The sequence below is a fragment of the Felis catus genome, chromosome C1 (genome assembly GCF_018350175.1).
Source record: "Felis catus isolate Fca126 chromosome C1, F.catus_Fca126_mat1.0, whole genome shotgun sequence".
NCBI classification, from domain to species: domain Eukaryota; kingdom Metazoa; phylum Chordata; class Mammalia; order Carnivora; family Felidae; genus Felis; species Felis catus.
Window position 1 is genome coordinate 206,881,427 of NC_058375.1, and position 72,089 is coordinate 206,953,515.

At 41.3% G+C, this 72,089-nt stretch overlaps 1 protein-coding gene across 1 annotated transcript; it reads right to left on the reverse strand.

The window, feature by feature from the left end:
• Nucleotides 1–29,781: 29,781 nt before the first annotated feature.
• Nucleotides 29,782–35,252, reverse strand: SCG2 (secretogranin II). The gene is made up of 2 exons (XM_006935628.4): nt 35,121–35,252; nt 29,782–32,069 (listed from the first exon to the last, which is right to left on the reverse strand). The coding sequence occupies exons 1-2, from the start codon at nt 35,154–35,156 to the stop codon at nt 30,198–30,200; spliced, it is 1,908 nt and encodes a 635-aa protein (XP_006935690.3). The 5' UTR covers nt 35,157–35,252; the 3' UTR covers nt 29,782–30,197.
• Between the last annotated feature and the right edge of the window lie 36,837 nt (nt 35,253–72,089).

Below are 72,089 nucleotides of genomic sequence, written 5' to 3' on the forward strand. Positions count from 1 at the left end.
CTTCCTGAATCCTGTTTCCCCTTTTTGGTGCTCCTCTGAGATAGTAGAACCAGCTCCTATTTTTGGCAGTGTGGTCCATTAGGTACCTTTTAATTGAGAGCTCCCAAAAGAGAGTTCTTTGAAGCAGACAGCTGGAATAGGGACTTCTAACCATTACAGAAACCCTTCCCAAACTGAAAAAAAACCCACCTGCCTACCATTAAAAAATGTGTCTGCCCTGCTCTAGCTGTTAACTGGGCAGGGAAGGCCCCTTTGTGGGTTGCCCTCAAATGGATTTGGTGTTAAGATATATTCTCTTTGCGTGGCTTGAAAATCTCCAAGCCACTTTTTACTTTGGATAAAACAAATATATTCACTCTTTAAGGATACCTCCCCCCATAGTGAGACTTGCATGATATCCTTGGATGAATTCACACTGCCCATGAGCTCTCAATCCAAAATTAAAACAAAAAAAGATGAAATATGATGTTGCCATGTGTGAGAGTAATCAAAGAAAAAAAAGCAGCAGAATATAATCCCCCGAGAATATGATATTGGTATGATTATATAGAGAATCTAAGTGTATTTCAAATGTCTAAAAAATAAAAATAAAGTGTAAAACATGAGAAGGAACATGATTATCCTCCCAAAATCAGGCATACTTGAAAAAGGGGAACATGTTTAAATTAAAAATATAATAATTGTAATTAAAAACTCATTTAACAATTGAAACGGCAGAGGGGATATAGCTCAAGAGAAAATTAGTGAACCGGAAGATAAAATTGAAGAATTTACCTATGTCAAAGTGCAGAGTCAATAATAGGAAATACTTACATGGCACTCTTTATGTTCAGGTATTACACAAAATTCTCTAACTGTATTAATGCCTTCTCCTCTTAGCAACCTTGTAAGTTAAATACTTTTTTGTTCCCGTTTTACAGATGGTGGAATTAAGACAAAAATGAATGAAATACCCTGTTCAAAGCCACACTAGCAGAAAGTGGCAAAGCTGGAATTGGTACCTAGACATTTAGACTCTGAGTTTACAACCTTGACTATTAATAGACAAGAAGAGAAAAAAGAAAAATGTTAACATATGTCTATCTACTTGGAGTTTGACACATGAAGAAATAAGGGAAAGATATATTTAAAGAGACAATGGTTTACAGTTATTAGAATTGATGAAAACAATGAATTATCAGATTCAGAATATTCCAAGTCTCAAGCAGGATAAATGAAAATAATTCCATGCTGATATGACAGAAACAATTCATCTGTATTGTTTTAGGATAATGATTCTATCAGAGTATCAGAATATTTCATCTTTATGCATGAAAGGAGAAGAATTAAATTTCTGAGTTCCTCTGGCTAACAAACAAAAATAGCTACTTAACATATCTTCCAAAATTATAGGCATTAATATGTATATTGTTTTTCGTAATAATCAATTAACATAACATGATTGACAAGCTTGATCTAACAAACATGCACGGAATCCTGCATAAACAATTAGAGAATAAAAATCTCAAGAAAATTCTCAACTACAACATAAGTCCCAATAAAGCCCAAGAATTGCAGTTTCATTGCAAGGCAATAAAGTTTGAAATCTAATTTTTTTAATGATTACTTTTTAAAAACTTTGATATTTAGAACTTTTAAAACACACTTCTAGATAATTTATGGCTCCAAGAAGAAATCATAACAGATGTTAGGAAATACCAGAAAGTGAACTACAAGATGTGGATCTTCTCTTTGGGAAGAAGTTGAGGTAAGTTGTTTACTTCTTGGTGTGAATCTCAGACCATGAGCTCTCTGCCCTGGGGAAATTTCCATTTAAAGTACACCAAGGTGGTGAAGACTTAAGACAATGGACCAGTCTTATGGGTTCATATTTTGGTTCTGCCCCTTACCAGCTGTGTTTCTCTGTTGCCTCATACATACAATGGGAATAACCACAACTTTATACAAGGTTATGATAATTGAAAATATATATAGCATTTTATGCTAGAATGTAACCTGACGTAAAATAGGTACCGTCTAAATCTTCGTAGCTCTTTTTGTTGCTAATAGAACATCAGTGAATAGATGGAGGTAGCATTTAAGGAGCACAGAGGTCTTTTACAAAAGTCCTAAAATCATGTTTGTAGGCAGTCCCATTCTCTGCCTGTGGTTGAATCCAAACCTATTATTTAGTGTGACCACAATTAGCTTTCAGCTCCTTTCTCTCCATCCCATGCTACCACAGACTTTGTCTAGGCCATCTAGGTAATGTTTCCCTTGAATTATCGTTACTTCTTCCATTCTGGAATTCTCACCTGCTTGCCTTCCTCAAGTCAGAGCGAGAAGCGACAGAAAATTGGAGAAATTCTAGGATCATCACATTCCACAATCTTCCCCAGCAATATATTGATGTTGTATAAGATTCGCCCCTTACAAAGTAAAAAAAAAAAAAAAAAATTATATTCTGTTCAAATGAAATTCAAAATCAGGTTTGACAAAACCAGGTTGATAATACATATGGAATTTGTTTATAATATCCATTCTTTGGGGCAAAAGTAATACATCTTTTGCTTAACTGCGAGGGTATTTGGGATTGTTCTTTTGCTCTGCCATGCCTGCAAAAAGAAGGAAAATCCACAGGGTCCAGAGGAGTGAAATTGATTCTTTGATTCTTTTAACATGGGCCATAAATGGCTAGACCTCCATTTAAAGATTATGGAGCTTCCTGTCTTCTCTCTGCAGGTGGCATGTTGAAGCGGACATTTCCATCATCTGTGTTTACCAATTACTCACTGCCTCCCATGTGTGGGAGGAAGAGTAGCTCATTGGATTGTTTAGAGGGAATCCAAGACAAAAGAGCAGATTCTGTTCCTTTCCATCTGCCTTCTAGAAAAAGCCTGCTATTCATTTCCAATCCCCTGCCTCTCCCTTTCTCTCTGTCTCTCTGTCTCTCTCTGTCTCCCCCTTTCTCCTCTTTTCCTCTCTGCCCATAAACTGGTGAGTAAATCATAAATCACCATAAACTGGTGAATAAATGGGGCTGTCTCTGCCCCATTTGTCTGGCTGTCTTCAATTTGAGACGGAAGTCAGGAAGGAGGACACTCCACCTTTTTAAATCCAACCAGAGACCCTGCACTTTGGTGAAGAAAAGAGACTTGCTTGGCCATTTATCAAGGTTCCTACTGGGCTTTCAGTTCTTTGTGAGCACAAATTATCACCCAGAACTGGAAAGGGAAAGGGCTGAGTCTTAGGTCTCTATACTTCTAATATGTACATTTCCATCCCTGATTTAGAATCAGGAATATTGAATAATTTATACAAAGTGAGTTTTCTTGCCAACATATAATTATTTGACTTGTAATGCTGAGAAGATAAATTAATAAGTAGTCTGGCCATAATAACCTTTCCTAGGAAGGTCTCTTTATGAACTCAAGGTTTCATTAGAGTTACATTCAATAATTTCAGTAATTTCAGACCATTTCCTCCTGCAAGTGAAAGAAAACTTTTCATGGATCAAACAGAATTTGATATTGACATTTCCTAGGGAAAGATGAAGAAATTGTACATGAAGAAAAGAACATAAATGAAACAATAGGTTAATACTCAGACTGATTGCAGGAAGCCAAAGTACCCAATGTAGATAAAACTCAAACAATGGAGAGTCTTTTAAATGAGACTTACTTATGCCTCAGGTCCTCCTCAAAAATAATAGATTACAAAGAAACTGTGCAGTTGAGTCAGAGCTTATGGAAATATCCTCTAATGGAACTTTTTTTTTTTTTGAGTAATTGCAAAGAAGGCAATTTAGTGGTTTTTACTTGAATAGCACAGAATAATTTAAGGATGTAAGAGCATACACCCCCCCATATGAGATAACCTTCTTACTGGAAGGACTGTCTCTACACTGAGACCATGGCTCAGGGCATTCCAGGCACCCACTACAGCTTTGATTAATTACTTTCCTTGTATTCTATTTTATTAAGTAGTCACGCAGTGAGGAATGAGGGCTAATTTGATCAGAAAACAGCTTCTGTTGAATCAAAGACTTAAAAATAGTATTGAGATGTGGTGAATCAGGGTAAAAAAAATGGCCATAATGAGAATCATAACAGCTGTTTTCATACCATGGGGTCTCCTAAACCCGGTGTCCTTCACCTGGTCGCTTCCAGGTGAATGCAACCCAAATTCAATTACTTTTCAACTAAGTGATCTGTACACCCCTCTACGAAAAGAAAATGGGAACTTAAAACAAAACAAATGAAAAAAATAAAACACTAAATAGATGTTTTAACACTACATAGTCCAAGCTGGTTAGACTAGTTAGAGAAGGCAGTTTGGAATGAGCAACATTAAAGGAGAGACAGACAACTTTGTACGATGTTTTATACAGACCAAAATATTTGGAGGATACTGAGTTCTCAGGCTTGAAGAAAAGTAAACAGAATTAATCACATGGAAATCAATTAGCTGTAACTCTCTAAATATATATGTCCCACCAGTCCGACTTACCTGCCTTTTTTTGGCTCTCACCTGCAATGCAATCAACCCTGGATGGTCAGACCACTTCTTTGGCCTAAAACTCGGTTAATAATTTTGCTTGTTTCTCCTATCATTCCAGCTAACTTACAGGTTTTATGGGGGTGACAGATCTTCCACTTTATTGGAGTTTCTAGCACTAGACAGCACTGGGCATGAAAGAGCTGATCAGCCTCGATATTCAGAGTGTTCTCTCTGATGCCCTCAAGATAAAAGTCAAAGAGCTTAGCGTGCTCAAAAGGACCCTTCATTCTACCTTGAACCATTCAACAGTTCCGCTTCATTTCTCACCACTACAATACCTGCCTCACCAAACCACGTCCCACGCATCCTGAATTTCTTACAGTGTCTGAATGTGTCATACATACTCTCTCTTAGTGTGGGACTTTGTTACTGTCTCTTGCAGCTACACTTTTCCCTTTCTCCCCATCATCTGGAGTACACCACTATTGACTTGACTTAGATATTCCTTATTATTACTTAGATGTTCCTCAGGAAGTGACCCAAGACTAGGGTCTACATCCTTCTAGGCAGGGCACCTCTGTAATACCTTACACCCACCCCTGCTGTACCACTTACCAGATTGCATTCTAAAGCTTTACAAATGCCTGCCTACCTGACTGCCTGAAAACAGGGGCTCTGTTGGAGTCACCTTGTGTCTCTTGCAACCAGAAATTCCAAGCCAAGTACCCAGCCTCCATTTTTATTTGCTGAGCTAATCAACAATTGAGTGATTGAAAGGATGGCCTGGCCTTGATGGGTGAGTCTGAATGACCTCTGCTAACAGGAATTCTGTTTGAATGATTCTAAATATTCTAGGTATTCTGCTTTGGGAGGTAGTTGTTCATCCTGACATATTGGGGGCACAACCTGAAGATTGTTCTGGAAGCTGAAAGTTAGCATACAATTCTTTATACCATTTCAGGATTTGATATTGATAAAGTGATGTTGTGCCTTCTACCAAAGCTGTTTTTAAAAAGCCTCTGTACATTTTCACATGGAAATCATCATAAAACTTTTTGTCTGGTACCTTATCTACAACAGGTACTTAATAAACGCTGGCTGAATGTATGCTGCACGAAATAAATCTTGCTCGGGAAAACACTTTGCTAACAACATTAGCATACGGCCCTGAAGTCTTCACTCATAAATCAGGAAGAGGGAACAAACTGAGACAAACTTGTAAGGTTAGCTTGAAAATCATTAGCAAAACAGATATTCAAGAGCTTGATTTTACATGACTTTTTTGGCTTAACAACCAATTTAATGCAGCTTTCAAAAATTATTTTTTATATCTGCATGTGTGTTTTGTAGTCAATATCCAATGTTTTAATTACAGTTTCCAATTGACTGTTAATTTATTTTTCTACTAGCTGCTTTGACGGTCATGTGGGCAGGTAAAGCATTTAGGTCTGTGGTCTTGCTTAGACTGATGAATTGCGTGCATCTTCTTTTCTCATGTCAAAAGTGGAGGAAACCATGAAGCCCTGAATACCATTTGTTCTTCTCTCTTCTTGAGGCTCTTCTGTAAATGGCACAGAGCATTTGCTTTGTGAATACTATTCCCAGCCAATCCTTGATTTTCTGAAATCTCCAGGAGGAATTAGTTTAATCAAAGATTATTGAACTCTGTTGACATTCTGGAAATCACCTGAGTCATGACTCAAGAATTCAAATGACGCCAAAGAAAAGGCAGAATCCAAACAAACTCATTCTTTAAGGGACTTGAATTAAATTTTCAAAATTTGAGAGATGGATGATAGAATGGAAAACACTTAACCCTGAACTACAAAGGTGAATACTGACATCAATAGCAATAGGGGTTTTGCAAATAGATTTCCTTTCTTCTCTAAAAGGCATGAGTCTTCTGGGAGTCCTCACCTCCAAACTGTCTTTATTTTTCCATTACTTTGTGCACAAACTTGAACTTACAATAAAAAATCTGTTGAAGGCAGGAGAAGGTGGCTGGTAGGTAACTGTGTCTTACACCAGCAAAACTGAAGGAAGGAAGTTACAAAGACATGTAAAAGTCTGAATTACAGTTTAGTTTGAGACTACAGAATCTGTTCAATGCATTCCACAACTCAAGAGAAATGTTCATACCTTGTCAGATGAAAGTTAAAAATGGTCTAAATCAACGTTGTATAGAATTAACATTCCCTTCACACATCAACACTTTATGAAAGATTTTGGAAATTTGGATTGTCATCGTGTAAAGAAAAAAACTATAATTATATGAGTTTTTTTTATAAAGCGCTTTCGTATTTATGAACTCTGTTTGCCCCTTTAATAAACCCGTCGCATTGCCAGGATATTTTTTTTCTATTTAACCAATAAAGAAACTGAAAATTAGCAGGAGGGTGAAATGAGTAAGACAAGACTTGTAGAAGTATTACCCCTCTTTCCTCTAAGTCCAAAGAAATCTAATTTTCCTCTGGTTGACAGCCTGCAGTAGAGCAGAATACATCATTTTTTTGCCAATGTCATTTTAATTCAGTTTGGTGGTAAGTTAAAATCATTTTGCACTAGGGAACTAAATTTCTACAAAAAGAAAAGAGATTGTGCTTCCTGCTCAGAGACGGGAGAGCAATGAGAAAGAAACCCTACTAGATTCCTCTACCTTGAGCTCCATGGGATGAGCTAGTTGGCCCCTTGGGGTTCACATGTGACCCCAAAAAGTACCTCATGCACATCCGAAGAAATCCTGGTTGTGCTTCAGTGCCTCTTGGATTGATGTCATCAGGTCTTTACATTGTTCATTCCTATGTGAGATTTCTATGCCCTTTGAGGTTAACTCATCCCAAATAACTTTCTTTGTCTCACTCGATCAGTGCTTCTGATGTTCTAGTGGAAAGGGAAAAGACATTTATTGTTATTTTTAAATTATTCTGTTTGGGAAAATCTGACCCTTAGAAACAAACTTAAAGCAGACATAAGTATTAAAGAGCAACTTTTCTCTTCTGTCCTCTGATTTCCGTGAGGAGGAATTTCTCTTATACCCTTTAAGCCTCTGTCCCAAAACTTACCCTCTGGAAGTGGATCAGGTTACTCACCAGTGAGCAATACCCATTGGTCTTGGATGGAGTTAATTTATCAAAAGCATGAGGATTTGGTTTCTTTCTCTTTCTTCCTCCACCCTACATCAGCTGAAGCAATGATTTCCTTACAGATTAAAACTTGCCTGTGGACAAGTAATCCCAACGTCTAAATGGGGTGAGCTCATTTGGTTCTATCCCCAAACTACTTTACTTTCTTATTCATTTTATCAACAGTAAAGAGACATTTTGTTTCTGCTTATGTTGGGTCTTTTGTTTATTTCCTCAATTTTTTTTTTTTTTTTATGAAGCGAGAAGGAAGGGTTCTATCTGTTGGGCTTTCCTCAAAAACCCTGCCAGGTAGAATAAACTTTACTCAAGTATTCAAATATTGGGGAACCGGATTTAGAATGCCAGCCTACTGTGGTATATGAAATTTCAAGATGGCCTCCAAGGATCCCCCCACCTTGCAGTTCCCACCCTGTATAATCCCCTCCCCTTGAATGTAAGTGGTATAGTGAAATATTATAAGATATCACCCCTGTGATTAGTTTACTAATAAATGGACTTTAAGTTGGCCAGAAGCAGGTTATTCTGGCTGGGTTTAACTAATCAGGTATGCTCATTAAAAGAATGGGTGATGGGCATTGAGGAGAGCACTTGTTAGGATGAGCGCTGGGTGTCGTATGTAAGCGATGAATCGCGGGAATCTACCCCCAAAACCAAGAGCACACTGTAGATACTGTATGTTAACCAACTTGACAATAAATTATGTTAAAAAAAAAAAAGAAAGAAAATGAAGTTTCAAAAAATATGTTACCATTGACCAGGAAGAAGGCAAACAGCAGTGTTGTGAGTAGCCACATAGGCAGAGCCTAAGGGCAACGTCTAGAAGCCCAGAACAATAGCCAGTCAATAACCAATAGCCAGTGAGAAAACAAGGAGTTTCCTTCTATAGCCACAAAGAGTTTCATTCTGAAAACAATTTGAATGAGCTCAGAAGAGGCCTCCAAGCTCCAGATGATCCTTGAGCTCTGGCTGACACTTTGATTTCAGACTGTGAGACCTGAACAGAAAACCCAGCTATGTTATGCCAGGACTTCTGATTCATAGTAAGTGTGATGTAATAAACGTGTGTTGTTTATTATGCTAAATTTGTGGTAATTTGTTATGCAGCAATATAAAACGAACACAACCATTGAATATTGATCATTCCATTCAAATAGTTGTATCAAAAAAAAAAAAACCTTGTAAACCAATTGCTTTGAGTTGAAAAGCAATTTCTGAGAAGCAAATTAATAACCTAAAAAATTAGTTTGCTATTTTATATATCTAATGAGATTATTTTTTAAAATGCTGTTCACCAGAATTCTAAAGGAAGTATCTGAGAGGGAAGCAGGTAGAACAGGAAACTGTTCAACCTGTCCCAGAACTGTGTTTCACAAGTCAGGGGCTTTGAAGGGGAATAGAATATGAATGTATTATCAGAAGACAAGGGAATAGACTCACCTGCAGGCAGGGTGCTGTGCCACTGATAGGATGATCTCTCTATTCAACATCTCAAGCCACTGTTAAAAATACCAACAAGGTACAAGGGGCAAGGCTTGGGGATAGAATTTTGCACCAAACTGACAAGAGAAGAAATTAAATGGGCCTGGGTGAATGAAAGAGAAGAAATCAAGAGGACGCAAAACATACTCAAGTTAAGACACAGAGGATTTCAGCTATGTTTACCCAAATCTCTAAAAAACAAAGTCCCGAGTTACAGTCAGAATAGAGGCAGTTCTATCATATTTAAAACACAAATATAACGACTCAAGTTTGAACCACCTAGAACCTGGGATCACTGAGGGGAAAGAGGAAGCCAAGAACATCTGATGTGTCATCGCAAGGCACAGGAGAAAAGATGGATTTGTCAAGGAAGCATGTTGGCATAAGTAGATATCTAAATTGAAAAGATAATGTTAGATCCCTGTCTAACCCATCATTAAAAAAAAAAAATCCAGATGAACTGAAAACCTAAATGGAAGCAACAAAGATTTTATACTTTCAGGAGAAAATAGAAAAAATGTAGTAAATTTTTATGACTGGGGTTTTTAAACAGTTCATAAAGAAGAAGCAAAATGTACAAAACATAAAGAAGAAAAAATGCTAAAATTAAACTATCTTAAAAATTAAAACCTTATGCACAATATAAGACATCATAAGGAAAGTTACAGATAAAGCATAGCTTGAAAGGTTTTAAAAGTTTATAACCACCAAAGATGAATATCCCTCATTTATTTTTAAAAATTTTTTAATGTTTACTTAATTTTGAAAAAGAGAGAGAGAGAACAAGTGGGGGAGAGACAGAGAGGGGGAGACACAGAATCTGAAACAGGCTCCAGGCTCTGAGCTGTCAGCACAGAATCCAATGGGGAGCTCAAACTCAGGAACAGGGAGATCATGACCTAGGCCCAAGATGGATGCTTAACCCATTGAGCCATCCAGGCGCCCCAATTTATTTTTAAAATAAAATAAATCTTACAAATCAATATGAGAAAGAAAGTGATCCTGTAAGAGACTGAAAAATATCTATAATTTTCTCAGAAGAGAAAATTAAGGCATCGCTAAAGAAGCAAAGTATTTCCCAGTCACCCATGACATTGGGATGAAAATCACTGGGGTATTGATGGTGATTAGGGAAATGGAGTAGTCATACATTGTAATAAGAATGTATATTGTTCCAATTGTACATGACTTTTGACCCAGCAACTTCATGTTTATGTTGCTTTCCAGGAGAAAGGTACTTATATGCACAGAGGCACATTCAAATATGCACATGTACTATTTGTGATATCAAAACAGTGCAAACAACCTTACTATCCACCAGGAAGGTAATGGATAAATTATATGTAGTCAAAATATACAGTGACATACTATAAAATGAATGAACTAAGTAGATGAACAAGGAAAATCATAGAACATAATTATCAGAAGAAAGTTGGAAAGGACATTCTGATAGCATATCATTTACATCATATGTCATTTAATATAATTTATGCTAAGTCCATATATTAATAATAAATGATGCTATTTATTAATTTAGTTAATTTAAAATAAATTAAAATATTAATTTAAAATCATTAAAATCATTTATTAATACACGTACATATGGTAACTATAGAGACACACACATTGATATGGCATACACTGCTTTGATGAGTGGAGCTTACAATCAGAAATTAGACTGTATATTTCATGAGGACATTTACATACCTAGAAGAGTGCCTGATGATAAATGGTAGGAATTCAATAATTATCTTTAAACAAACAAACAAATAAATAAATTATTTTATCTAGGGGGAAATGAGAGGAATAGAATGGGGGAGATGGTAAGGTATATTTGTAACATTTCCTGCATAAAGGAGTTAAGATGTACTTATAACAAAATGACATAATCAATTAAGTCTGGATGATGAATTCTTCTATTTTTTCAAGTATTACATGATTTAATATTAAAATTTTAAAAACACATCTGTAACACTTTTTGTTCTTATGAAAGAATTGCCACCCCCCTCACCCTACCACCAAAAATATCTTAGAGAGCCCACTTTTTATTCCATAGCAGAAATCTTCCAGTGCACAAATTAAAGCACTGACCTCAATTCTAAATGTTGTAGACTTAAACTTGAACTAATAGTCAAGCATCTGCTCCATTTACAAGTACAAGCAATAATCTTCTTTGTTGAAAAATTGCATTATTACCTTGTTTGATACATCTTAAGTGAATTTCTAGAAGCAATGATTAATTACAGGAGAGAGAGTTGATATACTTCAAAGCAGAGATAATTTAAATTTTCTACCTTTTGTGTAATTACATATATTCTAATTTCATTTCTCTATGGAAAAAAATAACAAAAAATATTCTGCAGGCTAGACACTATAAAAAGAACTAAATAATCAGATGTCTGAGATGTGGTTCCTTCCCTTCATGATCTCATAGCATAGCAGGCAAGTTAGAAATTGTATCTTAATTGTGGTACAGTGTGATAACTGCTACCATACAATTATTTAGAAGATTATTGAGCACATAGAAAAGGGTCCTCACAGTCTGGGGGTATAAGGAAGGCTTCCTGGAGGAAATGACACATGAGCTAGACCTTGAAGGGTGTTTGCCAAACAGAAAAGTTAAGGGAGTGAGGAGTTGGGGATAATAAAGGATTTTTTTTTTCTGCAAGGCAATAGGACGGTATTTGTAAAGTCTCAGTAGATTGAGAAATTATAGCATATTTGGAGAATTGCAGGTAGGAGAATCCACTGTAGACTAAAAAAGCATTTTGGAGAGTGGCAGAAAACAAGTTTGGAAACAGAGACAGGCACAAGACCGTGAACCACGCTACAATGCCAAGATATCTCACAGATTATGAACAACTTTATCTCCAAGATTATGAGGAGCCATTAAAAACTTTTAAACAATGGAATGATATATTCAGATTAGGTATAATTCGCATTAGAGAGTATGGGTAGAAGTGGGTCCAATTGGAGGTAAAGAAGATAGCTACGAATCTATTAAAGGGAGAAATTGATCAGACTTCCCTTACCTGGGAATGGAAAGGGGATTATTAATTAAAGACATAGGACACAGAATCTGTAGCATTTCTGGGTGTAACTTTCAAGAGGCAAAATTGTGGCCACAATTATTGTCTTCTTTTTATCTAGGTCCCTTTACAATGTGACTTTGCAGCCCTTTCCATCACCTATGGAGTCTCTTTCTTCACCCCTTGAATCTGGGTTGACTCCATGCCTTGCTTTGACCAACAGAATGACACAGATATGACACTGTGCCACTTCCGGAGCTACACTTCCTTGCTCTGGAAACTGATCTGTTTCTCTCTGTTCCTTCCTAAAAATCCCACTAAAACAACAATGAGTGAACTGTGTTTTTTGAAGGCTTAAATACTCATGGGCGTTAGGAGGGGAACAAAGCATCAGAAATGACAAAAAATACTGGAATTAAATTAATTAGTTAACTAATTTTCTATCAAAATACCTAATAACATGGGTATTAAACTGGCATAGTTTGTTTACAAGGTCCTTCAGTTCTTGGAACTCACACATTAACAACTATGACTCGGAATGAAAACTTAGTTAAATTAATTTAGAAATGTAGTAGCTTGATCTAAATGAAAAGTCATGATATGTAACTAAGTCGTCTACAGACACATATGAAACCATTGTCTCTGGGCACAATTTCCACAAAACAATTACTGAATTTTGAAATAGTAGCTGATGTTACTTCAGAAGATTTTTGTCTTCTGCTTTTCGTGTGGTCAGTTTTATTACTAGAGTTCTCATGATGGATGACAAATGTGGGCAACATTTTGAGCAAAGTAAAAGTTCATCGTCAGTTTTCTTGAGAAACGGAAGTTTAACGATTAATTTATCATTAAGCATTTTACTCTTACCATTCTTTAGCTTATTTCTGTTTTAAAGATTTATTGGGAAAGTTTAAAACACATCAATAGACAAAATGAGCAGCTGTTAACTTGCAACATAAATAAATTATAAGCAATAACTCATAGCAAGAATGTTCCGATAACTTTCTAAACACTCTATGACAGAATAACAAGTCTCTATTCCCACACATAGTTCATATTCACCGCACCTCCAATTTCTGGTTTCCCACTGACCCCAAATCCCACCATGTGGCAGTTTGGGCAACTTTCTGAATCACAACCAAGGTCATGGCATCACGGGGTAGCACGACTAAAGCTAGCAAGGGCAACAGTTTCAAATGCTGCCTTCACAACCATCTGAAACTGGGAAGAAAGATTAGCTTCCCTTAAACTCTTGTGTGCGTGTCCTTGACTTGTCCACAAGCATCCTTTGGGCTGTCTTTGAAACGAAAGTAATTGTTACCTCGCATCTAGAAGGGGATGGGAAAGAGAAATGAATTACTGCTAATTGTCTTGCAACTATGTGTTGAAAAACTCTGTTCTCTGCGCAGGGATCTCAAAACTCTGCAAGCACGACAGAAATTGGAAGTATAGAGCAGACATCTACTGAACCCCATCCCCATTTATATAAATGTAACTTCTAATTGCAACGTTTCATTAAAAAATGAAAAATTCAAGAAAATGTTAAACAGACAAGTCACCAGGACAATAGGCTCAAACCTGAACTGCTCTCAGTAAGCAGAGACATAGGGTCTTCCATTTTGAGCCCCTGTCGTCCATCCACAGCTCTGGATCTGTTCACGTAGATCACAGACGGGGGGCACCAGTGGCAGGAAGTAGAACTAGGTAGTAAGTGCCATGGAAGCCACCAGAAGGCGAATCACTGGTGGCTTTCACACTTAGGCTCTCTGTCCCAGCATCTATAGCTGCTTTCTCTTTGATGGCTAGCACTTAGGCTGCATAGGTTATAAGCCCTCGGCATCGAGGTACTCTATTAATCCTTCACTGCATACAAAATGCCTAAGGATCTAATATGTTCAAAAACACGTATAAGGCATGGTCATTGTCCTAGAGGCAGCTCTCAGTCATGTCTTGTGGAGACACTATATACACACCATAGGGGAAAGAATGGAAAAAAAAATTCTTCCTTCTTTATTTCCTTTTTAAATCAATATTTCTTCAGATTACATAGCCCCACGTTCTCACTCTTCTCATCTCTGGTAGAATTCTTTGTTCCCATTGATCCCAGGAAGTTGCTCATCAGAATGAGATAAAGAAGACTGGGGACAGAGACCATGTTTAATTCACAGAGTGGGTGGTTGGATTAATTAATACGGTGAACTTCATCAGTTTATTTTTTATCTTATTTTAGAGAGAGAAAGTGCACATGTGCATGGGCGGGAGAAGGGCAGAGGAAGAGAGAGAATCGCAAGCAGGCTCGTGCTCAGCGCAGAGCCCGATGCTGAGCTCAGTCTCACAACCCTGGGATCCTGACATGAGCTGATATCAAGAGTGGGATGCTGGGGCGCGTGGGTGGCTCAGTCGGTTGAGCGTCCAACTTCGGCTCGGGTCACGATCTCACAGTCAGTGAGCTCGAGCCCCGCGGGCTCTGTGCTGACAGCTCGGAGCCTGGAGCCTGCTTCTGATTCTGTGTCTCCCTCTCTCTCTGCCCCTCCCCTGCTCATGCTCTGTCTCTCTCTGTCTCAAAAATAAATAAAACCATAAAAAAAAAAAAGGCTTGGATGCTTAACCAACTAAGCTGCCCAGATGCCTCTAATTCCATGAACTTTATAACCGAAAACACTATGCTCCCAATGCCCCATGACCTATCAAAGATTTCATGAGTCACCTATTTGTTCCTTTTACAATTAGTAGATAAAATTCCCACAAGGTCAGGATGTCATTCCAGAACCCTGGATATGTGCCGTTGGACCTTGGCACTTTCACACACCATCCCCCTATCACTCTTAAAGAAACCTGAATGATGTTATTCCTGAAAAAAAGAAAACAGTATGATTGTTTCCTCTTTTCTTACTCCCATACAAAACCACCAGTTGTACCCTTTGGAGAAAGAGGCAGCTTTGACACCAAACATTCAGAGGCATTAAGAAGGGCATCTATTCCCACCCACTACATATTTGGCGGTAAAGCCATCCATCATCAGGGATTTAAATCTTTCATTCCACCATCAGAGAGAAGTGTAAATCCAGTGCGATCCTCCCGGAGAGGAAAGGATACAGCAGCATAAAATGACAACAGTGTCTTCATAGACGAGACATTCATAGACATATAAATACTTGTGCCGAAGTGGGTAAGTCTATAAACCACCTGGTCCCTGACGGCTCTTACAGATGAGGAAACTGAGATTGGGCGTAAAGTGCCCGACGTACACAACTGCCACCAGGATGTGAACTCGGGTCTTCTGATTGCTCACCCGTTGTTCTTAGAGGAAGAAGATAAAGTTGAGTGTAGAAGATACTGGGCACCAGTGGAAGACACAAAGGGAGCCCAGCAAGAGAAAGGGCAAAAATAAAAAGAATCTAGTGATGCCAAAGAAAATCCATTTCTGTCTCAATTGTCTCAGGCTGATACAGGGCCGGCGGGAGTAACAGGGTGGCAGGGGCCCCTCTACGCTCTCCCCGACCCCACCCAGAAATAGTAAGCTGCTGGGCCTTGCTATTCAAACTGTAGGTCTCAGACTAGACCAGCCATATCGGCCTCACCTGGGAGCTTGTTACCCCAGGCCCCACCCCAGATCTACTGACCCAGAAGCTTCATTTCACCAAGTTCTCCAGGCTCCACGTGCACACCAAAGTATGAGCAGGGCTGGCTGGGCCAGGGAGAGATGAGGCTCACAGGAAGCATCTCAGACTTGCCATAAACCCTACCCCCAGCATCATCCTCCAGCAGAAACCAGGGCCAGCCTCTGGGCTAACAGGACACCTCATTATTTCAAGAGCGCAACTCTCAGGATGTTTTTATATTGCCCCAGAATCCTCAAAGAGAGCAAAGGGAGAGGCTTGAGGCATGAAGGTGGGGGAGGCCACCAAACACTGGACAGTTTGAATAAAAGTAGCTAGGCCTTTCCAGATGTGTCTGTAAATTAGTTCTACTTTGCACCCACTCTGTTTTCGTTTTAGTTTGATTTGATTTGATGTGTGTGTCTTGTTGCCTTGTTCACTCATATCAAGTTTTTTTCTGGATTGACTTCGTGAAGCAGACAAATTAAAACTTTCACAGACTATCCCCTGCATGCCTCATTTCTCTTATTTCACATTTTTTTCCCCAAACAAGCACTTGTATAAGGCAGTTGCCCAAACTAGATTATGAGCCTCTTCAAGGAAAAAGTTTGTGTTTCCTTATCTTTGTCATCCTAACAGTGCCCTACATTTAATGAACAACTGGTAACGAGTGGAATGACGTCAATAGCAAAATGCAAATGGATGAATGAATAGATGGGAGCAGAACAAGGTAGAATGAATGAATGAATAAAACAGTAAGCAGAGTGCCCATTCTCCTGGCTTCGGCTGTAATAACCTGCTATGATTTCTCCTGCAGTTCGAGGTAGTCACATGACTCCTGAGCCTGGGGTGGCTGCAATCATGACAGAGAGTCGACACCCAGGCTGTCGAAACGTCGCTGTGTCCTGACGTCCAATAAGAATATGTGAGCCACGACCTGTACCGTGCAATCAATCAATTGCATTGGTCTGAAATTCTCAGGCGAGGGTCACCATCCATTACGCTGTTACTGCAAAGACCCCATTCTCTTTCTTACACTTGGTTCTTGATTTACAATACATATGCACGGGAAGAAACATATGAGAAGAAAGCAATAGGGAGTAGCATTTTTTCCCTCTTTCCCACGACACTTGCAACCACCAAAAAAATGAAAAACAAAAACAAAAAAACAAACAAACAAAAAAACCCAACAAGTAAAATCTTAAAAATAGCCATCTCCTGGAAGTACTTTGCACAAACTCATGGCCAAAAAAATAAAAAAGGTGTTTAAAAAGTGCTCTTTTTTTGTAGCCATTTGCTGGCAGCACATTATAATTCCGACAGTGATCACAGTAATGGCAGGGTCACAAAATTTAACTTCATTTACATATAAAATCTTTATTTTGCCTATAACTATCCCACTCATCCTCCTGAACCCTGATCGCCGGATTACAAGAAAAACAAATTAGACTAATGTCCAATACAATCGTTTAAGGCTCTTCAGTCTCTCCCCTGCCCTTGGCATCTGGATACACGTGCCTGAATACATGCATACATGGGCCTGGGTCGCTCAGTTGGTTGTGTCCAACTCTTGATTTCAGCTCAGGTCTCGACCGCGCGGTTCATGAGATCAAGCCCCATATTGGGCTCTGCGCTGACGTTTGGGATTCTCTCTCTCTCTCTCCCTCTCTTCCTATCTCTCCCCCACCCGCATGTGTGTGTCATCTAAATACATACATACATACATACATACATAAACAAACAAACTAAAAAAAATAAAGGCTTTTCAGGAAATAGCCTTCAATCTGTTACAACTACGGGATCATTGAGATACTCTCCCATCTCCCCAGAGTTTCTCCTTAAAGTAGTGTCTGGTCTATAAGGCAAGAGGTAGGGGAAGGCCCAAGTGCTCTAGGAAACCCAGGAAAGAATTGGGGTCCTCCGAAGCGATGTCATCATCTCCCTCCGGTCTCCATGTTGCAGAGGTGGAGGTGCATCTCTCAAATCCTGCTTCAAAACACAACTCTGCCCTGGGGTCAGAGATCCGCTGGGAGCCTCCAACAATTAGCTCCTTCAGAGTCTGCCTCAACTTTCAAGCTGGCGTCTTGCAGTTCTCGGGTGGCTTCGACCAATGTCTGAGCAAGGGACTGTTACGATAACCTAGCCATGGTCTTCTTGTGGTGGCCTCCTGCCAGTGCAAGAGCAAGAAGGTATAGGGTCCTGGCCAATCCTGCCCATGCAGGACTAAGCTAACAGACAAGGCTTGCTCTGGAATGTTTCACTGGACCAGCAGTGACTTCCATGTCTAGATCTCAGTCTCAGATTCCCCTGCCCATCCTGTTTCCGCCCTGTTGGAGGAGGTAGTTGAGAGGTCAAGTGTACTCAGCGATCAGAGGCTCCTCCCTCCCTCCCCTGCCCTTAGGATGTATGCTTTTCCCACAGTTGCCTCAGTGGGGGCTGTTCCCAGGACATGGCCTTGAGAGCGGAAGGTGTTATTGAGACCATCCAGAGTGAATGTGACTGAACCGAGTCAAGGCCTCTATAGAATCCTTTACGATTCTGGCAGGCAGATGTAGGGACCTACTCATCTTGCAACTGCCCAGGACAAGCCTTGGATGTAAGTTTCCTTGCTTATCAAACCTGCCATCTGGGGCGCCTGGGTGGCACAGTTGGTTAAGCGTCCGACTTCAGCCAGGTCACGATCTCGCGGTCCGTGAGTTCGAGCCCCGCGTCGGGCTCTGGGCTGATGGCTCAGAGCCTGGAGCCTGTTTCCGATTCTGTGTCTCCCTCTCTCTCTGCCCCTCGCCCGTTCATGCTCTGTCTCTCTCTGTCCCAAAAATAAATAAACGTTGAAAAAAAATTAAAAAAAAAAAAAACCTGCCATCTGCCAGTCTGGAGTGACCAGCCTCTTCCTTCAGTCTCTCCTTGCCCTCCATGTACCGAGATCAGTTTCAGATTTTACCTAGGAAGCTCTCAAGAGTGCAGACCAACACTTCCTTTTACTTTAAGACATAGCACCCAAGAAACATTTTGCACCCCTGCTTCCATCTCAGGTTCTGCTTTCTGGAACACTCTACTGGCATTGTGGGATGACGTCACTTGTCCAACCAAAGGCCGTTTGCCCTGCTGGTTTTCCAGGCTGGTCTAACTCACAGTGTGATCTCTCTAAGTTTGTCAGAAATTAATAAATGGCCCTGGTACATTCCGTCTCATCTCAGCTCCTTTGGGACACATTCCTCTGTCTGTCGTGTCCTTCATGGCCTTGGGCCTGGCAGTCCAATAAATTCTTAGGGGAAAAGCTCTAATTAGCCTGGCTGGGATCACATGCCTGTCCCTGAGCCATCACAAAAACAAGAGGATGGGGTACCATGATTGATCAAACTCCACATGGCTTTGTGGTTGCAAGTGGGGAGGTGCCACAGTTACTAGGCCCAACACATATACAGGATATGCGGAGAAAACAGTCCCCAAAGCAACGTGAGGGGTATGACCAGAGGAAAGAGGATGCTGAGCACTCAAAAGCTGAAAAATACATAGTTTTTCACTACTGTTCCCTGTTCCCTGTGCTCAAGAGATTCAGTATTTTATCACAGAGTTACTCATAAGCAGATAATTATGACAGCAGGCGGCAGGTACTGTTGAAGGAATAGTCACCACAAAGGAGAAAAAGACTAACTCTGGGAGGATCGTGAAGGCAGAGTGTACAGGGAGGGACATAAAATAAAGCAATATCTGAAAAGCTTTCACAAAGTTGCATCTCAAAGATTGAGCAAAAGCTTGACCGAAAGACAAGACGGAGGGCCATCCAGATGGAAGGAATGGTATCTGACAGGTCGCCGAGGTATGAAACATCATGGTGGAACATCCTTTCTCCCCTGAAATCCCTAGTGGAGCATCTCCATGGAGGCATGTGGTTTCAGAATGGACTATACACCACACATCTCCCGCCCTAATGCACCCCTCGTTCCCAAATACTCGCAGGTTACGGCAGATAAGAAGAAACTGTGAAATTATGAAATCAAGCTGATCTGCTGGCTTACCTCTCTCTTTGCAGCTATGTTTCTTTAATTTTATAGTCACAGCTTCATCCATAGGATGCAGGTTACTATTTCAGCCAGGTAAAGGGGAGAGAAACATTCCTTATGAAGAAAGAAGGGAGAGGGCATAGTAGGAGATAGCACCAATCATTCAACTTATTAAGATTTTAAATATGGAGAATAAATTATCAGTATACTTATGTATATTTACATATGGATACTTGTAAGACTAACATATGGGGAGTGCATCCCATGCGTCTATTCATTATGTGAACAATACCTTTTTAATGAACATATATTATGTACATGTATATAATATGTATTCACACACATTATCACATATATATCATATATCCCAAATATTTACACATATCCTATTAAAAAGGCATTTTTCACATAAGGAGGATAGACTCCAAAGAAAATATTTTCTATGGTACTGAATTCTGTGCTTCAAGGTTTCCAGTTATATAATACAGCCTGAGTATATCTGAACATTTATATTTTTTTAAATTAAACCTTTCGATGAGCTCTCACTGGAAATGAATAGAAATGCAGAACGCAAAATTGGAAACTCTTCTTCATTTTTGTGTACCTGTAACTTTCCTTTAATAGCGAGTCTTATCAGAACCAGATCTCAAGCTCAATAAATAAAAAGCACAGATCATGCTTGCTTCATCTAAAACTTCGGAAAGGCTGCAAAACCGTCACAGAGGCTCAGATTGGCACCTCCACCTTCTTACTTTCATTTTCTTAACGATGCAGAAAGCCTGGAGTTTAAAGCGCAAAATTGCTTCCCCCAGTCTCATGAATTTTGGAGCACCTCGTGCGCTGTGCTGATTTCACATTGCAGAAGCGTTCAGTGCCGTAACCCTGACTCTCCTGCTGCCATAGCAACCTGTTGGTTCAGACTGAATTGAGACTGTGGGATTATCACTAAGGGAGAGAGGAAATGGGCTTCTGCCTTATTTATTTTTTAGTCAGTTCACTGCACAGTGCCTATGAATGGAAAGACCGGGAAGGAATGATTCTGTTGCTTCTTTTAAAATCCAGATTCCATTTTAAAACGTTGTGTTTGTTAGATCTTCACGTAAAGTCTATAGAGGTTAATTTATCATTGCATCATCGGAATGCAGAGAACAAATAAAAGAAAAATTAAAGTCTTTATCATCTCTTTGAAAATTCATTCTAAAAAAAAAAAAAAAAGATGGGATTTGGGGCAGTGTGTAGAAAGGACAATCATATGAAATTGGAACTTGATATCATCAGTTTTCCCTGAACATTAGCATGGATTGGGATTTTAAGCTTAAAATAAACCTGAAGTGTTGGTTTATGCCACCTACAGACTTCTGAACATTTCAATTCCCGTGAAATGGCCCCAGTTAAATTGGAACCCATGACAGATGGAATCAGAATTTGTTGCTTCATCACAAAGCACTTTCCTAAAATAGCTGCAGCATGGGACATAATCCTGTTTGTAAATGGAGGGAAAGTGCTTTCACAGCATGGTCTATTTTTGTAGAAATACATTACGCACATCCCTTATATCCCTCTTTCTACATAATGTCTGATACTAGGTTGCAACAATGCAAACAGTTAATAATAGTTGTTGATTAATTGATTGGGAAGTTCTGCCTTATATCTAGAAACTATTTTGTTCTGGGCACTGTAAACCGCTTTACCGATTTTCACACATTTTACCGATAAATCCTTGCAATAGCCCTAAAGGTAAGCATAATCCCTACCTCAGATCCAGGTAGATTAAGTGCCCGGCCAAATAAAAGAGCAAAGCCAGAATTTTCTTCAGTTTTGTTTTGTGTATTATCCTGAAAGCCTCTTCCAAGAAAATGTTCCAATGCATTAGGTAGGTCAGAGGACTTTCTAGAATTGAAAGTTGAATGGTGTTCAAGCTTGGAATTGATACACCAGTCAACATTAGAAAAGCCAGAGTATTGTGTGGCGGTCCAAACTCACCCTGTAATACATGTGTGAAAACTTAGTTGTTTAACATAGCAAGCTCTTGAGTGTCTCTAGATGTCAGGGTTAGAAAAATGTCAGCTAAAAAGGGATGCCCATGTGGGAATCTAGGATTGGGCTCAACCTCAATTTAGGCCAAATGTTAAATAAGATCCTCTTTAAAGCATAACCCGTGGCAGCATTCTGAGATTTCAGATGTGCTGGAAACATCAAGGTCAAAGAGTCCCCTCAGATGACCATGTGGGATTCACAGCAGACAACTCACGTCACTCCTTTCTATTAAGTGAGCTGGGGGGTACAGGAACACCTGGGGAGACTTCATAAAGCACAAGACAACTGTGCTTAATAACATCTGCTCATGTATCCACCACGTGTCTACTGAGTAGTTCACTGGAAAGAGCCAGAGGTTGGGCATTGTAGAGGATATTGAGAGGATATTCAGAGCAGTTTCCTAACTTCAGAGCTTACAATTCAACAGATGAGGCAGACAGGTCAACATGACTAACCGTGGCTATGTGGCCAACAAGAGAAATAAACATTGCAGTGAAGGTAAGAGAAAATCACCGTGAGAACCGAGGAAGACGAGTAATCAGTAAACTCTTAATGGAGGCAGCATCATGTCCATTAAACCTTGAAGAAGGACTATGATATTGGAAGAGTCCATCAGACTGAGGAAACAAAAGCATCAAGATATAAATATGTATTGGAGTAACAGGAAGAAGCAAGGGGCTATTCCATCATTATGTCTTAAGCACAGATTCTGTAGCCCATTCTTCATCCAGTCCTTCCACCCCACCACCCACTCTTTCCCAGTGATGTCCAGAAGTCACATCAGTGATAATGATTAAAGAGAGTACTTCAAGGGGGAAAAAAAAGAGTCTGACAAAAGGACACACCTCAAAAGTATCAACAATGCATTTTTTACTTGAAAATGTGCTGAGAACAGTAGACAGAGTGGATATAGGCATATGTAAATGATATGAAAATTAACTATAAATACACATGTGGGTTTAGCCATCCAGAAAAACTTGCTGAAGATTGTTTCAATAAACCCTCTAGAAGGCAGATACTGTCTGAACACTTGCAGACAAATTGCCATCTTTGTTCCAAATCGAAAGGCTTCAGCTCTCCAGGAAAACTCCACTGGCTTTTCAATCCCTGGTTCTTCTCAACCTTCAGAAGTTCCCTGAGCAAAACCCATGGGGCGTCCTAGGCTCCCAACTGTCAAGAAATAATAGGCACAGCATAAATACCATTAGCTGTGGTAGCTATGCATTCGTGCTGGCATAGCTTAGGCCAGCATGTGACTAATCTCCATAGCATTTCTAATAACAGTAATCTTTCTCTTCTATGGGGTACAATAACTATAATTTTCACCTATATTGATAAAAATACCAAAATAGCTATAATTTCGTAGTGCTGGAAAACTACGCCATCTTAGAGGATTGCCTAATCATGGCATAGGCCCTTCTGATAATGCTTAAGTTAGAAAAAAAAAAAACTGGACCCACTTGTCACAAGCTGACAACTTCTATCCATCCCTTCCTAAGTCACAAAGGTAACTGAGCTTCCAGACCCCCGCTATGTTCCCTTCAGGCAAAGATGAAAGGCTTGGCAGAGGAGGATATTGAAATCTGGATCAGGAATTTTATTTCATGAATTTCATTCTATAAACATTTTAAATGGGCCTTGAATCTGTATTGATGCAATAGAATTGCAGTTTCTCTATTCTTTCAACAAGGATCTACCCTGTTGTACTGTTCAAGACTTTTGGCCCACATTCCCAAATCATTAATTGCATCGATAACTAGTTTTTCTGCACTTCCTGTGTTCCAGTTACGAATCTGGGGAGCTAGAGGTGCAAGAACGGATAAACAAACAATAGCCGCCCTCAAGGAGATCACCTTCTAGTGGTGGAGGAGTGGGTAGTATGTAAGATAACACTGTAGTTAAGAATGCTAGCTGTAGTGAGTGGTAAAGAGAAAGGGTCAAGCAAGGAATGGAGACAGGAAAAGCGTGTAGGAGTTGACATTTGACGAAGAGTGGCATTGAGAAGTAAATATTGGCACAACAGACTTGAAAAAGGTAAGGGGGAAACTTAGGCAGATATTTAGGGGAAATAGCACTTCTGAAAGAGGAAACAGTAAATGCATAAGTCTTGGGGGGGAGGGTGCGTATGCTTGGCCTATTCAAGGAACTGTGAAGAGGCCGGTGCAGGTGGAAGGGAGGGCATAATAGGGAGAGTACTAGGAAATGGGTTCAGAGCCAGACCATATAGATGCCTGTAGATCATCGCAGTAACTTTGGCTCTCACTCTTGAATATCGTCTGATCTGGATTATAATTGGCTCCTGTTGGTTGCTGTAGATTGCAGTGAAAGGAGTGTGCAAGCAGGGAAAACCAATAGGAGGATATTCCAATAACCCAGGTGAGAGATGATCATGGTTTGCAGCATGTTGGTAAGAGCGGAGGTGGTAAGAAGACAGAGTGGATATGTTTTGAAGTTGAGACAACAGGATTGGATGCCAGTTCATGAATGACTTATAAGATAAAGAGAAGAGTCAAGGACTAAACCATGGGTTTTGGTATGAAGTCAGACAGAAAAGTCTGTGAAAGGAGCTGGAAATTTGTCAAGGAGTGGGAAACCAGGTCCCAGTTACATATAAGATACCTATTGGACATCCAATGCGGATATCGTCTAGACAGTTGAACTAATGAGTGTGGAGTTCAGGGTAACATAACGGGCTGGACATACCGCACCTAAGGAATGAGTGCAGACAGAAAAGAGAAGGGTTCCAAGGTCTGATGGCTGGGCCTCCAATGTTCGGAGGGTGAAGAGATTAAAAAAGGGACAGTCAAGGATGAGAGAAAGAGTAACCAATGAAGTAGAAGGGAGAGCCACGCATGCACAGTGGCCTGGACACCAAGAAAAGAAGGTGTTTAACAGTGCGGAATGCTGCTAGAACACGTTAGATAAGGACTTGGAATTGATCGACACACTTGGCAACTTGAAAGTCATTGCTGATCTCAACAGGAGCCATTTCTGTGGAGAAGTTGGGGCAAAACCCTAGCTGAAAGGAGTTTGAGATGTGAGAAGAGAATTTGGCTAGGGGCGCACAACTCTTGAAAGCGTTTTTCTGTAAAGCGAAGAACAGACATGAAGCAGCAGGTGTAAGGGAACGCGGGGTCAGGAGAGGTTTTTGTCTGCTTCTTTATTTGTTTTGTTGGCTTTGCAGATGAAAGAAATTGCGATCTATTTGTATGCTGATGAAGATCATTCAGTAGAGAGGACAAAGGGGATGCACAAAAAAGGGGAGAATTTCTGAAGCCAGTTTCTCAAGTAAGCAAGAGGGCAGAATTGAGTGCACAAATGGAAAGGTTAATAAAGACTTAGTTACCCACAAGAACAGGAAAGCAGGGAATGTATCACCACAGAGGGAGGCAGGTGGTAAAAATGGAGTCTGCAGACCTCTTCAGATGGCTTCATTTTCCTCGGTGAAACAGGAAACTAGATAATCATGTGCATATGGAGTGTGGAGAAAGGGTTGAATATTTTTGGACAGAGGGAAAGTATGAAATTATTGTCTAAGAGGAAAGAGCCCGGGTACGTTCGAATTCCAGCACAGCGTTGTGGACCATTTAAGGGCAGTAGGCATGAATTTCAAGTGAAATCAGTCAGCGTGGTTGTGTGTCTTTCTCTTGTTGTGTTCAGTTGTGGGCAAGAAGGTAAGAGCTGGTAAAGGATTGGACTTAACGAGAATTCCTGGACTAACAAAGAATTTACGATGAAACGTGAGAGACCGGAGGCAGGTAAGAATGATTTCAGAAGTCTAATGATGAGCCACGAAAATTAAGATTGGCAAAGTGGGTGGTGGTGAAGAAGAAAAGGGATGGGAGAGTGCGGAAAGATGGGAGGATCCACGGATAACATTTCTTGGGTGGTGTGGGCGGTTATGGGAACTAAGCTACTACAGGAAGTGCGCTGGAGATATAGAAGGTCGTTGTTAGAGTGAAATTTTTAGGATTTAGATTTAAGGTAGGTCACAGTTATTGGTAAGAAAAAGACAGGCAAGTAAACAGCTGATGGGGGATGGTGCCTGGAAAGGGCTGGAAAGATCATCTTCAGGGATATTGAAATTGACAAGTATTATGAAGGAGCAGGGCTGAATAGAGGGAAGAGAGCAGGAGTTACTGTCTTTGATGAGTGAGGGGAAATGACACAGAGCACCTGAGGAACCCAAAAGCAGGGAGTAAGGGGTGGGTCCTTAGCGAGACCTAGCATCCAAAGTACCAACTCAGGGTTGTCTGGGTGGCTCAGTCGGTCAAGCGTCCGACTTCTGCTCAGGCCGTGATCTCTCGTGGTTCACAAGTTTGAGCCCCGCGTCGGGCTCTGTGCTGACAGCTCAGAACCTGGAGCCTGCTTCGGATTCTGGGTCTCCCTCTCTCTCTGCCCCTCCCCTGCTCTCTCTCTCTCTCAAAAATAAATAAACATTAAAATTTTCTTTTTCAAAGTACCAAATCAATATGTGGTCCACCTTGACTTTAAACAATGCTATGTGTCAAATATATTTCATTTTTTAAAAGGCCATTATTCTGGCTATTCTGGATGTCCCCACATTTTAGCATGACCTTTACTGGGGTTTTGTGACCCTCTCTTTAATTCATGTTTTTAATACATCTCGTTTGAATTGGTTTTACGTTCACTTGCATCTAAGATTATTTTCACTAATAATATACACCCCCCTCAAAAATAGTTGAAAAATAAATGCTCCGTAAGCAACAAAAAGGAACAAGGAAGAGTTTCAAGGACAGTGGCAACTTCAAAGGAGGGGTAAGCTTCCTTTAGAGCAAGGACGCAAAGAGAATACTCAGAGAAGAGGTTGAGGATGCAGGGGATTTTGCTGATGAATCACCTTGAGCATCAAACAACATAATAGGGGCTTAGTTGGTTAAGCCTCCAACTCTTGATTTTGGTCCAAGTCATGATCTCATTGGTTTGTGAGTTCAAGCCCCCATCGGGCTCTGTGCTGACAGTGTGGAGCCTGCTTGGGATCTTCTGTCTCCCTCTCTTTCTGCCCCTCCCCTGCTCAGACTTTTTCTCTCTCTCAAAAATAAATTTAAAAAAAAAAAGGACATAATAAAAAATGTTGTAGAATATGGAAAAGAGTAGGAACTGGGATCCAAAAAAGGTGATATACAAGGTATAGTGGGGTTTGAGCGTGGGAAATGAGGAATGACTTGGAAGTTTTGTCATAAAAGGCACAGTCACATTAGTCCTGATTGTCCCCAAGGTGGGGTAGGGTGGAGCAACCTTGAGTGCTAAGGTTGATAGTGAGGATCTTGGCAAGAGCATAGAGATTGCTAAGCTCCTATCTGACTCCTGAGGGAGATATGGACTTCTATCAGGGGTGCAGTCTTAGTGCCCAGGCAGTTTTTTTCCTCCTTGCAGTGGGAGCCTGCAGAGGGCATCTCTTTGGAGGGTTCAAGCTACTCCCTGACTTCTGCTGAAGGAAGCTTCTAGGCAGGGAGAGGGGTTGTGTTACTCTAATTCCAACTGATTTGTCATTTACATCCTTAAATGGTACTTAGAGCTTTCTTTCTTATGCTAGTGAGCAATGTACTAAAGCACTTACGGAAAAAAAAATCTTTGGATCAGAAATTAGTCGGATGACTCAGTAGCTGGGGATACGATGGTGCTGCAAAAAGGCAGAGATGCTTGCTGCCTGGTGTTGGAGAGAAGTCAGGCAAAGACTAGACATCCCAAATTCAAGTAGCTCCCCAATGGCCACTCCTGATGCCTGCAACGTCATCCTTAGAGAATCACGGAATTTCAAGTCTGAGATTTTAAGAAAGAAGTACCATGTTGTAGCAAAATGAGTACAGGGTTTGACATCCCCCTGATTTGTGTATAAATCCCAGCCGGGAGACTCATCAGCTGTTATCATCTCAGTTAACGGGCTCAATTCCTAACCTCTGGGTAGAACGTCCAAACATCACAGTGAGGGCATTTCTGTTGGGTGGAGACATGTGCCAAGTTCTCATTCCTGCTTAAGGCTGGCCTGGGAATAGTCACAGGGTTGATTTAGGATGCTAAGAGTGGCTTGTTGCACGAAACAAGAAGTTGAGGAAAATATACAAAGGGCAGAAGATATATGTGGACATCCGCCAAGCATGACGTATAGACTGTACCTAGACCTTAAACTACCCAAATATCCTGGATCTCCCCATAATACTGTCTGCTAAGTTTGTAACTCTCTATTTTGAAAGATGTGGGGTAGAGAATTGAGTACTAATTAATTATTAATTAGAAACACTGTAGAGACAATTTACCACAAAGGTCTCTTCCACTTAACGGATTCCAGAATTACACAAATTTGTGTGATCATTAGAAAAGAGTCTGGGGGGAACCTGGATGGCCTCAGTCAGTTAAGCATCTGACTCCAGATTTTGGCTCAGGTCACAATCACACAGTCATGATATTGAGCCCCGCATGGAGCCTGCTTAAGAGTCTTTCTCCTTCTCCCTCTGCCTCTCTGTCTCTCAATTCTCTCTCTCTCTCGAAGAAGAAGAAGAAGAAGAAGAAGAAGAAGAAGAAGAAGAAAAAGGAAGAAGAAGAAGAAGAGGAAGAAGAGAGAAGAAGAAGAAAAGGAAAAGAAAAGAAAATGGAAAAAAGGAAGGGAAAGGAAAGGAAAGGGAAGGGAAAGGAAAGAAAGGAAAGGAAAGGAAAGGAAAGGAAAGGAAAGGAAAGGAAAGGAAAGGAAAGGAAAGGAAAGGAAAGGAAAGGAAAGGAAAGGAAAGGACGTCTGGACAAAATTGTAAAGAAGAAAAACCTGCATTCTGTGTTTTCCCTAAGGTATACAGGCCTTCTCATTGCCTTCTGACCATTCAAGGGTTGCCTCCCCTCCCTACACCTGGCACGCACGTGCACACACACACACACACACACACACACACACACACATACCACACCACACCACAAGTGCCCTCACTTGGAAATAACTGATACTAGATCCTCATGCGCCTCTCACCATCCCACCTCCAAAGTCTGAACTCAGCTGATAGGGCACTTCCCATAGAGGCAAAGTAGTGAAGTGGTAAAGAAACCAGGCTTTGGTAACTCATAAAACCAAGTGTCTTTGGGAAAGTTATTTAACCTTTCTGAGTTTTGCCTTCCCTGATGTAAAAAGAAGGATAATAAGAGACCCTTGACAACGTTACAGTACAGACTAAATGAGGTCAAGTGTTTGGGGCCTGGTGCATTATAAACATTCAGTAAATAGTAATTACTTATTTCCTTGTTTCTTTTACAACTATGACTATTTTGTGGCCGTATATATTTTCCTGCGGTTGCTGTTTCTGCTATTGTTGTTGATTCCCTGTTGATCTGTTAGCAGGCTTAATGCTGATATCACTCTCCCAACGTGATACACATTGTAACAAGTAGACAATGCCTAGCCCACTCAAGATTTTCTCAAGAACCAGCGGCAAAAGAGAGGGCAGCTGATGTTTTCCACTGTTCCTGTGCCCATTCACTTACCTGACAGTCCGGGGGTCCTTTAGCCCTTCTCAAATCATACAAAAGAGGCATCAGCCTTGTCTTCTGAGGACCAGAGTGATTTGGAAATAGGTAAGTTGCTTCCAAGTCTGTAGTTATTTCTGATTGGCCTGAACACAGTGTGTTTGTTTGTTTGTTTCTGTTTGTTTTTCAATGCTGGTTATGGGTCTGGAAGACTTAAGTGTATTTATTTATTTATAAATCAGGGGTACAAGGTATAACTATGACAATAAAAGGCTTATTCCATAAGTCATATATATGAGAAAAGCCATAGGCAAGCAGTAAGCTCTGGGCTGTTGGAGGATTTGCATTCTATAAGCATGCAGCATAATAATACATTTGCTCTTATTTCTTACCTGGGTTGGCAGTGGAAGGTAAGGAATTTCTCTTTGTGCTCCATAGTCGCTGTCTCTGGCTTTCCAGAATGAATAGTCCACAGTTGTCGAGAAATAACATTTATTAATCAACAATAAAACACACAATAGAAAAGGCCTTATGAATAAAACTATATATTTATAATGCTTTATTTTTTTGATCCAATACTTCACAAAACACTACAGACAGTAACAAAATAATTCAATAATTATTAAAAACTTTCCAGAGAATTATAGGATACTCTTTATAATATGTGAGCATCAACAAGGCCACAGCCATTAAATACACTATTAAACACTATCACACATATCTTTCTTGATTAAGGAATATGATTAATTTTTATCCAGAAGTCATAACATTGACACATATCCATACACAAGAGAACAACTCAGAATAAGTGAAGCAGATACCCCAGTGAAATGGAATCATCTGCCTTTATATCATTTAAAGATATTACAGTGTTAACAGGATAGAAGTCAACACACTAAAGAGAAATGTTGGGGTTTTCTTGGGGTTCGAGGAAGAAAGTAGGGCAATTGATGAAAACTCTTACATATTTTCCATTGCTCTCTTAGCAATATGCTCCCTTCCCTTTTCTACCTTTTCTTGGTTGAGGTATTCCAGCACTTTCATTAACAGATCTTCATCCAAGTACTGTCTGTTTGGGGTATCATCATTCTTTGGGGGCCCCACAGGGAGCCTTTTGCTTACCGATGCCAGTCTTTCAGTCTCCTGAGAGCTACCTTGATTCAACTGCTCTTTGATGGCCTGCTCAATTTGGTCCTCTTCCTGTTGGTTATCTTCAGGGGAGACTTGACTTGGAACTCGCTTCACCTGGTTTGAATTCATGATCTCAGGGTATTTCACTAGCATCCTGGCCAAGTACTCTCCTAATTCTTGATCCTTGTCACTCAGGTTTTCATACGCCATTTGTCTATTCTCAACATCTGGCATCCACGCACCTTTGGGAAGCTGGTTCACTCCAGATCTTCCAGGACCGTAGGGGAGCCTGGGCAGAACCTTCTCTCGGTTGTACTGACTGGAAACATATGGAGGCTTTTGGTTTGCTGCATTTTCCATCCCTAAAAGACTTAAAATGTCCTCAACAGTTAGCCCCTCTGGTAGGGCCTGTGCCACAGCACGACCGGGTGTTTTGGAATAACCATTCTTGGAGAGCATTTTGTTTGGGAAAGCATCTGGACGGTCTCCGTCAACCTCTGAGATGTCATCTAGGTCAACAGGAAGTTCCACCTCCTGCTCGGGTTCCACAGATCCATTTGGCTTCTCTCCAGTTTTGAGCATGTCAATTAAGTCTTCAGGGGGTATCTGTAAATTCCTTGAGATTTCAATCAGCTGGTAAATAGACTGAGAATCAAGTGGTTTCTCAAAAAACCTGGTTGCTCTTTCCCCGCTTTGCCCATTCTGTGCCCTCCCACTGCCTGCAGCATTCACTAACCTTCTCAGATAGGCAATTACTTTGGAGACATCATCTGAGAGTTGGTCTTTACTCTCTTTCCGGAGATCTTCATCCTCGAGGCCCAGCTGCCCTGAACGCTTCATTTCTTCATTGATTTGATCATTTTTTTCTATATTCTCCTTGCTGTCTCTTACCTCTTCCTGGGTTTGGCTCTCTATTTTTTCTTCTACTGGGTTCCAATCTTCTCCCCCAACCACATCTTCATAGGCAATGTTGTTGGCCTTGTAGATACCGTCTTCATCATCTGTATAAAGTTTTTGCTCCTCATCAACTCTCTCACGCTTCTGGTTGTTTGGTCCTGTCAGTTTCCCTAGCTCTTGGAACACAGATTCTAGTGTGGCAAGACTTTGAGGAGTATATTGTTCCTCCACTATTTCATTTGTGCGTTTAAAGGGGTTATCCCTGGAATTCTCTTCATACATAGGAGGGAATCGCATGTGCTTGAGCTTCCTCTCTGGCCATTGTTGAGTCTCGTAATCATCAGGCATGTCCATTGGAAAGTTCTTTTCTGAATTCAAAGCATAGGGCTTTTCTTTTGGTGCAGACTGAGGCTCATTTTCGGCCTGTCTCAAAGCTTCAAGTATTATCCTCATCCACTCATCTTCACTCAGAGAATCCCTTGTACTTTCTGGCAAGCGACTTTCATCACCATTTTCTTTCTTCTGAAGAGGAACAGAGATACCTTGGTAGGGATTGTAGTCTGGGCTGTTTTCTTCTTTGTGAGCTTGTTGTCGGAGTTTTTCTATGTATTCCAAAGCTCTGATCATTTCAGGACTGGGAAACTTTTGGGCATTCTCCAGTCTGAGGTCTGGTTCCTTCTGAAGCAGTTGGTTTCGCTGAAATGAAGCTGCTTCATCTCCAGAGATGAGGAAAATTAAAGGGATCAGAGACAGAGCTGCTCCAAGCCGGTGAGTCTTAGTTTCTGCCATGTTTGAAAGATGTCCCTAAAGCATAGAAAATATGAATTAACACAAGTGGAAAACTAGAAGTCACTATAGCAAAAGCGGTAACTGACCATTGAAGGAAAACACATGGCAGAGATTGTTTCACATTAAACTTAGGATGACTCTTTTTAAAAGCCATACATATTTCCTATACAACCCCCCACAAGCTAACTGCAGGAATCCAGTGAAATTGTTACCCGACTACATCAGTTTTGCACGGCATTGACTTGGTTAAAATAATAACCAAAAGACTGATATGAGGTTTTGTTTTTTAATTTGCAAAACATGTAGTCTGTCTTTTTTTTAAAGTGTGCATTGTCTTTAAAGTATGCATTAATAATGCATTAAAGTATGTTTTTAAAGTATGCATTAATAAAAAATTTCCAAGGTGACTTTTAGTTCTCTTGTAGAGCATTCCTACCAAAATCACTGGCCAAAAAAATTAGTTGCCTTAATTTAAAACATGATGTATGTATGTACACATGTACACACACACAAACACACACACAAACACACACACACACACACACACACACTGAATGATTTCCTTAAGGTTGTATCAAGAAACCATGTGGGTTAGTTCTTGAACTGTCCATCTAATTTTGTTGTAGAAACACCACAGCAGTGACATTATATATGATGAAGTAATACAGCATCTTAACATCAATCATACTGAATTTCCTTATGGATGAATCCTACTTACATATATTTTTCAGAAATAACTTGTTCTTACACTGACACTAAACCCAACTGTCAATTTTAAAAGTTCTATACCTTAATAATCTCCAGAATATGGATCTTCTCTGGTCCCAGCTAGCAGGCTAACCTAGTGAAGTTTCTTCCTGTGTAAACACGCTAAGAAAGTAAACTTTTAAAATGCCTGTGTTCCATATTTCTTCTAATAATTTTGTTCATGACTGTCTTGCAAAATGCAATCATGGTTATATTTTTCATCAGCCTTTAGGAATACATAGTAAATAATAACAGATGCTTCAGAGAGAACATAAGTTTTCTTAACCAGTCTATTTCTGAATTTGTGAGTGTTCAGATTCAGCTTGACTTATGTCTGTGTCTATTTTGGTGTGGACCTGTGAAATCTTAAATGACTCATACTGTTAGAAAACCTTAAAATAACCACTATGTAACTCCCCATTTAGATAAACACAGACAATATGTTGAATTCTTCCTACTTAAAAATCTTCATTCATTTTTTTTCTCCAATGCTTCATAATCTCACATATGAATTAGCAAGGGGATTATTTTTTACATGTTTTACATTAACATTGCTAACACTGAAAAACTATTTTAATATTTGCAATTTTGTTGCAAATAAATGTAAGGAAAGATCACGTGTTTGTTCATGATATCTTACTTGCATCATGATTTTGTGATATATAAGCTAAGTTTTATGGGCACAATTTTCTGTTAGCTTAGACATCAATTGTAGAAAATATCATTTTTCACTAGAGCATTTTGGTTTTTAAGTAATACTTTCAGTTTTTAGACCTACCAATGGTTGTAGTTAGAGAAATTTCTTTACCATAAATGCATATTTATTAAAATGTTTCCCATTAATCAGACTACTTAATTTACTGAAAGAAAAAAACCTTTAAAGGCATGTCAGAGAAAACTCTTCAAATGTTTACTATGAATTAATGTTTCCTGTAAGAAACTGTAACATTTAAAGAAGTGTAAATTCTTAGATTTAAATCAAAGTACATTCTAATTTCTTCTTTATATTATTTCAGGATTAATTTAGCTTTGATGATCTATTTCCAACATTGGAATTTGAAATAGTAGTTTTAAGAATCGTAATGAACTTATTTTCTTTGAAACCAGTATCCTGAAGTAGTCTTAACATATGAGTTATGTGCTTGTCTTTGAAATCATTATCTTGGAGATGGGCTTTGCTGTGGAATTGGGGAAGAATACATCATGCGGTTATTTAAACCACAGCCTAACACATGCTATTCTTTGGTCATTTATAAGGTTCAGTTCGGATGACATAGTTATTGCCTTTGAGTAAGACTCGAGGGATTTCTTTCCCAGGTAGCAGCTCTTCTACATACTAAAGACGGTTTCGACAGCTCTAATATCCTATGTACAATTTGAACTAAAGCTTCATAAGCTAAAATGTCTTTTCTATTGAAATCAGACTGGAGCATTGACAAATACAGATGGATATATCTAATTTGAGCAATTCTACTAATTAGGACAGAGAAAAAAGAAACACTAGTCCCATTAAAAATTTACAGTAAAATATTGTACCACCTCTTTCATTCAAACATAATAAAAATATCTTACACAGTTATGAATGTTTTCCTCATGGAAATTCAAAATTATCATCTCTCTATAATTCGTGGTCACATCCAACCTATACCCCAAGATAACATTGCACCCTGAATAAAAGGAAAAGCCTGTACTCAGGATAATTCTAATTTTACTCTCCTGGGACTAAAACTGGGAAATAACAACGTAAGCCCTTTCAGAGAGTATCAATTCAGAAAATAATTTTAGACAATTTATTCATTTTGAGCTCTTGTAAATGTCAAAGAAAATAAGAAAAACTAGTTCCAAAATTGGTTGCCTCTATGACTAATGTGTTTAACAGCCCTTGAATGATTGGAAACCTACTGCTAAGAATATTAAACATATAAATTATATCTCTGGCTTTGTATCTAGTTCTAGAGAACAAACAATACATTAAGGAAAGAAACAAAATATCAGGCTTAGTTAACTTTACATTAATATGGGTATTGACACTAAAATCCTTAACTTTTTCACACTTCTTACATATGGTTATCTAAATAGCATAATGGTTATAAATATCCAACAGCAAATGGTATACATCATAGATTCAATTCTATATGTAAATATAGATTTATCTATATATAAGTATATGTCCTTGTATTGGTTGAAGAGCAGCAGGTTGCTATTCAGTTATTCTATAGATAAAAGGTTGCCAAAAGGTCTTTTTATTCTCAGCTAGGATTTAAGGAAAGAACACGCAGTTTAGAACTTTCCAGTAAATCGAAGGAAAAGCAGCCTTACCCGTTTTTTATACGGGGCAGAGAAGGTCCACAGCATGTCCTTCCCAGTCCGCCTGGTGAGCTGCTCGGGCCGTTTCAGCACCCGGACAGCTCCTCGGCTTATAGGGAGCCGCCGCGCCTGACTCCGCACTGCCACACTGACGTCACCCGGCTCAGCCACAAACCCGAGCATAGGCGAGTTTTTTCAAAGAACCCGAGAGAAAATAATCACTTTATATATTTAAGGGGGGAAAAAATGCTGCATGCTTACGCCACCTGTCTTTTTGTGGCAAAAATTGCAGTTTTCTTTTCTTCTTTCATCAAAATTTTTGAGACTGGTTCTGCACAATTTCCCTTAGAAAGAACGAAATCTGTCAAGCAGACGGCTAATTGAAACGTAATCTCATCTATGTTCTAATATCTTGTGATAAGTGTTTCCTGTTGCTGTTGTTTTTGTCGTTACTTTAAAAAGTTTTACACACAAGGACTTTTTTTCTTCATTGCCCACAAGGAAATTACATTACCTAAGTTCCCTGGTATACTCTGAAAGGAATGGAAGGCACATTATTATAATGAAAAGTCGTATTTTGTATCACGACCACAAGCAGCATTAGTTTTAAATTCACATGTATTTGAATAAAAAAGAAAGTTTTCTTTTTCTTTTTCTTTTCTTCTTTCTTTCTTTTTTTTTTTTTTTTTTTTTTTTTTTTTTTTTTTGGTTTCTGTTTGAGAGTACACTTTAAAGTTCTAATGAGTTGGAATCTTGTTTTAGAGCTTCAATATAGTTTTGAAGTGGGTAGTCATAAGATTTCAGGTCTAGTACCCAATAATTTTCTATGAATCTGTCATTATCTTTTACAATACCTGTCTCAAAAAGGGAAGCTCAGAAGTTGAGTGTTAATGAAAAAACTTCCATTAAGTGAAAAACGGATTCTTTTACTGTTAGAGAAAAATGTGATACGTATGTAATGGGAATTCATTTGCAATTGAAAGCAAGTTGAGCTATAAATATTTTTTCCTTTTCTATGGAATCAGATGAATTGAATACCTTCCATACACATGACTAATCCAGGGAATAATATACCAATTAACTCCCAACCTCTCGTATTTGTAATTCATGACCATTGCTCTGCTTTGCCAGATAATATGATTATATATTTTAATAATTTATATAAGTCTAAATTTTTAACTATTTTATTAAAGATGTGAGTTTTTAAAAACTGTATGTTTTGAAATATACTTTAAGTATGAAAAAAATCTTGCCATATAAGAGATGCCTTTATAGCTCTGTTCAATGAATAATCAGCCACTGATTTATCCATTCAATAATTTGTAATGCCTATTAAGTGCCAGATACATAGATGAATTATATACATGTGTTAGCTTTTATATGATACCATATATATATACATATATATATATATATACACACACACATATATATGATAGCTTTTTATCACATCATATATATGGCTATATATATATATATATATATATATATGCTTTTGAGGATTCTTTAGTTTATTTAGTCTAGTGGGGACGACAGGCAAACAGATTATTTTGATATAAATTGGAAAGCACTAAGAAAGAGGTTAGCCAGCGGTATTTGGGAAGCACTGTGGACAGCCGTGTCATTCCTTCTAGAAATTCAAAGGAAAAACTCATGGGTAAGAAACCTCCTGGGAAAAGAAGACTTTACTAAGATATTTCATTATCAGGTTTTATTAAAGTGATTTCTAACTATCTTAGATAAACCACAGAACTCTTGAAATCCTCAAGGAGACAGGAATCGTTTAAAATATTAGGGAAAAAAACCTCCGGAAAAATAACCCTTGATTTTCCTTCCTTGCTCTCCTATTGAAAATATTTGATTTTTCTAAATGACCAGAAGCACTATCATCTGTGGATTGACATGGAAGTCATACAGCTCAGATGGGAATCTTATGGCCAATTCATCCAATAGTTTTATGCTTCATAATGAGTTTTTAGAGCAAGGTCAAGTGCTAGGTTTAATAGAAAGGGTTGAAAATCCCATTTCTCAACTACCGTCTCAATGATATCAGCTCTTTTGCTGATGTTTTTGTTAGCTTTACACATAAAAACATTTTCTTTAACCTTGACAAATATTTAAGCCACTCTGAGTTTGACCTAATTTGCTTTCCAGTAGCTCTGCGTGGCCAGCTGAACTAACCAGTATCAATATTTCCCCAGAAAATTCTGCAAGCTTACTCTTAAAGGGTTGAATTAGTTCAACATATGTCTCAACAGCTCTCAAGGAGTCACTCTTGACCAGGCTAGTACATAAATATGGAATTGAACCCTTTTGGTAAGGACCGGAAACTAAGATCCCAAAGTCAATCTCTTTCCTGAGGTTAATCACCCAATATCCATATAAACCTTCATTCAAAAACTCCAAGTAGAATTGAGATGTCAGAAGGAAGCTGCTGGGATGGACTGGCTTCATCAGCTACAGGTGTGGGTAGAGTAATGAGCCATATGTGGGTAACTGAATTTCTGCCTCTGTATGATACTATGATAAATACATATCATGTATACAGTTCCAGGATGTTCCAAGCACTGTACTTGGAATTCTACAACCTGATTTGATGCTCGTGACAACTGTGAAAGATAGTTGTTTTTATCTCCATTTTGCAGATGATGAAACTGAAATTCAGAAATAAATAAGTTGGCCACTGTTTCCTCATTCATAACTGGTAGAGGTGTGATTTGAACCTAGTTCTTTCCAAAGGCATTTCCATAATAAAGACTGTGATTGAGGCACTCTGCCAGGTTATCAAGATAGAGAAATGAATATGGCAGGAATCCAACCCTTAAAGATCCAAGTCTAGAATGTAGTCACTTTGACAAAAGTCCTTAGGGGTTGTCCCAATTGCTTTTTGTGGTCACTGTCCAGATGGCCTAGGCCCAGACTCCCATCTGGGGAAACTAAAATGGAAAACAAGAGTCAACATTAGATCACTTCATTGATGCTGTGTGGCATATTATAATGTCTTTTAAACAAGAGAGTAGTTATTGAATTTGGAAAATTCTATGCACCAGCAGGCTGTGTTCTATAGATTTTTCAATTTTTCGATTTTTTAATATTTAACATATCTCTAGAAAACATTCAATTTTTTGCCAGTAGTTTTTGTTCTAAAGGAAACTATTTGCTCAAATAGAGATCTATTTGAAGAAGTTCAAAGGTAATATGTAGAGAGAAAGCAGTGTTGCTGTTGATGTGAAGTCTTTTAGAGCATGTACAATATATTACAGATAACCGATAAATCTTTCTATTACTAAGCCTGAGATAAAATCATTTTAAAGGTTCCTTACAAAATTTTAATCTTCTGTTAGGTCCAAATTGCCAACTATCATTGCCTCTGAGAAACAAAGCTTTATATCTGGACCATTTTCAAAATAATTATGTACCATGTATGGTAATAGTTCTCACTAAATTAGCTTGGATCCTTACCATGTGCTGTGAAGATAAAGCCAATCATTCACAATTCAAATCTAAGTAATCAGAATGGGCTAATTTGTTTTTATGATCAGATTTTCTTAAATCTTAGCCATTTCATTCTTCGTTACTCAATTTCATATTTCATTTAGACCAGACTTTGATTTTGTCATTTGTACAAGCACTCTTAGTTATCCCTCAATTCGAAATGTATCTCTCCTCCACTCCATTACACTTCCCATTTTGTTTCAATTTGTATGAAAGCAACTAAGATAGAGAAGCCAATGTGTCTTCTGGCTCCTCTTTGTGTCATCTCCTTCTCCCCCATCTCTTAATTCCCTCATTGTTCTCTCCCTTGGAAGATAAGACTCCTGGCGGAGTCCCGTCTGAAGGTCCGGGCTGTTTCTCATTGCTCATTCCTCACATGTCTGCCTCCCTTCTCTTCTGTTTACTCCTCCTTCTTTATACTCCTGTTTACTCTTTGCCTCCCTGGTTCCAAAATTTATTTAAGCTTCTTCCTCTTAGTTATAGTATACTTTCTTTATTAATAAATGTCCCTGTCGTAAGATGAATTTTTTTTCAAAAAAAGCTCACTATCAAAGAAGAATGAAATGTTTTTCTACTTCCCTTGCAAAGGCAGAGCCTGCCAAATTGCTTTCAGAGAACATATAAATCAGAAACTGGGTGTGCTTAATACTGTAACTATCTAGTTTCTCAGACAAAATTCACTAGTTCTGGGAGGCAGGAACTCTGTTTTCTACCACTGTACCCTCACACTGACCCCATTGCCTTAGACTGAATGGCTGGCCCAAATGATGCTGTCTTGAATTGAGCTAAGATGTCTTCATTCCTACTATCAAAGCTCCATTTTGGAAAGTTTTCATCCTCTCAGAGTGTGGTTAGACAAATGAACTGCCTGATTCATGTGAGCTCCAGGCACTGCTAACAAATTATGCTGATATTTTTTTTAAGGAGATTTTCTTTCACTATATTTTTCTACTGTTTCCCTTATTTTGTAAAACATTTTCCTGGTATTTGAGTTAAAATTTGAAATTGCACGTAAGAAAAATGAGCCATTTATAATTCTAGTATTTGTTTATTCTTTGTTTTGGGGGGTGGTAGTTCTTCTTCTTCTTCTTCTTCTTCTTCTTCTTCTTCTTCCTCCTCCTCTCCTTCCTCTTCCTCTTCCCCCTCCTTCCCCTTCCTCTTCCTCCCCTTCTCCTCCTTCTCCTTCTCCTTCTGCCTCTCCTTCTTATCAAGGTACCACATTATTGGTGGCCCTAGATAAACTACGTAACATTTAAGGCCTCTTCTAACCCTTGGACACCATGCCTCTTCTCTTTGTGAAATGGGATTTGGCTGTGAAATTATTTTTGCATTTGCCTACTAGGTACTAAAATATGATTTTTCCCATAAATCCTCAATGACAGCCACTTAGATAAATTTAGGCTTTCTTTTCCATTGCCTTTGGATTCTAGAACCATCTGGTGATTGGAGGAAAAGAAAGTACCATTTCCTTAATCTAATGCCATGCATGTCTGAGCATCTGCTCCCTCAGTGGATTTTGGGAAAAGAAGTTTGTGCCCTAGAAGTTAATTACTTTGTTTAAAACAACACTGAATGTCTCAATCTTTCAGATTCTCCCGGCATAATTGTTTTGTGAATCAACATTTTGAGTGCATACATGCAAACATTTTAACAAGGATATTTTCTGTTTGGAAATCATCCAAGTACACATTTTTATGCCTCCTTTTAACCAGAAGCCCAAGGAGTTGCATGAGAGTCTTCAAGGTCAAAGTTTAGCATCATTATGGTCAAGTTTAGCATTGTGTCTTCAGGGCTCCCGCTGATTCACCAGATGACTTTCACAGTTCACGTAGTCTTTTTTGGGAGTTCAGAGTGCTATTTTGGTAAAACGAGTATATCACTTCTGGAGGCAGGGCACTCCCATGTGTAATATGAAGTCGGGAATTGAAAACAGGCTCCCCAACCTAAAATCTCCTCCCCCAAAGAAAGCCACTGAGGCTGTATCCCACAAATCAGGCAATTTTTTTTTTCTTGAACTTTCAGTATGGAGTCTAGGAAATAGCACACAAATCAAATCATCTACGACTTTGACACTGAAGAAAGGAGGATATGCTACAGGTAAGGGGATTTACAGTGACAGTGCCGTGATTCTCTCTGTGGTTCCAGATCAATAACATCAGCCATCACCTGGAGAATAGCAACGCAAATTCTCAGACCCCACTCAGATCTATCAAATCAGAAACGTTGGGGACGGATCCTAGTGATTGAGGTCCTATTACCCCTCTATGTGATTCTGATGGATCCTAAGTTTTGATAGACAGAGAATTACAGCATAAGAAAGCAAGCCTGAGAAAAAGACTATACAGTGAACCCCGAGAATCCTCAAAAGCCAGAACAAAGACTGTAGACTAGAGGTAGGAACCCTGAAAGTGGGGGGTGTAGGGGGAAAGACTGAAGTAAAAAACAACAAAGAGAGACATGATTGATAAAGTTCCAGTTTGGTTTTAACCAGCCCCTTTTGGAGTACTCTAAACTACTTCGAGTCCCATAAGCAAACATTAGCAGAATGAAATGCATCTGTACCAGTTGTCCTTTGTGAGTATTTGGAAAAGTTGCTTCAGTAGCTTTAAACATGAGGAAATGAAATATCCCCATTATTGCTGCCCAAGGCGCTTAGAACTAGAAGCAGTGACTCCAGGGCCATTTCATAAATCACATCTGATATAAAGAAGAATACTAAAAATATGATTAGTTAAGAGAAGTCATATCAATACTACAATTCTCTGTCTCCTTCAAAAGATATGGTTATTTCCATACCTTTCTTAGATGGCATAATGAAACGCTAATTTTTCCATTTCTTACATCTTTAAACTTTCCTCATATCCCAACTTCTCATTAAACATAAAGCTAGATTTAAATGTGAATACATTTGACCTTTCCTACAGCTTTTCTAGAGACTTGCTCACCAGTCCATTATTTACTCTTATTATGAAAATGCTGCTGACATTTGTAAAGAACATCTTTTTCTCAGCTTAAAAAGATTTCATTTTAAATTGAATCTTGAATAAATACAGTTGAGTTTATCGGAGTACAAACTAGCTTATAGATTATTATGATTGGAAAGGCACATCTACTCTAACCTAGTCTATTTCATCTATTCCGTCACATTTATAACAACAACTTTCCAGCATATACTTAAATACCTCCAATGGCAAGCAACTCATTACCTTATGATTTCACTTGTTCCATCTTTGAACAACTTTATTATTAAATTTTGGGTCATTTCCCTTGTACTGGCCTGACGTATGAACTTTCGTAGGCTTGACCATGGATGCTAGAACTCCAGGGCTCCATAGAGCTGGTCTCAGTCCTCTTCCCTATGATGAGAATTGTGCCTCCCCACCCCCCTCCCCCCACCCCCGTGTTTTTCCCAAGTGAAACTGCTTGACTGAATTTTCTTCATGAGTCCTCATTCTGGTCCCCCATCCCCAAAGCACATCTTTGTCCTAATTCAAGACTCCAAACAGCATCTAACTCAGAGCAAACATCCTTTATCCTATCTCTCTCCCTAGGAAATCTCCCCAACCCCACTGCTTCTCCCATTCAACCTCTTACTTCCAAGGAAGCTCAGTTACCCTTTCTTCTGGAGAAGCGTCTCTGACTTCTTTGACACGGCAAATTCTCTCCAGAATATTCTCTCATGGGCCACATATCTTTCCTGGTTAGAACTTATTGCAGTTGTAATGTAGTATTTATTTGTAAGATTCTTAAGACTGTTCTCTTCCCCGTTGATTATAATCTCTTTGAGGACATGAGGTCAGGGATCTCGTTTTGTTTCTTTCACTCTATACCCCAAAGCCATCCAAACCAATCTTAAAAGTACTCACATCTACAAAGAAACATATCAAGACCCAAGCTGACCCAATTCCTTCCCAATCTCTTATCTCCTCCTATATGTCTTCACATGATCAATAATAATCTCTGACCCACAGTTCCAACCACGGAATCATAATTCCTTAGCTCACTCCTGTACTCCCTCCACACCCTTCTTCCCTATCCATTGCTAATTCTCCCGGTTACTTCTTTCTTATTTGTCCATTTCCACAGCCTCTTCACATCCCCTTATGTTTGGTCTTTCTCAGAATCTCTTTCCAACCTCTCCAGTGTTTATCACTAATCTCCTTTCTCATATGCATTTTTCCTCCAGGAAGTTGGTAACTTAGGGGAAATAGTTTCTATTTCTATTCTGAGCCAGCACTCAGAAAATACTATTGATTGAATAACTGGAGTGTTTGACTTAAAAAAATAAAAGTCAATTTATATTAATTGCCTACTAAATGGAAACCACAGGGCTTGATGCTTAAAAATATAATAGCAAATTATCTTTCAACATTTTTCCATTATGAGTTTCCTCTGCTCAACTGGTACCAACTGGATTAACTTTCCACAGTTTGAGATCTTTCACTGAGTTTTTTTTCCTCAATGCTCTCCCATACCTCTCCAGTCCTAACTTCCTGGTTTTTCAGCTTCAGTTATGTAAACCTCTCTACCAGAAGGTATACTTACTGTCATCAGACCCATCTTTAATCACTTCTTTCTCTCTTTCTTTCTTTCTTTCTTTCTTTCTTTCTTTCTTTCTTTCTCTTTCTTTCTTTCTTTCTTTCTTTCTTTCTTTCTTTCTTTCTTTCTTTCTTTCTCTTTTTTTCTTTCTTGTGTGTGTCCTGCTCTCTCAAAGGCACACATCATTCTCATTGCCCTGAAAATGGTCTACCACTCTTCTCCACCATTTCGACTCTTTGAAAAAAATTTAGTTGATTTGTCTCCTTAGCGAAGCCTTCCTTGATCAATCCCTACCCCCACTGCATGCAGTTACTCCTTTTATTAGAGCATAGAGTTTTAAGGTGAAGTCCATTGAATCCCATGAAATTGAACACAACTGTTTAAGTGTATATTATAGTATTCTTTTTATCAGACAGCTCCAGAGCCATAAACAGATGCTCAAATGCATATGTAATCTTAAAATTTTGTTGTAACTCTTAGTACTGTTACTAAATATTTCTGATTTTCTCTTCTTCTGGCCATATGATATAACTACACCTCTTGGACTCCTGATTGGGTGGTACCATGTGACAAGTTCTAGACCATGAGCTTAGAGTGGACATACCACAGAGTTCGCTCTCCCTCACCACAGTGACAGGCAAGGTTTGGGATAGTGACTGCCCACACAGCCTGGTCCCTTAGTGACTGACTGCAATGTGGAGTGTTGCCTTCCAGATCTTTCAGTGGCTTGCAGAGTGAGCAAGAAATAAAGTTGTTTTAAGCAATTGATTTGGGGGGATTGTTTGTTACTGTATCTCACTTAGCCCAAACTGACTGATACAAATATTGAGATCAAGTGGTTTAAAATATTACTACAACTTGAGTAACAGTCATAGTCTTACCTGGGGAAGAATAGTGAGATAAGTTGGCAATGAGGATTTTGTCTTGCATTCCCCTGGGGGCTCCCATTATCAAAAGAGTCAACCAGATACATCTGTGTCTCAAAGTACAGAATGCATAGCCACAGCACCATTGAAAGTGATTTTATGTCAGGCATAGACATGGCAAAAGTATAACTGAATTGTACAGTCTGAAATTTATTCTTTGTACCATTCTCCTGGTTATATAAAGATGAAATTTTCAGTTTGGGGCTAGTATGTTTTGAACAGTTTTCTGACACTTGAAAATCTTTTTTTTTTTTTTTTTTTTGGCCTTAGGCTCACAGCCTTTTATAGGCTGCAGGACCTAAACAGAAATTTATTAACATCTCTATACTTTATTGAATTTATGGTTTGCATTGCCTATTTATGGAGGTGATAAAATTTTTAAGTTGAGGCAGTGATACAAACTTCCTTTCATTTAAGCTTAACAAAAGACTCAGTATAGAAAAATATTAAGAAAATAGGAGTAGAAGTAATCCTTAAAGATAACAAGAAAATTCTTCAAAGGACTAATTTTTTTTGGAAATTTTGTGTTACATTGTAGTTCAACCTTGAGTGGGGCTTAATTTTCATTTTGGGGTCCAGGACTATTGGTTGTATAAGTCACATCCCCCTCCCTTCTTCTCATCTCCAAACATGCTATATTCAATAACCAAAAAAAAAAAAAATCATTTAAATTTTAAAGATGTTTTAGTTCCGCAGTAAAGTTAGCCTCAGAACAAATTCAACAAGCAGGAGTTAAATATGGTGGAAGGTATATTACTAGGCTCCTGTCTGGCTGTGTGACCACAGGCAAATTACGCAACCTTTCTGAGCCCCTGTTTTGTTTTGGTTTTTTTATGTTTATTTATTTTGAGAGAGAGAGAGAAATAAATCATATTTATTTATTTTTAAATGTTTATGTTTAATGTTTATATATTTGCACGCGCTAGCAAGGGAGCTAGCAGGGGAGGGGTCGAGAAAGAGGGAGACACAGTGGGGCGCCTGGGTGGCGCGGTCGGTTAAGCATCCGACTTCAGCCAGGTCACGATCTCGCGGTCCGTGAGTTCGAGCCCCGCGTCAGGCTCTGGGCTGATGGCTCAGAGCCTGGAGCTTGTTTCCGATTCTGTGTCTCCCTCTCTCTCTGCCCCTCCCCCGTTCATGCTCTGTCTCTCTCTGTCCCAAAAATAAATAAATGTTGAAAAAAACAATTAAAAAAAAAAAAAAGAAAGAAAGAAAGAAAGAGGGAGACACAGAATCCCAAGCAGACTCCAGGCTCTGAGCTGTCAGCACTGAGACCTTTGCTGGGGCTCGAACTCAGGAACCCTGAGATCATGACCTGAGTGAAAGTCGGATGCCCAACCAACTGAGCTACCCACGCGCCCCTCCGAGCCCCTGTTTCTTAATTTGCCAAAAGACGTGATATTACCTGGGAGAAGAGCCTTAGAGAGTTGCTGCAAGAGCCCAATTATATAATAGTCATAGAAATGCTCTGGAAAGTTTGCGGCCCTCTGCAGAGATATCCTGCCTGGTTATCATCCACCTCCCAATCCCTGGGAATTCACTGACACCGGGCTAGCAATGGCTGAACTTTGAACCTGTAACCCAGCTAAAAGATCATTTCCTTTATTCCAACGTGATTAGACTCGCTTTCGGGACGCCCCTGCCAGGCAAGGCATCGCCTCCCGCCCCCCATCCCCGCCACTGGAATGAGAAAGAGCGGAGGCAAGAGTTTGCGTAGCTGCCGGCACCAAGTTCCGCTCTCCAGCCGGCGGAGGTGGCGTTTCTTCTGGGAAAGCTGCTTCTGCCCCAAGCTGTCTTGACTTCAGCCCCGCGTGGCGTCAGACGGATGAATTGAAAGTCAAAACACACGCGGCTACAGGGAATAAGACGTGAGTCATGGTCCGCTGGGGCGCAGAGGTTCGGGCGGATCCGCAGCAGACGTGAATGGAAGCGAACGCCTCATTTCAGGCGCGCGCCGCCGCCGCCCTAGCCCCGGGGCCAGGTTCACGGTTTAATCATCAGTCTCCCCGCACAGCCCTGCACGGGGGCGCGCGGGGGAAGCAATTTGCACATTAGGCATTCATGGAGGCGCAGCCATTCATTACATGCATCCCCTGGCTCTGTCCTAATGAGCCTCAGGAACAAGGCTGAAATGTCACGACGCTTGGGTGTCCGGATGCTGCTGAAGCAACCGGCAGCCGCGGGTCAGAGCAGCCAGGGGGCCTCGCAAGCAAACCCCGAAGGCTCCCGGCCCTCTCGGCTGCTGAGCCAATTAGTGTTCTGGGTGAATGAGACTCTTCAGAGTCCCTTTTGGGCATCTTTCCCCTCTGACCTCAACTCTGAAATCTCTCAATTGCCCGCGTGTCTCACCGGTACCCATCAGCTGAAGTAGGGTGTGGGGGTCTTTGAACAATACCAGTCACAAGCCCAGGAGAGGAAAGAAATCTTGTTTTCCTCGTACAACAGTGAATTCCTAACTTCTGAACCATGCTTCCTCACTGTTCATTTTAGCCACAAGTCAAGAAGCCTCCATCTATTAAAAGGAGAGGGAGGCAGTTAATGGGCACGTTCTGGCTCCAGACTGCCCAGGTTCGAATCTGCCTCTGCCCCTCAGTAGCTGTGAGTCCTGATCAGGCTATTCTCTCTGCTTTTGCTTCCTCGTCCATAAAATAGAAATCATCATAGTAGGTCTGGGTTTTGTGAGATTCAATCAGAACAGTAAGCATAGTGCTATTGTTATTAACAAGCATTTACTGGCTATTTTCCTTGTGCCAAGCATTGCATTAGGCATCGGTGTTACAACATGATTAAGATCCGAGGGCTGCCTGCACAGTGTCTAGTGGGAGACAATGGCTTTTGGAAAACCATCTATACAAACCTAAATGCAATGGGCTGTCATAAATGTGTACTCAAGGGGCAGTGGAGGAGATCTTGATTAATTCTGCACAGGGGGGATGCAGACGATTCCAGGTAGCCGGGAAACTTTGAACGTGGCTGCCAACGATGGATGGAAGCAGCCAAGAGAAGAATAGAATTTGCATCATCTTAACCTCCCAGGCAGTGGAGATTTTATACACCACTTTCTTCAGTTGTCCAAAACCCAAGTTGGTCCCACGCGTCGTGCGTGACTTAAGGCACGTGAGATGCACGGATGTTCTGAAACCTCATCTCAAGGTCCAGAGCCTCTTTCGCCACACTTGTGTTCCTCCAGAAGACACTGCATGCTCCAGAGGTTAGCTGTGTCTCCCGAACCCAAAGACACTAAGCCTAGTAAAAGAATGGGTCTACCGGCACCTGGGTGGCTCAGTCAGTTAAGCATTTGACTTCGGCTCGGGTCATGATCTCATGGTTTGTGGGTCGGAGCCCCACCTTGGGCTCTGTGCTGACAGCTCAGAGCCTGGAGCCTGCTTCAGCTTCTGTGTCTCCTTCTCTCTCTGCCCCTCACCGCCCCCCCCCCCCCCGCTTGTGTTCTGTCTCTCTCTAGCTCTAAAAATAAATAAACGTTAAAAATTAAAAAACAGGGGCGCCTGGGTGGCTCAGTCGGTTAAGCTTCCACTTCAGCTCAGGTCACGATCTCGCGGTCCGTGAGTTTGAGCCCCGCGTCAGGCTCTGGGCTGATGGCTCAGAGCCTGGAGCCTGCTTCCGATTCTGTGTCTGCCTCTCTCTCTGCCCCTCCCCCATTCATGCTCTGTCTCTCTCTGTCTCAAAAATAAATAAACGTTAAAAAAATTTTAAAAAAATTAAAAAGCATAGACCTATTTTTAAAACAAGAAAGACACTTGTTGAAGGCCAAGATTTTCTCTATTGTCAGGATATCCTGGTCTTTGGGTGTTGAAATTAGGAGCTTGTAGCATTTATCAAGTAGCCACGACAGGACAACAAGACAACCACTTTTCAGAAGTCTTCGATGAGAAAAATTAAAGTAGGACCTATTAACCATACACCAATAAGGAGGGCTCAAATGGAAAGAGGAACCCTTTTGCACTGTTGGTGGGAATGCAAACTGGTGCAGCCACTCTGGAAAACAGTATGGAGGTTCCTCACAAGATTAAAAATAGATCTACTGTACGACCCAGCAATTGCACTACTAGGTATTTATCCAGAGGATACAAGAATGCTGATTCAAAGGGGCGCATGCACCCCAATGTTTCTAGCAGCGCTATCAACAATAGCCAAAGTATGGAAAGAGCCCAAATGTCCATCCACTGATGAATGGATAAAGAAGATCTGGTTTATATATACGATGGAATATTACTTGGCAACCAAAAAGAATGAAATCTTGCCATTTGAAACAACATGGGTGAGCTAGAGTGTATTCTGCTAAGTGAAATCAGTCAGTCAGAGAAAGACAAATGTCATATGATTTCACTCATATGTGGAACTTAAGAAATAAAACAGATGAACATAGGGGAAGGGAAGGAAAAATAAAGCAAAATAAAAAGAGAGGGAGGAAGACATAAGAGACTCTTATATACAGAGAACAAACTGAGGGTTGCTGGAGGGGAGGGGTGCAGGGGGTTGGGCTAGATGGGTGATGGGCATTAAGGAGGTGTTTGCTGTGCTGACAACTGGGTGTTGTATGTAAGTGACGAATCACTAAATTCTACCCCCTGAAACCAATAAAAAAACAAAAAGAGAGCACAGATGGGATGGATACAATTATTGGTTACAAATGACATCCACTCTGGAATTCATAGAATACGGCACACATTTTGTTTTGTTTTTCTTTACAAGTTCTGTTAAATCCCATTCAATTCAATAGGTATTTATTGAGGGTTTACTATCTGCCAAGTGTTAGACACACTACTATAGCTATAACACAGGGAGCAGAAAACCACACACACACACACACACACACACACACACACACATAAAGTAAGAAATGAAGCAAACAGTACAATTAAAACAGCCAATGTTAATTAAGTTTGCTATGTGTCAGACATTTGACAAAGACTATCTTTACAACTAACTTATAAGGCAGGGGATATTACATGTTGAACTATCTGAAACTGTCATTTTTATATTGAAAATATTGAAAATAGACAATGTTCTGTGATTCAAACTAATATTATCACCATTTTGTTGGTGAGGAAGCTGAATCTCAGGGAGTATCATAGATAAACACAAATGGCCTGTGGTCAGATTACCTGGGTATGATTTGTGACTGTACCTCTTAGTAGTATTTCCTACCCTTACAAGGATTAAATGGAAAGTTGTAATAAATGTAAAGTGCCTGGTACATTACGAGATCTTAACAATTTTCTATAGCAACTCGCTCCTCCTTAAGGGAGAAAAAGAAAACAAACAGACTGACCCCATTTCCTAGGCAACGGGGTGATTGGGGTTGAGGACTTGGCCTCCTGGTATCCTGGGCTGGATACGAGATCTGGCCCTGCTCGCCCCAGTTCCAGAACCTGGAGATATGGATGCATTTGGACGTAGTAGTTCAACATAGGGCTAGATAAAAGGAAGCCCCTCCCCACTCCCACAAATTATCCTAAATCAATCATGAATGCCAAGGAACTGGACACGAGAGAGATTCTAAGTAGCTAAAGACTGATGGGTAGAACCTAGAGCAATGATTAAGTTCAAGGTCAGAAAACGTGTGAGGGAGGCCCACGGTTTCTGGAGACTTGGGATGGGCCTGCTAGTTTTGATTAAAGAGAACCCTGAGAAGCTGACAGAAACTACTGGAATGGAGCATGAGAGAAACCTAGAAAGTAAAAGGGATAAAATGTCAACAGCATCCCATTGGTGGTGGCACTGATGGTCATTTCCCAGAGGCCATGACAATGGAAAGCTTTCCACAGACACCCCAGAAAGTTTCTTCCACTTTTGTCTTTGCTGCCCCAGGGCTAGCGGAGCACCCGGTGATTGTGCTGGACAGTTATAGGAACTCTCAACCCCCTATTGGTCCTGAGATTACAGTTTCACCTGAATAATCCCACTTTTCCATCCCACTTGAAAATGTGATCAGTGAAGTGAAGTGAAGTTAAACCTGAGACTTTGGTGATCATCTTTTAAATAAGTAGAATCCTCACTAAACAAATCTAAAGCCAATTTTGGGATTGCTGGAACCCAGTTTTGTATAATTGGGTCTTACAGGATATGTTCTGCCTCGGCCTCCCACATCACTCCATTAATCTTTGAGAGAAGCAATTCCCTCCTTCAAGAGCCACTATCAATTCAGGGGGTTTTACCTAGAGGTGCAAAATCCGGCAAGATGGATATGGGCTTTGCTACATTCAGATTTACAGCATTTGTTCTTGTCTATTCATCATCTCTCGTGTAATTACGTGTCGCCATCAACTCAGACCAAGGCCACAGAGCTTTTTATTTTTCTTTTTAATTTAAAAAGAAAGTAGCACTTGTCTGGGGACCCGACACCTTCTTTGGCCCCACACAGTCCTGCCTCTCCATGGCTGCATCTCAAACCTCAAGCCTTACATCCCATGAGCACCAACCATATTGAAACTCAAGTTTCTTGAAGTCCTGCTCTCTGATAGAACCAATCTGTAATAATGACAGAAAGCGCCATTTGAGTAACCTTCCACTCATGCATTCATCCCATCATTTGCTCATTCATCAAATGTTTATTGAACTAATTGAATTATTCAAGGAGGAATGAGCTGTCTTCTCTGCCCTCTTAGCGCTCACAGGCTGGTGGCTGGGAATGAAGGTGGTTGCATGGAGGTGGGGTGAAAGAGGTACATGCATAAATCATTGTCGGATAAAACAGAATAAAATACATTCCCAAGAGAGGCACAAGGAAAGAGCCAAGAGTTAGTGAGGGTAATTAATTCTCCCAAAAGTTCAAGAAAGGCTTCCTGGATATGGTGGCATTTGAACAGGACCTTGAAGAAAGATTTCAGGTAGAAAAAAAGGTGATGTACGAACATGTTCTACTGAGTGGATGAAATGAGCAACGTGCAGAGTGAGGAGGAAATAGATCTGTTGGAGAAAACGGATATCGGTTTGCCGCAAAACAGTTAACATTTACTAAATGTTTACTTTGTTCCAGTCACGGGGTTAAGTGTTTTGAACAAATTATAATACTTATCCTTGTAATACTCTCACGAGATAGGTACCCTTGTTATTCTCTTGACAGAGAAGGAAACTGAAGGCGCAAAATACCTCATAATTTTCCCAAACTCGCGTTTGGATTAAGCCAAGCTGAGAGGACCCCAGGCCAGTTTCCCCTCCTAGCCACGCCCCCACAGCACCTGCCTCCCAACCACGCCCCCACACTGTCAGCCTTCTCACTTCCCCACAGCCCATCCCTGCTGACCACGCCCCCACAGGGCCAGCCTATTCACCACGCCCCCGCAGCACCTGCCTCCCGACCACGCCCCCACATTGCCTGCTGGATAGTGCTAGAGTAAGGCTGGGGTCTTGATAAGAGAGTGCTTTGAAATGCCAGGTTAAGGAATTTAGGTTTTATTACCGTCACACTTTCTAAGTAGAGAAAGGAAATAGATGACAACACAAGGAAAACTACCAGGGCAGCTGCGTGGAGAATGAATTTGCATTTTAATGAGAACGTTAACTGCCTCAAGCTAGAGCCTTTAATGAAGAGCTCTCCGTTGAAGCTGAGGGCGGGAGCATCAGTTTAAAGAGACCCTTTCTTCACACATCCTGCGAAGGTAGCTCTACGGATAGGAATCCACCCCCATCTCTTGCAAACGAAGTCATTTAGATCAATCTTCTCATTTTGCAGACAACGAAAGGGAAAACCTGAGTTGTTTTGCCCAAAGCCCCGCAGCTAGAATGTGGCTGAACAGAGATCCAAACACGGATCGTTGGTCTCCAAGTCCCGCGTTCCTTCCACTGCCGAGACTCGGGTTTAAACTTCCGGATACGTAAACTAGCAGAGGGGACCGACAGCCTCCCTGCACCCCAACCTCTCCTGGATCCCTCCAGGCCGGGGAGCAGGGCAGTTCCTGAGGCTACTCTGTGATCTGCCCCCCCTTGTCCCCCCAGGCTACTTCAGAGTGCATTCCCCCCACTGCCTGACTGCCTCCCACTCTGGCCCACTGGTTCATTTTGGTTTTCTCTTCCAAGTTTGGACCGAAGCAAGTCCTCTAAAGCTACCCAGGGAAGAGTCAAAGGAAACAAAACAAATCAGGTTGGGAAGGCAAGTGAACCAGAGGCAGAAGATCAAGTTCCTGCTGTATTTTTTTGTGTGTGTGTATTTTTAAAAAATATTTATTTATTTATTTATTTTGAGAGACAGAGAGAGAACAGGGGAGGTGCAGGAAGAGAGGGAGAGAGGCAGTCCCAAGCAGGCTCCGTGCCAACAGCACAGAGCCTGACTCAGGACTCGATCCCACAAACCATGAGATCATAACCCAAGCTGCCATCAAGAGTCAGACACTGAACCAACCGATCCACCCAGGCACCCCTTGGCATTTCTTGTTTGAGTGAAGTTTAGGTGACTCACTATGTTACGTTAGTTTAGGTGTACAACGTAGTGATTGGACACATCCACATGTTATGCTATTCCCACCATAAATCTGTCACCGCACAGCGTACGACAATACCACTGTTTTCCCTATGCTTTACCTTGCATCCCTGTGACTACTCATTCTGTAAGTTCCTTCTGTATTTTAAACACAGGACTCTAAGGAGGAGACATTAATCCCAAGACCACTGTGGGACTAATTCTCCGACAACTTCCCAGTTGGACACCTGGACCTTACACCTAACTGCTCCAAATTGGGTTTTGCATCTCCTTGCCTTACAGCCTTGCTGACTTGTTTTTCCTGCATTTTTAATGGGAAGAAGCCAGCCTGACTTCATCTCTGTGCCCCTCCGCATACCAATCTCCCATTCATTAGGAGGAGAGAGTGCTTGCTGGCAGAAGGGCCACTTTTCATCAAATCTTTCAACTTTTTGCAAAATTTGGCTAAAGGAAACCCCACTAGAAGGTCCCTTCCTTCACTGGACCCACCCACCCAGAGGAGGGTTCTGCTCATATCCAGGTGATGTGTGAGAGACCAGCCAAGCAGGTGGATGTGGGTTCTTGACCGCGCCCTACTTACAGTCCTTCAAGGGCCAGCTGATCCTCTCAAATTAATATCCCAATCCCTAGCACTGCTCACAATCCTTGTAGAGCCTGCCTCTGCTCATCTCCCAAGTTCACCTCCTCCCACTCCAGTCATACGTCTCTGTTCCTCAGTCACTTAGTGCTTTCTGCCACCCCAGGACCTTGGCACATGCCGCTTCTGAAATGTGAAATGTGGCTCCTAACCCCTCCGAATTCATTTCCATTCAGTCTGTAGCCTTCGCCGTACTCATCACGTCCACGCGGAAGCCGTCCCTGACACCGGTTAAAGCAGGGTCCTTTGTTACAGACTCTCAGAGAACGTAATTGCTTACTGAATCGACAATATTTTCTTATTTTCTGTATTCCTGATGCTCTGGCATTTGAGGCCTTGGTCCCGGCCTTGGTTCTTGCGAGGCTGGCTTTTTCCCGAAGAAAGCAAACGACTCCCCTCGGAAGCCTGCCTTTGGTATAGAAACCAACCAGCCCAGAGCCCACACCCCACTACGTCTCTGACCAAATTTTCACACACCAAGTCTATATTCCCCCTACACCAAATCAGCCCAGGGCCAGGTACTGGGCAATTAGGGACCTACCATCGAGAGTCCACTGAAGTTATTCAGACTGTCTAAAGTTACTCGGAATGCCAGCCCTGCCTTGCCCACTCCTTCCCACCAAAACCCCAGTAAAGGGTCTGGGCCATGCCTGCTCCCTCTCGCTTTCTGCCTCCTCCCTGACCCTGATCCTTCTCCATGTGGCCCCGTGTGGTGTGTGGTATCTCCTATTTCTGAGGCTCTGTAAACATAACCTTCTTAGATTTTTCAAAAAAAATCTTTTTTTTTCCTATTTTTTTTTTTGGATCTATATAAGATGATGAGTGTTAACTAAACTTATTGTGGTAATAATTTCACAATATCTATACGTCAGATCATTGTGCTGTCCTCCTTAAACTTTTACAGCGCTGTATGTCAATGATCTCTCAATAAAACCGGGGGAAAAAAACTTCTTCCTTCGTAACAGTCTTTTCTGAATCTGTCTTCCTACCGTAACTGGTTAAAACAAATCCCATGGGGCGCCTGGGTGGCGCAGTCGGTAAGCGCCCGACTTCAGCCAGGTCACGATCTCGCGGTCCGTGAGTTCGAGCCCCGTGTCGGGCTCTGGGCTGATGGCTCAGAGCCTGGAACCTGTTTCCGATTCTGTGTCTCCCTCTCTCTCTGACCCTCCCCCGTTCATGCTCTGTCTCTCTCTGTCCCAAAAATAAATAAACGTTGAAAAAAAAATTAAAAAAAAAAAAAAAATCCCCAGTATCCTTCAACACAGGATCACCAGACTTCCCTCAGTCATTTCTGTGACTGTTTTATGTGCCTCACCCCCCAACCCCCACCCCTGCCACACTAGATTGTGAGCTCCCTGAAAGAAGGTTCCATATCTTTCTGGGCTTACCTGTTTAGCCCTATACCTAGCTCTTGAGAGATGCTCTAAAAAAGCGCAAATTTTCCCAGTCCCGTTAGGACCAGCAGAACCACACAGGAAGAGTGAGGCAGAAACGTTGCCATAACAACCAGGTAGATACAGAGAAGCATGATCAGGCAGGGACCCAGGGCCCCCCTGACACAGAGGATGCCAAGGGAGTGCCAGCAGGACCAGCTTCAGAGCCCCTCAGCTGGAGAGGTAAGTTCAATGCCAGTTAAGTCTGCGTCACTAGCATGTATGCCATAGGCATCAATAATGTGTGCAGGGGGTCTGGGGGCTTGGAGAGACATGCTCAGACGGACTGGTGAATAAGCATTTTGGTCCGCCCTGCCCCAAATAGGCCACTTGCTTGACCCGAGGGTCTCAACCACCTAGGCCACGTAAGAAGGGTAAAACTGGAGGCACCTGGGTGGCACAGTAGGTTAAGCGTCCGAGTTCAGCCAGGTCACGATCTCGCGGTCCGTGAGTTCGAGCCCCGCGTCAGGCTCTGGGCTGATGGCTCGGAGCCTGGAGCCTGTTTCCGATTCTATGCCTCCCTCTCTCTCTGCCCCTCCCTCGTTCATGCTCTGTCTCTCTCTGTCCCAAAAATAAATAAACGTTGAAAAAAAATTTTTTTTAATTAAAAAAAAAAAAAAAGGGTAAAACTGTATGTGAACATGAACGAAGGAGCCGGAAATGGGGGCTCCACCTTGGCAGGGAGACAGTTGTAAGTGGTCGGGAGCGAGCTTTGTGTGTGGGTGTATGGGCTTTTACTTATTTATTTATTTACTTACTTACTTCCTAGTTTATCTATTGTGATATTATTGACACCGAACATTAAGTTTAAAGTGTACCACGTGCTGATTTGCTATGCTGATGCATTGTCATGTGATCACCATCACAGCAGAACCCACACCCCTATCAAGTCCCACAATTATCACTTCTTTTTTGTGCTGAGAACATTTCAGACGCAGTCTCTTAGCAACTTTGAAGCTTATAATGCAGCCCGGTGCTTACTTTTAATCTTTGTCCGAAAGAAGGCGTCTGTGTTCTCAGCACGCCCTCAGGACATTGCAGAGTGTTTTTGGAAATAACGTCCGTTGACGCCCAAGGGCATCTAGGAACACAGTCGGGGTGACAGTTGACACAGCTGTAACTGTAAAAGAACAGCACTGATGGCCAACCCCCAGGGCTTAATCACAGGATGCAAGGGGTGTCACTGCCGCTTTCTCGCTTCTCGCTTTTTCTCTCAAATGCGTCACAGAGGCTCCACGGGCATCCTGTGCCTTGTGTTGGAAGCCTCCGCTCTGCTCTCTGACACAGTGTGTCCAATTAGAAGCCCAGCATCCAGCACCTCTGACCCCGTCTGCGGGAGGCAGCGTCTCCAGCTCTGGATTCTATTTCCAGCCTCGGAGACGACGACGAGCCCAGGGATCTGACGCATCCAAACACCTCGCCTGTTGTTTCCTAATTGACAGCCTGAGAGCATCGCATCAAATGATCCTCCCTCCAAACCCAATTAAGTAGCTTGCCTGTCCTGGAAGGCAAGTTTGAAAAAATTCCCGTTTATCCCCATGCTCCCGTTCTCATTCCCCAACTCGCAACCACCTCCCCCTAGGCAAGCATGCTAACGTGCTTAATGTGTATCTTTTTGGCTTGTTTGTATTCTCGCAAAATGGGCTTTGTTGTTCTAGGTGCATGTGTTTTTCATTTATGTAAATTGTGGCAGATGCCTCCTCTCATTTCTTACGCCTTTCGTCATTCATCACTATGCCTCTCTAGTTTGGTCGCTAAGGTGCATCTAACGTGCACAGTATGAAAGCCCACACCTTTCCCGGTCACTGACCCAGGGACGGACCTTCCAATTGCTTCCAACTCCACCATTGTAAACAATGGTGCAGAAGACCGCCCTGTGCGTGACCCCTTACATCTGTGCATATTCTTCTTTTTCTAAGCGCCAAATTGCTCTCCAGAGGCTCTTGAGAGATCTTCTATTCTCGAATTCCCATCCTGGCCAACTCTTTGGCATTTCCCAGCCTCCCACTTTTTACCAAACTAGTATGTACATAGGGATAGCTCATTCACTTAATTTGTGTTTATCCAATTGCTGACGAATTTGAGCAACCCTCCATAGGCTTGATGGCTTTTAGGATTTCCCCTTCTGGTTGCATCGTCTGTTTATATCTCTTGCCTGTTTTTCTTTTGTGGTTACTCTTCTGCAGAATCTCCTTATTGTCAGACTTAGATGCTCTAACTACCTTCTCCCATAGTGCCATCTATTAACTTTGTCTATGGCATCCTTTATTGAACAGAAATCCTTAATGTGGATGTCATGAAATTCATCATATTTTCCCCGAAAGTGTTCATTCAAGGTTGTATTTCAAAAGATTTTCCTGGGGCACCTGGGTGGCTCAGTCGGTTAAGCGTCTGACTTCAGCTCAGGTCATGATCTCACAGCTCGTGAGTTCAAGCCCCGCGTTGGGCTCTGTGCTGACAACTCAGAGCATGGAGCCTGCTTTGGATTCTGTGTCCCTCTCTCGCTCTGCCCCTCCCCTGCTCATGCTCTGTCTCTCCCTTTCTCTCAAGAATAAATAAACATTAAAAAAAAAAGTAATAAGATTTTCCTTACTTCTGTGTCACAAAGATATTTTACATTTTTTTTTACTATTACCATTTTACTACCTATATTTAGGTCTTTAATTCCTTTGAAATTGACCTTTAATTGTGGCATTAGTAAAAACCCAGTTTTATTTTTCTCCATCGTGAGCCACTTTTTCCAATCTCACCTATTAAACCCACTGTCAATACCCTATGGATTTGTGGCATCTCATTTATTGTATATGAAGTTGTATACATTGACAGAACTGTCTCTGAGTTCTTCATTGATCTATATATTTATATATCTGTTCTTGAACATATGCCACACTGTATTTTGCAATGGTTTTGTATGCTATTTTGATTTCTGTAAGGGCTAGCATATACTTTTAACGTTTGTGGGGGAGGTTGTTGTTGTTACAGTAAACCCTTGGTTTGCAAGCATAATTCATTCCGGTAACCTGCTTGCAATCCAAAGCACTTGTGTCTCAAGGCGAATTTCAAGAACCACTGGCTCAGTCGTGATCATGTGACGTTCACATGTGACGTACTCGTACTGCAAGACATCACTCGCTTATCAAGCTGAAATTTATTAGAAATGTTTGCTCGTGGGGCGCCTGGGTGGCGCAGTCGGTTAAGCGTCCGACTTCAGCCAGGTCACGATCTCGTGGTCCGTGAGTTCGAGCCCCGCGTCGGGCTCTGGGCTGATGGCTCGGAGCCTGGAGCCTGTTTCCGATTCTGTGTCTCCCTCTCTCTCTGCCCCTCCCCCATTCATGCTCTGTCTCTCTCTGTCCCAAAAATAAATAAACGTTGAAAAAAAAATTAAAAAAAAAAAAATGTTTGCTCGTCTTGCAGAACACTTGTGAAACAAGTTCCTCACAATCCAAGGTTTTACGGTATTTGTTTGTTGGTTGGTTTGTTTGGGCCAGACTTTTCACTTTATGCAAGTTGAACTGGTGGGGCCAGGGTCAGGAAGAGATGGAGAGCCCTAGAAGACACTAGACAGTTACCACACCATGGCTGAAGGCCTAAGTGAGGAGCACACCTCTGAAGAGAATGGGTCAGCCATGGTTGAGCAGCTCCCAGTGCCTAAAACCTACATCACAGCTGGCAGCATGATTCCAGAAAATCTGGTGTTCTGTTGAGAACCAAGGAAGCAGAACCAAGTGCTGGGGTAAAACCCTGTCTGTGGTCAGGGTGCAAGGGTGAGGCTTAAGTGGTTAAACTCTCTGCAGGTGGCTCCAATGCTTCATAGTAGAGGATTCACGAAAGAGCCTTAGATAGTCCGCCACCCCTGGCCAACCTCACATTTTATCGTTTTGACCTTCACCCACCCATTCTCAGAATCGCAAGTCCCTCCCCCCTGGGCTAGTTTATTCCTCTGCTTCCCCATAGCCTGAGGACTCTGCACTGGAGACTGCTCTTCAGCCCCTAGGAAGAAACTTCTCCCTACCTGGATTAGAACTATCACAGCTCTGATTAGCTTTGCTCATCTAAGAGGCTGGGCACACTCCTGGTCACACTCAGCCCACACTGCCTGCAGACACAACTGGTCCACCATTCTGTCTCTAGGATGTCTCCTACCTCCCTCCAGCAGTTGTCCAAGACAGAGAACGAACAATTTGTGGAGGACCTAGTATTAGAAATATAATGGGCTTTGGGATCAGAAGAGTAGAGTTAAAACTATTTTTCGTAATTTTTAATGTTTATTTATTTTTTGAGGGGAGAGGGAGGAGCAGAGAGAGAGAGAGAGAGAGACAGAGAGGGAGAGAAGGAATCCCAAGCAGGTTCCATGATGTCATTGCAGAGCCCCATTCAGGGGCTTGAACTCAAGAACAGTGAGATCATGACCTGAGCCAAAACCAACAGTCGGTTGCTTAACCAACTGAGCCACCCAGGCGCCCCAAGTTAAAGTTATCTTTATGCTATTTACTAGAAGTGTGCCCCTGGGAAAATTCTCAAAGTTCTCTGTCCTTTGGAGTGCTCATTTTTCAAATGAGGCTAATAACACCTCACAAGGCTGGCAAGCCTCATTGAGCAAATCACCAAGAACAGAAGCAACATGGCTATCACTCAGATGTTTCTTGTCTTCTTTCTCCAGACTCTGGATCACTCCTCTCACACTCCATCTAACTCTGGAAATATCAGATATAGTGTAGGTCACTCCAGGTTGCCTGAAGACTCAAATTGTGCCACATCCATCTCAGCTGGGAAAGACTTACAGTAGCCTGACTCCCCTCTGTGGGGAAACACAGTTCCTGACACATAGCAGGCACTGGGAAATGTTGATGAAATGAATGAATGGGTCTGGCGAAAAGAGGAAACATTGTGAGAAAGTCTTTTAGCGGGGTGTCCAGTTGTGTGCAAAGAAAATATCATCAGGGTGGCCAAAGCTGACGTCATAGGCAGGGATTGGAGTAAGAAGCTCCAATTTGGGGACACCCCCAAACTCTGCAGATCAGGAACATGAACATAACCCGGGGACCCCAAAGCCAAAGGCTGATGGAAGGTCTTCCAGGGTTTCCTGGGGTCACAGACCCCTCTGATCCCACTTGCCTTTCCAGTCTGGCTCCATCCAGCCCCACTGGATGGCGAGGCTGTCCCTCCTCAAGTCCTGGGGGGGATTACAACAAAGCTGTAGGGTTTGGGTTGATCTAACCCTTAGGAGTGTCACTGTGATTCTCTCTTCAGAGGTTGACACCCCAAAGGTCTCATTGTTGTTATCTGGACTGACTCCCACTTGCAATGTTTTTAAAGTTAGATATTTTTGGATCTTCCTTTTCCCAAATAAAGTTTAGAGATTTATCAAGTTCTTTTTAAAGTCCAACTGGAATGCTGAATGATGTTGATCAAATTTAAAGACTAATTTTTTGAGAGTTTAACTCATTACATCCAAATAAATGTCTCTTCACTTATTTATATAACGTTCAATGTACTGAGAGTTATAAAGTGTATGTCTTCTTGCACGAGTTAATCCCTAAATACATCATGGGTTTTGTTGCAATTATAAATGATATCTTAATTTTTCATTATATTTGGTACTAGTACAGAGAAATTCTATTGCTGGGATTTAATTTTATATCCTTGCACTTACTGAATCCTTTTGTTAGTTCAAAGAGTTTGTATGTCAATATTGTTGGATTGGTTTAGATTAGAGGTGATATCACTTGCAAATAACAATAGTTCTACTTGTTTTCCTAAATCCTTACATCACTTTTACCTGGGCCAGGACCTCCAGCTCTGAAAACAGAAGTGCTGGCATAAAGATGTCTGTCTTTTTTCTGGTCTTAGACATGATATCTTATAGTTTCTCTAATAGATATAATATTTGTCGTAGGTGTTTGGAATATAACTTTGATCAAGTTAAGGAAATTCTTATGTGATTTCTAGTTTGTGAGGAATGTTTCTCACAAATAAATTTTAAATCTCATGAAATTTTTTTTGTATATATTGCAATACTTGTATGATTTTTCTACTTTAGTTTATCAATGTAGACTATTTCATTGGTATTTTTATGTTTTATCTTCTTTGCCTTTGGAGAGAGATCCCTAGTTAATTGTGTGGGGTCTTTAAAATACATTATTAGACATTCTGATGGGTGTGAGGTGGTATCTCATTGTGGTTTTGATGTGTATTTCCCTGATGATGAGTGATGTTGAGCATCTTTTCATGTGTCTGTTAGTCACCTGGATGTCTTCTTTGGAAAAGTGTCTATTCATGTCTTCTGACCATTTGTTCCCTAGATAATTTGTGTTTTGGGTGTTGAGTTTGATGAGTTCTTTATAGATTTTGGATACTACTCGGCGATCAAAAAGAATGAAATCTTGCCATTTGCAACAACATGGATGGAACTGGAGGGTATTATGCTAAGAGAAATAAGTCAGTCAGAGAAAGACAAATATCATATGATTTCACTCATGTGGCATTTAAGAAACACAACAAATGAACATAGGGGAAGGGATGGAAAAAGTAAGATAAAAACAGAGAGGGAGGCAAACCATAAGAGACTCAAATACAGAGAACAAACTGGGGGTTGCTGGAGGGGAGGTGGGTGGGAGGATAGGCTAAATGGGTGATGGACACCAAGGAAGGCACTTGATGGGAAGAGCACTGGGTGTTATATGGAAGTGATGAATCACTGGGTTCTACTCCTGAAAACAATACCATACTGTATGTTAACTAACTTGAATTTAAATAAATACATTAAAAAATAATGAAATACACTATTAGATTTGGTTAAGCTATATTTTATTGAGAAATAAGCCTATTTTTTACATTTTTCTAATCTGATTTTGAAATCAAAATTGGACAGGTCTCATAAAAATAGACTGGATTGCCCTTGTCTTATTATTTTCTGAACGAACTTCCATAAACTAGGAGTCTAGTGCTCTTTATAAGCGTGTGGCACTTCCATGAAGCATTGGGGACAGGGGGTGGGCGGGACCCTAGGAAGAGTTTCTTTAATAGTTATGAGTGCACTAATTTCTCTATTTCTTCCTATAGCAATTTTAGCATTTGATTGTTTTTTCCTAGGAATTCATTGACTACATCCGGTTTACCAAATGAATTAATAAACGTAAATGTAAATAGCACATCAGTCTTTATTATCATTTTTTAAAGATTTATTTATTTTTGAGAGACAGCATGCAAGCAGGGGAGAGACGAAGAGAGGGGGACAAAGATCCGAAGTGGGTTCTGTGCTGACAGCAAAGAGCTCAGTGTGGGGCTAGAACTCGTGAACCATGAGATCATGACCTGAGTCGAAGTCAGAGGCTCAACTGACTGAGCAATCCAGGTGCCCCCAGTCTTTTAATTTTTTTTTTAACAATTTTATTCCTTTTTGAAAGACAGAGAGACAGAGTGCTAGCAGGGGGGGGGGGGGCAGAGAGAGAGGGAGACACAGAATCGGAAGCAGGCTCCAGGCTCTGAGCTGTCAGCACAGAGCCCAATGCAATGAACCCACATACTGTGAGATCATGACCTGAACTGAAGTCAGATGCTTAACCGACTGAGCCACCCCAGGGCCCCAACCCAGTCTTTTATTATTTTTAAATCTCTGTTGTGTCTGTAGTTGCTTCTCTTTCTTTTTCTTCTGCATTTTAACCTTTTTTTTTTAATGTTTTCCCTTTTTTCCTTCATCTTTCTTGCCAAAGGCCTCCTTTGAATTAATGTTTCCAGAGAAGCAATTTTGCATTTATCTTCTTTATTATTCTTTATCCTCATTACATTGACATCTAATGTATTTTCCCTGCTGCTTTTCCTTTTTTATTTATTTGCCCTGGTATTCTTTTTTTTCAATGCCGTAATGCTCAGCTCATTTATTTTTAAATATTTCATATTAAATATTAAATATTTCATATTTCCTGATAAATGTATTTCAAGTTAAATATTTCTCCCTCAGTACTTCTGTAGATGTGCCTGACAAATTTGACATTAATGCTTTCATCATCAGTTAAATCAAGGTGTTTCTTCATTTCCTCACGACTTCCTTTTGACTCCATTATGACTTCCTTTTTTAGTACCCAGATATTCAGTCTCCTTATATATGTGATTTATTTTCATACCCTTTTCTTATTAATGTCTCATTTTATGGCATTATTGTTGTAACACATGATCTGTTAGACATCAATCCTATAGAGTTTTGTCAAAGATGCCCTGGTAGCTACACGGGCCATGCTCCCTCAACCATGAGTATCTGGTATGCACTCTACTTCTTGAGGATACCTGTTTCTCTCCTGGAGAGGAGGGTGCTGGTGAAAAGGTTGGCCACCCAGCAGCCAAACATCCTTACCATTTGAGAGAATTCCTAAATAAGTGGCAAGTAGGTTTGGGAAGGAGCCATACTTCGCAAAGCAGGGGGGATGAGACCTTAAACCTCTTCCTCGCCTTTGCGGATTTGAGAATAGGGTTCCAAGAGCAAATGTAGGAACAGCATATGAAACGTAACCAGGAGTCTTCAGGATTTCCCTGGGGTTCAGACGCCCCACTCCTGAGCTGGCTTGAGGCTCCAATCCTGCCTTTCCTTAGCCTAGTTTTCCTGCCACCAGGTGACGACTTCTTCTGCTACTTTTGATTATTTCTGGGTCAACACCACTATTCCTGTCAGTCTTGTAGCAAGAAATGGAAAGCTGAATATATCATATTCTACATTGTTTCTTTCCTTTTTTTAAAACTATCTAGACTCTCCTAAGGCAGTGGCAAAGAGCTGCTACTAGGTGGCCTGCTTGGTGCCTCCTCAAGCATTCTAAGATCATGAGGTTACTCTAACACCACCCCCCGACCCCCCTCCCCCGCCAAAACACACTTTTTGGGGCCCCCTTGGACTTCCATCTCTCCAGTTCCTCTTTGGTTCCCAGAAATGCCGTCTCCAGCAGGCAATATTACTTAATTAAGGATGTTTGTCTACAAGCCTTAAGTAAGCTTTTCTAATTGCCACAGTTTCACATCACTTTTGTTCATGTTGATCGTTATTTAAACACCATGAATAATTCAAAATCAGGTTTTGAATTGTTAATTGGAATAACGATAGCCTAGCCGCAGCTCAACACTCTGTAACAATCTGACTCGCAGTCGGTTTGAAAAAGCCATTTCTGGGGCGCCTGGGTGGCGCAGTCGGTTAAGCATCCGACTTCAGCCAGGTCACGGTCTCGCGGTCCAGGAGTTCGAGCCCCGCGTTGGGCTCTGGGCTGATGGCTCAGAGCCTGGAGCCTGTTTCAGATTCTGTGTCTCCCTCTCTCTCTGCCCTTCCCCCGTTCATGCTCTGTCTCTCTCTGTCTCAAAAATAAATAAACGTTGAAAAAAAATTAAAAAAAAAAAGAAAGAAAAAGCCATTTCTAAAGTCATTTCCTTCAACAGCTGAAAGCTCTGCCCCCCAAAGCAAAATGAGACATATCCAAAATAAAGGCTTCTCTGATCCTCTCCCCAGCGGTGGGTGTCCTGTTGATGACTTCCGATGTACAAAAGCAGCAGAGACCTGGGTATATGTCACAACTGCAAATAACTTTGCATTCTTCGTCACTTTGACTCGCAACCCTTAACTTAGTGGCATGCCACTAGGAGACCAGGGAAAAGCTCCTTTCTGGCTAAGGACGATCAAATAGGTAGAATTCAACAAGTGTCCCCGTTGAGAATAGTTAGGACTTGCTCTCAATACAAGATACCCCTTGCTTTGCCTACAGCCTCTTGGCAGATGACTCACTTCTGAATCTGTGACTCCAAGTTCCCGTTCTCAGCAGAAGCCCCAGCTTGCACGCCAAAGTGGCCACCTGATACGTGAATTTAGATGGCCCATCCACTCAACCCACTCTCAGTTTAGATGATTCCTCGTAGCCAGATTGGTTGCCTTTCCAAATGCTGCACCTTGGTTGAGGTTGGGGAGACAGGAGGGTGTAGGGGTTAAAAGCACATCAGTGGAACCCTACTACCAAGTTTTAACTTCTGGGTATAAATTCGGACTTGCCACTTGCAGACACATGACCTAACCAGGCTTCCCAGCCTCTCTGTGCTTTGGATCTCCTCGTCTATAAAATGGGCATAATACTTATTTCATGGGGTTATTATAAGGACTAAATGAATTTAGCATTTCTAAAGCACTTAGACCAACTCCTGGCACATAACAGGCATTCGAACAGTGTTCATGAAATAAAATGTTGTTAAAAAAGAAAAAAGAACAGAAAAGCAATAAAATGTTGTTGAACCCCTGGATGGCTCTAGGAGTTACCTTCCCTCCATGCTTCTTTGCTGGCTCATGCCCTCGCTCGTCCATGAATCTCTTCTGAATCACATAAGCACAGAGTGGTTCTTCCCTTTCTCAGCTGCAAATAACACATGGAATTGGTGGACTTTTGCACCATAACTGATACATGTCTGCTATAGTCATTGTGTCTCCCAGTCACTTGTCGTTTCTCCTAGTGTAGACATCCTTGTTATGGCCTTTTTTTGTTGTTGTTGTTAATTAGTCATCAAAGATCAGGACACGCATAATTCCCAGGCAGCCCAGTGCTAATCATGAAGTAGGCACTGGATAAATATTGATTAATAAGTGTGGGTAGTTGAGCAAAAGAAAAGAGACAAAGGAATAGACTATGACAGAAAAATATAAGAAGCACTGAGCCTGAGACACTAGGTCATATTCCCTAGCCTTCTGGACAACCTGTCCAGACCATCCCTAAAAATTTAAATCATTTGTTGAATGATCGTATCTTCTTCTAAAATGTCACCTCTGCGGCACCTGGGTGGCTCAGTTGGGTGAACGTCCCCCTCTTGCCTTTGGCTCCGGTCATGATTTCATGGTTCCTGGGTCCGAGCGCCAGGTCCACAGAGCCTGGTTGGTATTCTCTCTCTCCCTCCTCTCTTTCTGCCTTTCGCCCTGCTTGCACACACACCCTCTCTCTCATAAATAAATAAATAAAATGTAACCTCCATAAAGGTGAAGATCATGACTAAGATTACATGGGAAACAATATTTCAGGGAATGGGTTCCTACTGCTCTACGGTTCTTAACTGAAAGTATGTGCTTATCACTCTGGTAATGCCTCTGCTCACGGACAGTTATGATGTTCATGTGCTGGTTCAGAATAGCCTGGGCGTGAGAGGAGCTAATTTACTATTAATCACCAGAAGTCTATACAGTTATATTTGTGTAAAGAGGACTATTTAAGCAGGATTAATAAATTACCCTCTGACAACACCTCAACTCCAGAGACTTTTTATAACCTAGACCCGAAATTCAGCACTAAGGTATTAACTTCTCTGCCTGAACTTCACAGATTTGTTTCTTTTCTGACACACAGCAGGAACCTATAAATTCAGTTTGCTTATAAAGAATGAGGGGGGGAAAAACAACATCTAAAATCATCATAATTTATCACGTCACCAAGCACTACTTTTCTCTACAATTTATCCCGACAGGCATCTCATAGTTTGACTGGGATGGAATGAGGTGCCTGAAGGGTGGCTGACATTTGATTTGTTTCCCTTAATTTGTGGGACTAGATAAATAAAAAATTTAACAACCACAAATTACTCTGGCGACATTTTATCTGGTAAGCATTTTAGCAGATTGGCAGTGAGCAGAATGCCCTATTTTAGTACACTCAATCTAATTCAAATCTAAATTCATCTCTCCTGAAAAAAAAAAACAACCATTGATGCAAAGGTGATTTTTCAAAAGTCAAAAATCAACTGATCCACATTATTGCCTATTAGAGAACATGCCTTAATGACCTACATTTTCATTCTGCGCGACTCAACATAAAATCTCTAGAATGGCTATTGAGGTACGTGAGAGACACTAAGCCATGAAATAGAAAGGTAGAACCCCTTCAGGAAGGGATCTTGGCTGTTACAAGTGCCCTTTCTTACAATGCATATCAATGCGGCAACATAGTCCAGCTAGAGATTCACCGTTCTCGAAACACCAACTCATTAATACTATTACAGCGTAATTTCCAAAAAGAAGTTTAAGACATGCTTCTCATACAGACACAAAACGAGCACATGCCAAATATTCCATCCAACTCATTAATTAATTGATTGATTGATCAGGTAAAACATTAAGACTGGCTCAAAAGGGAATTCAAGTCAGACCGTCCACGCCAAGCTGAAACACATCTGCAAAACTGATAAGTGTCCTACTAGTCAACAAACTGCAACCATTAGGGTGGCCTAATTTGTGGATAAGAATTATTGGCTGTGCCCCCAAACCAACGTAATTTTCACTGCTGTCAGTTTTCTGATTTAAGCTAGTTTCCACCTTTCCAGAGTTGTGAAAGTGCCTAATAAATGTTAAACAGGAAGTCAAACAAGACATAACCCCCTGGAAAATCAGATAAGCCCCAGGATGGGTGGGCCTCGTAGAAACACGTGACTGTCTGCGGAAAGACCACTTGGTAACGCTGAGTGAAAGAAAAGAGACAAAGTCAGCTATAGACATTTGACTTAAACCACTGACATTTATTTCTTACAGTTCTTGAGGCCGCAGGTCCAAGATCAAGGTGACAACAAGGCAGGTTTCGTTTCAAGGCCTCCTCTGCTTTCCTGACCTGTAGGTAGCTACCACCTTGCTCACAGGAGCTCTTTTTGTGCATTCAGGGAGAGAGAAAGTTCTCTGGCATCTCTACTTCCAAGGGCACTCATCCCAATACGAGGGCTCCACCTGCTTGACTGCATCTACCCCCAATTTACCTCACCAAGGCCCCAGCTCCAGATACCATCACATTGGGGGTTAAGGCTTCATTCAACACATGAGTTTGGGAAGGGCGGATGAAAACGTTCATTCCATAACAAATGCGTTGTGTTGATTTCCAAGTTTCAAGTAATGTTTTTTAACTCTCCAAACATCTCAGCCTGATAAGTGGAAACTGCTGTCTGTTCCACTTCAAAGGTGAGGAAATTAAGACCCTGGAGACAGCTATGAGAGAACACGCTGGAGGAAGGAGGCTCCGAGCAAGCACGGGTGAATTAAGTACAATGTGAGAGATTTGAGGTCAGACATGGTGAGTTTATGAATGAGGAAGAGACGGAACAGAGAAGAGTCCTCACTTCCCGGCCAGCAGAGTATCCTGGAGTTTCCTGGCCTTTTATTTGGATGACTCAGGAAATCGATCACGTGCCAATAGCAAACGGAGACTGTGTGTCGGTCCCTTTGTATGTATTGCCTTGAAGGCACACCGTCATCCTACCGTTTTATTCTTCCCGTTAGGCAGGGAAAGGATGGGTGGTGAAGGTTCGGGGGCTTGCTCAAGGCCACTGCCAACAAATGAGTCTAGCTCTGTCTAGTTCTACTGAACTTGATTCACTCTGCAGTACAGAACTCCACACTTCACCTGTGAGTTGCTGTCATTTGTTGTGAGCCAGCACATATCCATTTATTCCCTTCCTGAGCCCCTTTTATGTGGAGGCATCATGACATCAGAGACATACGAGGTCCCTGGCACCATGGCTTGAGATGGAAAAGGAGAGGAGCAGGGTTTCTGCACGGGAGATCAAGAAGTCTGGTTTGGAAATGTGAAGTCTGATATGCCCGTAAGACATCCAAGTGGAGACGTCAAGCAGGCAGTAGAGCAGAAGAGGGCTGGAGATGTAAATTTGTGAGTCAGCAGCATAAAGAAGTTATTTAATGTGATGAGCAAATTCATGCCTCCGGAAGAATACTCCTCTGCAAGTATAATCACCAGAATAACAACCAGGCCTGGTACTCAGGGGTATGGCCATGCAAGTTATTAAGGTATTTTTTTAATATAAAGTTTGTTTATTTTTTCCAGAGAGACAGAGAGACAGAGAGAGAGAGAGAGAGAGAGACAGAGCAGGAGTGGGGGAGGGGCAGAGAGAGAGGGAGACACAGAATCTGAAACGGGCTCCAGGCTCTGAGCTGTCAGCACAGAGCCCGATGCAGGGCTCGAACTCACAGACCGCGAGATCAGGGCCTGAGCCGAAGTCTGACGCTCAACCGACTGAGCCACCCAGGTGTCCCTAAAGTATTTTAACACTTCCATACCGGTTGGTTAGCAGTCTCTCCCTCAAGTCTCTCAAAGGTTCTCTGCCTCACCCACACCCCCAGCACCCCTAGTCCTGCTCACCATCCAGGATGGAATGATATGCAGCACAGAAGGGACCACTAGGCAGTGACAATTCAGATTGGTCTCGATTCATGCCCTCTCACTGAGAACATTTCAAATATCACTCCTGATTCACAACTAATGTTTTTTGAGCTCTTCGCACATGCCAGGCACTACGGTAAGCCCTTTATTCGATTGCCTCACTTAGCCCTCCTAATCACTCTTTGTGGAAAATATTAATATCACCCCATTACACAGTTGAGAACATTGAGGCTTAGAGAAGTGAGCATCCAGTTCTAGGCCACAAAGGCAGTGAGTGATGAAGCCAGAGCCTGAACCCAAACTGTCCAACTTGGGAGGCTCTACATCATTCTGTTTCGCCAGCTCTGGAGAGCCTACGCCCATGGCTGGGTGGCATGGTGAGGGCCTGGGAGTAAATTCAGCTTGAAGCTAACTTCCTGGCCAACCAGGACAGTGATTGGACAAAGCTTTTTTTCTGGCATTGACCTCTGAGCTGCTGCTTGCCTTCGATCCTGAAGAGTTATGTATCTCCTTCCAACTGTCTCCTCTGGTAAGACAGGAATGGGAAATTGATGTATCCACTCTTTCATGCCAGACTGTCTAGATTGTTTGTGCTGCTCCTGTGTTCTCACTAGGTAATCAATCTGTTTCACATGTTACACTTGGTGGCACTTACTGACATGATCGCACATCTTCGTACTTCAAGAATAACGTTCAAGGACACAGGCAGCATGGTCTTGTGAATGATCTTCCTTAATTTCAGTCTTAATACTTCACTGATGAAAACATAAAATCTGAAAGCAGGAAGTCTCCTTAGAAGATGCACCTGCTATAGACCGAAATTCTGTGCTCCCCACCCACACCCCCACCATGCCTGCCGTCCCATTCATATTTTGAAATCTAATCTCTAATGTGATGGTATTTGGAGGCGGGTGCTTCGGGAGGGAATTAGGTCAAGAAGATAGATGGGCAGAACCTCCTCTCCTGCCCCTCTGAGATTTCCAGCTGGGAGAACTGTGGACGCAAGGCCACACCCCTAGTGGATCCAGAAACTGGAGCATGTAGTCAAGAAAGATGATCTCAAGGGGTGCCTGCATGGCTCAGTCGGTTGGGTGTCCGACTTCAGCTCAGGTCATGATCTCACAGCTTGTGAGTTCGAGCCCCGCATCAGGCTCTGTGCTGACAGCTCAGAGCCTGGAGCCTGCTTCGGATTCTGTGTCTCTCTCACTCTGCCCCTCCCCTACTCGTGTTCTGTGTCTCTCTGTCTCAAAAATAAATAAATTTTTTTTAATTTTTTTTCAACGTTTATTTATTTTTGGGACAGAGAGACACAGAGCATGAACGGGCGAGGGGCAGAGAGAGAGGGAGACACAGAATCGGAAACAGGCTCCAGGCTCTGAGCCATCAGCCCAGAGCCCGACGCGGGGCTCGAACTCACGGACCGCGAGATCGTGACCTGGCTGAAGTCGGACGCTTAACCGACTGCGCCACCCAGGCGCCCTTCAAAAATAAATAAATATTAAAAAAAAAAAACTTTTTTTGAAGAATTTGGATTTAACAGACTTTTGAGTTGATGTTTGAATAAGTTTAGGCTTTGGTGGTTATTGGAATAGAATGAATGTATTTTTCATGTGAAAAAGACAAGAATTCAGGGGACTAGGGATGGAATGCTGTAGACCAAGTATTTGTGTCCCTCCCCCTCCACACACACACACACACACACACACACACACACACACACAATTCATGTAGTAAAACTTCACTCCCAATGACGGTGTTTGGAAATGGGGCCTTTAGGAGGTGATGGGATCAAGAGAGTGGACCAGTCATGAATCGAATTAATGACTTTATCACAGAGAACTCCACCCCTGCCACCATGTGAGGATGCAGAAGAAGACAGCATCCATGAATGAGGACGCAAGCCCTTACCAGACTCCACATCTGCTGTGGCCTTGATCTGGGCTTCTAGACCTCAGAACTATAAGAAGTAAATGTCTGTGGTTAATAAGCCACCCAGTTTATGGTATTCTCACAAAGCAGCCTGAATGAACTAAGACGGTACCTCATACACACACACACACACACACACACACACACGTCCTCCCACATCAGAGTTCTGACACACGTTACATCCCCGATGAACCTTAAAGACATAAGCCAGACACAAATGGACAAACCGTACTCGATTCCACCTATATGAAATATCTAGAACAGACAAATTCAGGGAGACAGAAAGTAGAATGTAGCTTATCAGGGGCTGCCGGGAAGAGAGAATGGGGACTTGTTGCCTAATGGGTAGAGAGTTTCCATTGGGGAAGATGAAAAAGTTCTAGAAACAGTGGCAATAGTTTAATAACAATGTGAATGTACCTCATACAACTTCATCGTACACTTAAAAATGGTTAAAACTAGAAGTTTTGTTATGGATATTCTGCAATAGTTTTTTTTATTTTTTTTTAACGTTTATTTATTTTTGGGACAGAGAGAGACAGAGCATGAAGGGGGGGAGGGGCAGAGAGAGAGGGAGACACAGAATCGGAAGCAGGCTCCAGGCTCTGAGCCATCAGCCCAGAGCCCGACGCGGGGCTCGAACTCACGGACCGTGAGATCGTGACCTGAGCTGAAGTCGGATGCTTAACCGACTGAGCCACCTCGGCGCCCCCTGCAATAGTCTTTTTTAAATCCAACAGACTACTCACACCAGAGCACCTGATGAAACTCAGCCACTTTAAGACAAGAAATAGCAAAGGCAAAATAAAGGTTTCTTTTTTCACACCTACAAAAGCTGAAATAACTTTCCATGGGCAGGTCCCCATTACAAGAAATGTTAAAGGAAGTCCTTCAGGCAGAAGGAAAGTGACACCAGATGGAAATGTAGAGGATGAATCTACACAAAAGAATAAAAAGCCCAGAAATAGTAACTACATGAATAAATGCACCACATATATCTTCTCATTATTTAAATCTCCTTAAAAGATCATTGATGTTTAAGCAAAAACATTAGCAACATAGTGCGGAGTTTACAGTACACGTAAAAGTAAACTGTAGTATGAGCACCTGGATCAGGAAGGGAGAAAAAGAATTACACTACTGCGAGGTTCTTCTACTATGTGAGATGTGACCATGGAAACCCTTTGCACGGATTTAAAAAATAAAATGCAAGACGAGGCAACATAAAACATGTGCTATAGTATACAGAGAAGCAAACGCTGTGGAATTGGGTGTGAAATACACATACCTAGAGAGGGAGGCCGGGTAGAAAGCTCACACCAGGGAAGCAGGAGGGCTTGGTGAAACAGCCATGGGTGGGGGACGGCTACAAACTAAAAAGCAGACGTCCTTTTAAAAGAAGATTCTGCTACTCAGCATTAGCCAA

Coding starts and splice junctions, on each gene's coding strand:
- SCG2 (XM_006935628.4), bottom strand. CDS start 35,156: ATGCTGTGGACCTTCTCTGCCCCGTATAAAAAACGG. Junction 32,070..35,120: donor CTGCCCCGTATAAAAAACGG/GTAAGGCTGCTT, acceptor TCTATGCTTTAG/GGACATCTTTCAAACATGGC.